This window comes from Adiantum capillus-veneris, chromosome 28, assembly GCF_014529385.1.
Source record: "Adiantum capillus-veneris isolate H3 chromosome 28, ASM1452938v2, whole genome shotgun sequence".
NCBI lineage: Eukaryota > Viridiplantae > Streptophyta > Polypodiopsida > Polypodiales > Pteridaceae > Adiantum > Adiantum capillus-veneris.
The window spans coordinates 69,962,551-70,034,639 of record NC_140958.1 but is presented as its reverse complement, the minus strand read 5'-3'; the positions used below and the strand labels follow the sequence as shown (position 1 = coordinate 70,034,639).

At 42.5% G+C, this 72,089-nt stretch overlaps 1 protein-coding gene across 1 annotated transcript; it reads left to right on the top strand.

The window, feature by feature from the left end:
- The first annotated feature begins 29,267 nt into the window (after nucleotides 1-29,267).
- Nucleotides 29,268-55,965, top strand: LOC147420635 (PRA1 family protein H-like). The gene is made up of 4 exons (XM_086505005.1): nucleotides 29,268-29,760; nucleotides 29,852-29,988; nucleotides 55,399-55,470; nucleotides 55,572-55,965. The coding sequence occupies exons 1-4, from the start codon at nucleotides 29,393-29,395 to the stop codon at nucleotides 55,646-55,648; spliced, it is 654 nt and encodes a 217-aa protein (XP_086361131.1). The 5' UTR covers nucleotides 29,268-29,392; the 3' UTR covers nucleotides 55,649-55,965.
- The last annotated feature ends 16,124 nt before the right edge of the window (nucleotides 55,966-72,089 follow it).

The window sequence follows — 72,089 nt, the reverse complement described above, 5'->3', positions numbered from 1 at the left end:
TTGCGTTCGGAGCGTGCCAAAACCCTGACCTACACTCCTGGATCATGTAGATCTGACTCTATATGACGGAGCTACGCAAAAAACTGCGTTTTAGAGCTCGAAAATGGCAAAAACGAGCTGCACACAGTCTTGAACCTGCTCCTGCTCCACTCTGCATGATGCAATGTCCTCTCAATGCAAGCTCCAAGGCAAGAGCTCTGCCACAACAGCATCCAAGCACTCGAATGTCAAGCTCTCCTCCGCCGAGCACTTCTCTAACGAGCTCCACTGAGCTCAAAAGCTCCTCTCACCAAGGAAGCCGCAACCGCCTCCTCGACCAAGCTTGACCACACCAAGCTCCTAAGCTCCAAATACAATGCTCCTCAAGCTAAAATCACTCTCCGTGAAACTCCGCGATCGAACTCCACCGTCGAAAGCGAGCGAGCTATCGCCTCGAAGCTCTCAAAGCCGTCATGCTCTCCGCGGTCACCATAGCTCTGATACCAATTGAAGGGGATCGGGGAGCACCACAGACGGAGAGAGAGAGAGAGAGAGAGAGAGAGAGAGAGAGAGAAGGAGACACACGACACAGATATGGGTGGGGAGACTGTGAAGTGGCAGCTCCCCCTATACAGTATACTCACTATAAGTATAGGGTAACAGTGGGCGAGCGCCCATGACCTGGGCGACCGGTCAAGGCACATAGGCCTTAACCCCAACACCTTCACCCTCGCAACATTATGTTGCAATTTTCTAACAAGGGTGTTTATTGTAGCATTACAAATTGGGGCACTTCTAACTTATTCCCAACTACGACCAAAGCTAATAGATATATCTTTGGAATGTCAAAACAATCACCTTCGAGACTACCCTTGGGCTGCCCCCCCTGAGTGTATCTCCACCACGGATGTATATCTCTATGATGGATTCTAAAACACATACTTAATTGCATGCCAGAGACAAGTGATCTAGATCAAAGAACCTTCGTAAAAAAAAATACATAGAACTCTTGATTTAGGCAAATATAGAAATCCTCAAAATTGACCTTCAGCTTTTGATTCATCCCTTTGTATCAATGGATCCCATAGAGTTGGCATAAATGTTGTATCTTCTTCTGGTCTCCGACCAAATGATGAATGAATACAAACAACTTTTTGGGTTGAAACTGTCATTGTATTGTGAATGCAATGTTTAATTTAAGTATCACATGAAAATTTAATGTTTTTAAGTTCATATTGTCATTATATCATTGAAATTGGTTTAAGTGACATTTGCATCATTGTTTGTATATTGAATTGTCAATTTCAACTTGTAGAAGATTTTTGTTGGTTGTATGGTTGTTAAAATTGGTTTAAGTGACATTTGCGTCATTGTCTGTATATTGATTTGTGAATTTCAACTTGTTGAAGATTTTTGTTGGTTATATGGTTTTTGAATTTTGGTATTTTGTTTGTAGATATGGCTGAAGACCTTGATTACAACAAGGCACAACAAATTATTAGCGCAAAGAAAATTTGATGTGGACAATCATACTTATTAGTTATTGTCGGCATTCAAGAGGATGAATCAAACACGAAAGGCGAGCCCTTGAGTTGCAAACAATGCAAAGACTTACTTCCAAACCACTTTGTTTGGAATACACTTTTCAAAACAAGTGGCCACACAAAGGGAAATCCAGTAGAAAATCTCCATGACTTGCAACACGTGGGCTCCAGCTCGAGTTCTTCTCCAACAATTTATCCGTCAACAACGAGCTATCCCCAATAATAACCAAATTGCCATATACTTCATTCAGCATTGATATGCACATTACATATTGGGCAAGAGAGTCAACTGGGATGATAAGCCTCCTAACGCAGGCGTTGGTCTTGGCCGCATTGACGACAAGGTTTGAACACAGAACAAGCAAAGACTCCAACCATGACGAAAGCATCCTGTCATCCTTTTACTAGAGGAGCATGAAATCATTGTGGAGATGGCAAGCCAGGGAGTTGACCTAGCAAGCCAAGGTGAAACTCTTTCAGGCTTGAGGTTGAAGGTGTTAGATCTTGAGACACAACTCGATGCCATTAGAAGAGAGCTTGCACTAGCTCGAAGCAGGCCTTCAAAATACAATGAGAAGTTTGTTCCCCTTGCATAAGAAGATGTTGCAGCTACCACAACCAACCTCAACACATTGTTGGCTGCACCAACCAACTTTGCATCTCTTGGCTCTAATGAATTTTTCTTGAATGAGATTTTGCAGATCTCACTCAACATGCTGAGTTGTAAAAGCTATACCTTCTATTGTTGTAATCTTTCAAGCCAACGTTTTGTAATCATTTTACACATAATCAACTCAAATATTTATTGCTTTGTCTCTTTTTCATCTTGGTTATAAATTGTATACAATAAGTATAAAATAAAAGTGATTGACAATCATACAGCACAAAGTGACATGGCATAAAGAGATAGATCATAAGATAAGGCCAACAAACTCAAGCTAATTACAAGTACGTTGTACCAAAGGTGTTTTTAAACAATGTCATCAAAATCAAACATCGGAACCATGCCATCAACTTCTTCCATGTCTGAACATTTTGAAGCCACCTCCCACTCATTGTCACTTTGCACCTAAGCAGCAACTGTCTCATACGTAATCTTTATACCAAAACAATGTTCAACTGCTCTCATCGTAATGCTGGTTGGAGCAAGCAACAATCTCATATTACAAAACACATATACCAGCGCTAAGCTCGTTTTTTCTTTAATCTATTTCTCTTCTTAGTGTGTAAGAAACAGACCAATTTCTCTCACAGTTACCACTTGAAGCAGCAATAGATAATACTCAAACAGCTACATGTTGCAGTGTTGTCTTTTCTCCACCATATTCTTTTCACCACATAGGTGCGATAACTTTTTTAACGGCGTCAATGTGCCAAGAATCACCAAACATACCAATCCTATTGGCATAGTCAACGCGTTGATGAAATCCATCTTTCCCCTCATCCGACCGTAAGAGTTGCATACACATAGCTTTGAAACCACACATCAGTTCTGAAATTGGAGGATTGTTCATGGAGCTGAAATTTTGGATCCAAAGCAAATGCTGCGATGTGTAATGGCATGTGCATTTTCACCCATCGAGATTCTGCGCATGAAAGTAGAAATGTTTTATCTCTACTAGTGTAGCCTTGAAAGTACTTGATCTTTTCAATGGCTTCTGATATATACCAATATACCTTTCCAGAGGCAAAAGATTCTTTATCCACCAAGCGCAGCAAGTCCACAAAGGGTTTAGTAACATTGACAACCTTTTCCACATTTCTAAAACACTGGAGAATTGACGAGTTGATGAACCCTTAATGTTGTAGCTTGGTATCTTGGATATTGGCTAAGCCATGCATCCCATTGCCTGTCGGGAACTGTCTCCCCCCCCCCAGAATATGTCAAACATCTTTCAGTGTTGACAATACATAATATGTAGTAGCAAACCGAGTCGCACAAAAGATTTGTAATGCCTTGTTAGGCGACTTGGTTTTGGTTAGAGCATATAAAAATTGATGCTCTCTAATGAACTTTACTATTGTGTATGCTTCCAACAAAGTAGTCTTTATTTTGTCAAGTTTACCAATGTCTTTCAGAAGCAGATTGATAGTATGTGCACCGCATGGTATCCATGTTAATTTCGGGTACTTTGCTTGAATTTCAAGACCTACACCTTTGTAATTTGCAGCATTGTTGGTGACAATGGATGTCACATTCTTTGGCCCTCCAACTTTTGATATAGCACATTCATAGATCTTTGAAAGAAATGGAATGGTTTTTTCCTTCAAGGACATGTCAATGGCTTCTAAAAATACTGACCCTCGAGGACAAATCAACATCGCATTGATTAAAGGTTTTTTCTGACAATTGGTCCATCCATCCAAAGCTATAGTACATCCAAAAATAAGAACATATTCCAACACTTCACATTTGAGCATGCTTTCTACCTCATCTTTGACTTTGTTAACATACTTTGTGCGCACTTTATTATAATCAACATAAAAAATCCTTTATTGGGGATGCTCATCAATGCATCTTTGAAGATAGGGTCCCACACTACATTGAATAGAATACATATGCAAGAAATTTTTGCATCCACTTCAAATGCAGCATGTATAACCACTATTTATCAAAAGATTGATGGAGTGTTTGATCCGTAGATAACCCTCTTCCAATTCCATCGGTACAATTTCTCTTTGAATTAGATGCATTACTAGATGGACCTACTTTGAAGGATTGTGTACCATGCACTTCACTCTGGAAATAAGGAATAAAGTAACTTTGCTCTCTATTCTCAATGCCCATCAGATTCCTCTCCTCATTCGTAACAGGTTCTTCTTCATCCACTGGATCTGCTCTCCCCATAGTACGATCAATTTTGCTTACCTCTGTACTTTTTTCCTCAAGGACAGCCTTTACTTTCCGTACATAATCCGAAAATCTGTTATATATGTCTTCTGGAGGCAAGGTACAAGGCCCAACATTGCCTGACATTTTGAACAAATGCTCTTTGATCCTTGTAGCATTGCCAATGAACACATGGTGACAAGACTTGCACTTCAATCAAGATGCAGTTGGTCCTGGCACTATTTCATGCATGTACATCTACTCATGACACTTCAACCTAAAACCATTGATAGGTTTCTCCACTCTAGTTCAAATTACATCGACTACAATAAAGGTACCTTGTCCCAAATCATGTACTATCTCATAAGGCCTCTTATATCTCAATGTCAACTTCCCTGAATGAGGACCTAACCTAGAATTGTTCAACATCACCCAATCTCCAATCTGAAATACCTTGAACTTCACATCCATGCTAACTCATGCTTGTCTTCTTCTCTAAATCACCTCGGTAATATAAGAACTCGTCAACAAATCTTCTTCCAGTTGCATCAAATATTTTCTCCTATGTTGAACTAACAGTTTAGGAGGCATTTTCTTTGCACTAACTCTTAAACTTGGTGCAACAAACTCCATAGGTACCACAACTTCAAGTCCATATACCAATATGAATGGTGTCATACCTCTTGTGACCTTGAAAGCTATTTTGAAGGACCACAATGCAGAGTCCAACTTCTTATCCCAATCCTTATGATTATCAAGTGTGAGAAAAATTCTCTTCATAATCTATGCCTTTTTTCTATGCATAACCCTTTGCAACAAGTCGAGCCTTATAGCGATCAATCTCACCATCTGGCTTGTGTTTCAACTTGTAAACCCACTTCATACCAATGGCCTTAAAAGCTATTTTGAAGGACCACAATGCAGAGTCCAACTTCTCATCCCAGTCCTTATGGTTATCAAGTGGGAGCAAAAGTCACTACATAATCTATGCCTTTTTGTTATGCATAACCCTTTGCAACAAGTCGAGCCTTATAGCGATCAATCTCACCTTCTGGCTTGCATTTCAACTTGTAAACCCACTTCATACCAACGGCCTTTTTGCTAGGAGGCAAATCACATAAAGTCCATGTGTCATTTTCTATAAGTGCATCATATTTTGATTGCATGGAAGCCATCCAATTTTTTGAATTATGTGCTTCATCAAAAGACAAAGGTTCCTCAACATCACATAGGAGCACCTCCTAATCATCAAACTAAGATCCCTATGCTAGATCATGTGGCACCTCTCTCCTATTGCTATTGTGGTTGATTCATTCCTCTATTGCATTTGCATATAGGCTGCATTTTTAATTTAATTTTGCTAATTGTCCCCTTTTGATGGGATACATACACACCATGTACCACTACCCACATTAGGGTGCAAGCTAGTGAAGAGATATTGCATAGGACTCCATTTCTTTAAAACTAGATTTTGTATGTGCTCAAAATCCTCTTTATGAGCTTTGCATTGAGCCCTCAAACTTTGCAATCAAAGATCATCAACATCCTTAATCACTTCATCAAGTGGAAGTGTGTGTGTGACTAATCGAAGTCACAAGTCATTTTTTTGGGAGCTACTCACAAGGAGTGCACGTGGGAAATTTGGTGTAGCTCACCAAAAATAGTGCATTCAGCACTCACATCTATCAGCTCAAGGCCTCTAGGCATTTTGAGAAGGTGGGCAGATTTTATGCCTTGTGCCAAACTCTATTAGAGAGTAATTTAGATCCGTAGGAGCCATTACATGCAAAAGGATTTTCTCAGGCACCATTTGGCATCATTGTTGCTACTCAATTAGGTTTTTTACCCTTTCACATCTACAAAGTAGCATTCTTGTGAGGCAGCTCACCAAAAGTTCCCTCCTCCAAGGACCCTATTTCTATGCCAACAAGCCAAGGGCTTAAGACACCCGCTCCCAAAGAGGATCTTCCCACAAGCAAGATTGTCTTCCTAACCCTCTTAGGGACCATTCACAACTCCCATCAAGGTGATGCCCTCTAATTAAGAGGCACTAGCCACCAAAAATAGAGTGTTCATAGGCAATCAAGGGGATTTTTCACTAGGAGAATTTACAAAACAAAATCCATGAACCTGATCCTCAAAGCTTCAAGACCTACCCAAAAGGATTCTAAAAAAAGGACTCTAAGGAAAACTTCTCAAGTCTTTCTCTCTGTACCACACATAAAATTCAAATTTTTCAACCAATCACAACATAGCAAGGTATGCAATCATCATTATCTAACAAGATGATTTGATCTTGATCATGCTATTATATCCAAAAGGGAGATTTACCTTAAAGGAGAGAAGCATTTGCAGTAGTTTTTTTTTTTGCATTAGTGTTATTTAGCCTTGAATTTCCATTCTATAAAGATCATGAGAAAGCTAGGCCGGTATCAATGGCATCAAGATCGACAAAGCACTAATATCAAAAGATGAGGACAAAGTAGAAGGGTGGGCAACTAGTGGCAATGATAAAGTTGAAGTTTTCTCTATCTCTTATTGTGGCGTCACATTGGGATGAGCTTGGGAATTTTTTGGTCCCTGTTAGACAAGGGGAACTAGAACCTAGGAGTCCACCTCCCAACCACCCACTATATAGCATGGCTCCTAGCCCTTTGCTCTAGTTGGACTCCCTTTCCACACTGCCCCGGCCTTGCCCTTGTCTAGTCCAGCCTTGCCGTTGTCCTGACATTACTCCCCCCTTAAAGAAGAGTTTTCGTCCTCGAAAATGAAATTTGGAATTGGAGTTGATCTCTTAAGACAGCTAATTCCAGTGTTGAAGGATTTCAGCTACTTAGAGTAGGAAGAGTTCAGACAGCAGACTAGATAGAAATCAGTGACTAGACTGAAATATGAATACTGAAATGAGAATCAGACTTAAAGACTGGAGTAAAGTTTAGATTCAGATTCAGAAGACTGTTGAGAAGTCAATATCACTGGAATATATATATATATATATCATGATTGAGATTACAGTGAATATGATTACAGAGAGGGAAAATGTAGCCGATAATACTGCCACTGATGCTCAAATGCAATTATAGCTCAAAGCGCTAATACAAGTGATAACAATTGCCAACCCGATATCAAAGTAATGGGCCCTATTTATATGCTTCGGGTTTACCGTAGTAATTACTTTAGTAATTACTAAGTGATTCACTGCCCATCTTCTAAGAACACGTTCCCACATGGTAACGCGCCAGCCGTCTACAAAAGTGGGGAACTTCTTCTTAAGAACACTAATGTTTTCCCAAGTGGCACCTTCTTCAAATCGATCTTTCCACTTGATTAAGGCTTGTTGACGTACATGATGACGCGTACGTAAATCATGTGTAGGTAGCAATAATTTGTAAGCACGATCACCTACTCGCTTGAGTATTTTGAAAGGCCCACAATATCGGGGAGATAATTTAGGTGTTGGCCCACTTTTTAGACTTTCCGAATGTTCTGGCACATGTAAAAATACTTCCTCCCCTTCCTTGAAGTTAACTTGTCGACGTTTCTCATCAACGTACTTCTTATACCGATCCTACGCTTGTTGAACATTCTGATGAGCGAGTTTTAGCATATCCATGTGGTCTTGGAGAAAATCCTTAACCTGTTGGAGCTTTTCGGTTGCCAGTCCCACCGTAACAGGGGACCTAGGTTGAAACCGTAACAGGTGAGCATGAAAGGACTAAATCCAGTTGTGACATGCTTAGCACTATTGTAGGCAAACTCGAAAATAGGTAAGTATTCTTCCCAGTCTGACTGTTTTTTGCTAACATATGCTCTTAGCATATCCCCTGGCACTTGGTTAACTCGTTCAGTCTGACCATCTATTTCTGGATGATTGACTGAACTGAGGTTTAGTTGTGTACCCAATCGTTTGAACACAGCCCTCCAAAAATGACTGTTAAACTTGGGATCACGATCACTGACAATGTTACTTGGCAAACCATACAACTTGTATAGATTGTCCACAAATAACTTGGCTAGTTCTGGAGTCTTAACCGTTGATTTGGTTGGAATAAACTTACATAGTTTAGTCAACTGGTCTACGACCACCCATACCAAGTCATGACCTCGTACAGTGGTTGGTAAACCCACAATACAGTCCATAGAGATACTTTTCCATTTTCCATTGGGAATCTCTAAAGAATGTAAGAGTCCATCTGCTTTCAGGCGCTCTGCTTTGTTAACTTGACATTTTTGGCAATGCAAGACATAAGCTTGAACAAAGCCATGTAAACTTGGCTAGTAAAACTGACATCGTACAAGATCATAAGTCTTTCTAATACTCGGGTGCCCTGCACTTGGAATATCATGACATTCATAAAGAATTTGGCGACGAATGTCTGTGTCCGTCGGTACACAAACTCTCCCCTTATGGAGTAGGTACCCATTGTCGATGGTGAAATGCTTCTATTGTTGTAGTTCATCACTCCATAGAGGAGAACTATGTGTGGAGGTTAACGTTACACTACTATCATTGGAGTGAGAAGGATCCCTCATTTGTACATGGCTCCACACTTTGGAATATGCTTCATCATGCTCATATTTGCCTTTGAGAGAATCCAAAAATTCACTACGAAGTTTCGTGAACAAGAGAGAATTGATCTCCGGCATACGACTTAGAGCATTAGCCACCACATTGTATCGTCCTTTACGATACCAGAGCTTGGCGTCATATTCCTGAAGAATCTCGGCCCACCTGGCTTTCCGACCCTTCAAATCAGTTTGTTGTGTAAACCATTTGATGCTTTCATGGTCAAACACAATCTCAAACTAAGCACCATACAAATAATGCCGCCATGTTTTTAAGGCAGACACTATTGCTTAGAGTTCGCGCTCATAAGCAGAGTAGTTTTGTTGAGCTGCATCAAGCTTCTTACTTTCAAATGCAATTTGGTCGTCCGCCTTGTAACAGGATTGCTCCAATAGCACAGTCACTTGCATCCATTTACAAAACGAATGGTTTCAAAGGATCTACAATAGCTAGTATGGGAGATGTAGCTAATGCATCCTTGAGCGTGTCGAAATTGTGATGTTGAGCAGGTCCCCACTGAAAAGCTTTGCCTTTTCCTTTCAATTAATCCATCATGGCAACATCAATATTAGCATAGTTTTTAACAAACCTTCGATAAAAACCTGCAAATCCTAAAAAAATATGTAACTCTTCCAGATTTTTAGGAGAAGGCCACTGTCGGATTTTATCCACTTTGGATTGATCCGTATATAGACCATTAGCTGAAATAACATGCCCAAGATAGTGAATTTCTTCTTTCAGAAAATCACACTTAGATTCCTTGGCATATAATTTATTTGTTCGTAACAATTCGAACACCTGCCTCAGATGTTGTAAGTGTTCTTCTTCAAAATCACTGTAGACTAGAATGTCATCGAGAAAAACAATGAAAAATTTGCCCAAATACAGCTTCAAGACACTATCCATAAGTGTCATGAATGTTGCGTGCGCATTGGTTAACCCAAAGGGCATCACCAAAAACTCGTAGTGTCCAAACCTTGTTCGGAATGCAGTTTTGGGTATATCAGCAAGTCGAATACGGACTTGGTGATAACTTGATCGCAAGTATATTTTCGTAAAAATACGAGCATGAGTGAGTTTGTCGAACAAATCATTCACGCATGGCAATGGATACTTGTTTTTAACAGTAACCGCATTTAAGCCGCGATAGTCTACGCACATGCGTATACTGTATTCTTTTTTCTTCACTAGTAGGATAGGAGAAGCCCATGGTGAAGAACTAGGTTGGATAAACCCTTTGCTAAGGTAGTCAGTAAGCTGACGTTCCACCTCAGCAGCTTCAGAGTAACTCATACGGTAGGGCGGTTTACTAACGATTTACTGCCTGCAAACCACATCGATGCTATGTTGCACCGATCGTGTCGGCGATAATCCTGGTGGAAAATCATTAGGAAAAACATCTTGAAATTCCTTTAATAATTTTTGTAACTCACTAGCAACGTTTGCTTGTTTGGAAGTAGCCATTGGTGGAAGAGATGAGAGAGAAGCATGCGGCGTTGAGGAATGTTCAACACATTCAATGTTAGAGAGAAAATGAGACGATGAGTAACACAAGAAAACTTGATCTATTTCATTATCAGAAACGAGCTGCATAAGCTCAGCTGTACATATCAATGGTGAAGAAGGTACATCCTTCTCTCTTAACAAAAACACATGTGCACCAGGGGATTCAAACATCAAGCTGTTGTGCTCATAGCTACGCTTCAGTGATGGTCCTGGGCTATGCAACCATTCCCTACCAAGGAGCACGTATGCCCTCTCCATGTTTATAACCTGAAAATCCAAGGATGTGGAGTAACCTTGTACTTCCAACGGAACAACTCAGACTTGAGTATCCCAGATTTCGGTATCATGTCCATTCATCATTGCTACCTTGTAGCGGTGGGTACTCGGAGTTTGAGGCAATTTGAGTTTTTTCACCAATCCATAATTGATAAAATTATGAGTAGCACCGTCATCGACCAAGATGCGCACCTTGTGCCCTTGCAGAGATCCATGCATACGTACTAACTCATGTGGTCCGAAGGTCTGTTGCCACATGGAAGCTGTGAGACAACATTCATGCACCACCTTGGTGTGTGTTACTTCCATTGTAGAGAATCGTGAGGAAGACTCGAGAGGTAGCAATTGCACTGTGTGCACTGCTTTCTCCTTGCCATGAGCAGCAGATTTCCCCTTGGGACAATCCTTTTTGCCATGACCGCTTCCTAAACATTGAAAACATAATTTCTCTTTCCATCCCACTTGCTGAGAAAGATATTCACTGCATCCTTATTGCGATCGCGGTCTTCTCCCTTAAACGTCGGTGGTTTGGTATTTTTCAACAACTCATCCACTTCTTTTGCAGTGAGAGTGTGCAAAGTATTAGCAGTTGGACCTTGTCCCTGATTAGAAGGGCCTTGCCCCTGTGTAGCAACGTGCTCATGCATGTGCATGTCAACAGGACCCTTGGACTGCTGTTGCATTAATTGGATCACTAACATGGATAATTTAGTGACATTTTCATTTAAAGATTTAAAATTTCCTTCCATGACTAATATGCGTGTCTGAAGTGCACGAAATTCTTGAATGTCGAGTAATTCATAAGTGTCGTCACCTGCTATAGCGTCGCGGGCACTCTCCGTGAGAGCATCCAGCTGTGAGCCATCATGGGTAGGATCATGTGTATTTTGCTCGAAATCAAAAGTCATATTGATATCTGAATCCATGGCGACACAGTGCATTGGAAGGAATAACAAGAAAAATACCTGATGTACCGCAACTGGTAAATACCGATAAAGAATCCCGTTGATATTGATAATTAGCCTTGCTAATTTCGTTCGTGCTCCAATTGCCGTTGAGGATGTAATCTTGCTCCGGGCTCCAAGAAAACAATTTGATAGTGTAGGTGTGTTTGCCTTGAGCACCCGTACTGCACTTGGTCTGTGTATTTTGGATATCTTGCTGACGATTTGAATGAAGGTACGAAACAATAATATGCAGGATACACAACACAAGTAGCACCTTCCCTTTGTATTTCCCAGCCTTTCCCTTGCTTGGATCTGTCAGTATGCCTAGCTTCACCAGAAGCTTCACAAGAGGGAGGGGGGGGGGGGGGGGGGGGGGTACCCCACTGTGGGTACCGTCCCTTGGTTGGGAAAAAAATATTGTAGCCACTAACCCCAAAGGGTTGGGCGCCCATCGGGTGTGAAAAGAGAAGCTCCACACAATGATGGAGGTCCGCAGACAACGCGAGGTGGGAGCTTTTGTTCCCCACGCCTAGGGTGGTAGTCGAGAGCCGCTGCTTCAGGCATGTGAAACGCTCAGCGCACCTGCGCGATGCCGTCAAGCTCGAGAGGGCGAGATTCGGTGCAGGTCAGGTTTTGACAGCGTCTCTTTCCAAGAGGGGTTGCCCACCCAATCCTCCTCGTCGTCGTCCTCACAGGGGGTGAGCTCCACGGCCTTCTTGACCGCGACATGCAAAAGCATGCAAAAATTTGTGTGGCTCTCCAACACCACAGCTGTCCCTTCCCAAAAATAGTAACCTTGCTCTTGATACCAATGTTAGACAAGGGGAACTAGAACCTAGGAGTCCACCTCTCAACCACCCACTATATAGAATGGCTCCTAGCCCTTTGCCCTAGTTGGACTCCCTTTCCACACTGCCTAGCCCGGCCTTGCCCTTGTCTAGTCCGGCCTTGCCGTTGCCCTGACAGTCCCAGACTTGTTGATATTTTTGGAGGGGATGAATTTTTGCAAGCTCTTGGATTGAAGACTTGCATAGCTCTAGGATTGGAGTGATTTTGTTCTTGGCTCTTGGATTGGAGTGATATCTATTTGTGGATTGGGGATGCATGCTCCTTGATTGGAGTGTGTCATAATTTTCAGTAGGCAAAGTTTAAACCCCAAGGGGAGGGTTTTTTTGGGCTTTATCCTATGTCTTGATATGTATTATCCATAGTATAAGATGCCTAGGTGGAAGGAATCATACACTAGCATGTAGAAAAGTTACTTGGGTGTATGCGTAACCACATGGGGCATTTCTAAATGATGTGGACTAACCTAGACTTAGTAAAAGGGTCCAAAAAGGGGTTTTTTTGGTTGGTTCAAAAACTTTGACTAACAGAGTGGTTGTAAACTCATAGCCACTGAGTGTTTTTTTGTACAGATTGCAAGGCCTTGAGCATTGTAGCTTGAAGTGATTCCAAGTCAAGGACTTGGAAGCAATTAAAGAGGTAACAGGTCAGGGTTCTGCAAGAGTGCTTTTTTTAATGTATTTGAGATCAGGTAGATTGTACCATGGTAGAAACCCCTATTATAGGAAACCAAGTTGGCGATATTTTCATTGAAGAGAGTGGCTGAGGGATACAAAAGTGTGAGTTTTAAAGAGGGGACAAACAAGGGAGCATGACCATCCCAACCAGCACCAACAATGAAATTATTGCACTTGAAATACAAGTTTGAAAATTACCAAAGTGTAAAAATTTACAAAGACAATATGGATTTCTATCACATAAAGCTAGAGGAGAGACTTAGTTAGTTCAAGGACCTAGTGCCTATAGACTACAATGGTGATTAATACTTTGATGATGTTGAGGGGATAATGTATCTAGTTGTGAAAATTCCATATATTGTGGACAAATGACATAAACAAAAGAAAAAGTTGATGTACAGCCTGAGGATAAGCCACCTACATTGGATATTCCAAATGTGAAGCTAAGGCGAGTAAACAAGATATCATGAGTCAACACAGACAAAATTCATGTGGGTTTGTACAAGTACCATAACAAAGAGCACATTCTCTATTATAAGTGCACCCTATGTTGGAGAGTTTTTAGAGCACAAACGATTGTATATTTTTACATACGCTGAAGGCAGAGATACCCATGTAATCAAACTTGATAAATATGGGTGTAGGTACTCCACAATAGACCACAAGAAGCTAGAGGGACATACATACGTTGGAGGCCTACTCCATCAGTATTATGTCACTCCAATCACATTTAGGCCTATTGTATTGGATACAAGACCAGAAACGGAAGGACTGAGTTTAGATAGAACGAGAATGATTGCCTTATATACGTTGGAGGCCTACTCCATCAGTATTATGTCACTCCAATCACATTTAGGCCTACTGTATTGGATACAACGTTTCTGGATACAAGACCAGAAACGGAAGGATTGAGTTTAGATAGAACGAGAATGATTGACTTATTTGGTCAACTGTAGTTTTAGTGCCTAGACTGATGGGATCCTTGGGTTCAAGGGTCCCAATGGCCACATACAGGGTAGTGAAGTTCCAAGAATAATCTATACGACAAGAGTTCCAAGATATGTGCGATCTAAGGAGAGAGCCACAAAGAGAACTCCAACTAGATCTCCTAGTGGGGGTTATGAGGCTAGAGATGTCCTTGTAAGAGAACCTAGAGTTGTGAGAATGGTTGCAGAAGCACGACGAATGTGACCATCACAAGTAGAAATTTGTGTTTCCAAGAAGTAAAATGGGGCAGGGGATCTATATGCACATGTTTCACTCTTTAAACAAGTTTTGCGAGGAGCTAAACAAGTGACAGATTTTTGTACTCAGTATGAAGGATTTGTCCTAACATTGGAAGGAATGGCTTTAATGTGGTTCCAACCATTGAATAGCAAAGATTTTCCAAATAAAAAACAACTTTTGCAAGAATTTGATGAGAAATTCTCTAAAATGGGAATCAAGCACAACATTGTATCCTAAATCTATGCTTTCAAGCAGAAAGAGAACGAGAAGTGAAGGAAGCTTCACTTTGCTTTAAGCAATACATCAAGAGCTACTGCAAGATGGGAGATTATCAGTTCTTGTCATAGAGGGCTCAAGGAATGAGACTCTTGAAAAGGACCTGCACTCAAAAACTTGCACCACATTTGAGCAAGTCACTAGAGAAGCATTGTATCTAGTTAGCAATTGTAAGGTTTATGGAGAGGTAATGGAAGATGTGGACAATATGACCAGCAGTGCCTCTTCTACCACAAGTGAATCCACAACAAAGCGTAGTATTCAAACCACAAATATGCCAAATGTTGATCAAATGGTCAAAGCAGTGATCAAGAGAATGAACCAAAGCTATTGACAAAACTCAAATGTACGACAACCACCACCACGAGAAAATGTGCCACGTTTCTTGATCGATCGAGCAAAGTATACCAACCATGAGACAAATGAGTATTTCCACAACAAAATTACATGAGGGAAGACCGAACGGACCTCCTTTAGGGGTTCAACCTTTGCCACCACCATCGAGATACCAAATAGGCTCAAATAATGTGGTTCAAAAGGAAGGCAAGACTCAACCAGTGTTGGGCCAACAACCTCCTTTGACTCAAGAGAACCGGGCAATTGGAATTATCCCACATGTAATGGTGCAAAGTTGTAGAGTTACTTAAATCTCCTTTCATGAGTAAACATTCATTCCAAGTTTGCATTACATGTCTCTTGTCTTAGTGAGGTTGTGATGGGTTAGCTAACTACTCAAGATCGTGTTTATGATTCCAAGTTAATCTATCTTGGAACCGGGTGCTATCATTTAAGAGCAGAGTATGAGTAGCTAAAAGCGAGCAAGGGTAAGAAGTAAGGTAGAATCTAAATTTCATAGTCATTGAAAACATTGTATAGCTATGAAAAACCAAAATGAGTGAATCAATTGCAACCCTACAGCTATCCATTTTAATGGACTACACACGATCCAACCATTTTCAACCCCATGGAAATGTTTTTGTACTTTCTCACATTTTTTCCATTGCATTTATAAACTTCTCCTCTCACTCTCAAAGGCTACTACCATTTTGGACAATACTCTTTCAAGATTCCTAAAATGGTTGCCTTTTAGTGTAGCCTACAACATTTTCAAGTTTGCCTACAATATATTTTTGGCATGTAGCAACTCTACGGTCAAAATGGATTTGTTCACTCTATTGTCTTTGCCAGTGGATTGTGACATTATTGACGATTTAAGGAGAGAATTGATGATGGCCTTTAGAAGGTAATTAGTGCAAATGAATTAGAGAGAGGTAGGAGAGGGTATGTGAAAACAAATTGAGAGAAACAAAAGATGATTAAAGAGAGATTTATCTCTCTCTCTCTCTCTCTCTCTCTCTCTCTCTCTCTCTCTCTCTCTCTCTCTCTCTCATATTCTCATATTCTCATTTCACAAAACCAAGATTTATTTTCCTTTTTCTTGTTTGAAATCAAAATTTCCTTACAAATTCGGTGAACAAATATTTGACATATCTTTTTGTTATAAAAGCTGATAACAAATGTTCAAAATAGGAGAATACTTGGAGGTAGCCTTGTCTACATTTCTCATGAGTGCTATTGAGACTTGACTTTGAGAACCATGGAGTAGATATTGATCACTCTTTGAGTTTTTTCTATATGTTGAAGCATTAGGAAATTCTCTTATTTTCCTTGTTCTTCTCTTAGGATCTCTCGTGTGCTCACAAAACCCTATAAATGCAATTGCTAGGTTTTGATCTCACAAGTTGAGGAAATGCTCTCTCTCTCTCTCTCTCTCTCTCTCTCTCTCTCTCTCTCTCTCTCTCATTTTTCCTGTTGCTGTATTTTTGCTAAGAAGAACGACCCCTTTTGGGGGACCCCCCCCCCCAAAAAAAAAATTTTTTAAAAATGCTGATTTGCCTTTCCCATGGGGCCCTAGCTGCCCATTGAGACTTTCTCTGTAGCCCGGCGACCACTCGCCCCATCCACGAGCTGCCTTGCTGCGGAATGCTAGTTTGTGCCATAGAAACCACTTGTTGATGTGCCGTATTGCAACTTAATGAACAACATACTGATCTGCACATATGCTCCATGATCTGTCATCACCACCTTGCTGGAACGACCTCAACCTCCACATCAAGTTCTTGGCCCATTCCGCGCCAACGTTGTCTTCTCTGCTGAACTCCTTGACTCTCTTGCTGGACCTTCTCAGTTAGCTGGAGCCACCAAACTAGCTCGAGCAAGGTCTCTCTTTCTTGGTAGATATCGGCCTGCAATCAGGAGCTCCTAAATCTGAAGATTATCTACCTTTTATCTGGGCCCTTCCGACTTGCGTTTTGAAATAACGCTATTTGTAAGGGCTTGGTGAACACAAACAAATATTTTCTATGCACTGTACATTGTCTACCTTTAATAACTTGTGTTTAAAAATTGACGTACCCTCCGTTTTAGTTGGGCTTTCTAAGGAAAATTATTTTATACTTATAATAAAAGGTTGGCCTAATGCACTTAAATTGTGAGAGCTTGCAACATTGACTTGCTCACATCTAGTAGCAAAAGCTGAGACGTACCCACAAGGGTGTTGATCCTGAGTGGTGTGTCATTAAATGATGAAAATATGAAGGAGGAAGTCATGCTATGCAAGTACAGTTTAACAATTACATGAATTTTCATCAATAGTTAAGCACTTGGAAGCACTTCTAATCATTTCAAAGCACTTCGAATCACACTTCTAAACACTTTGAAAAGCCTCAAAGTGCTTCAAAGTGCCTTAGAGTGCTTCAAAGGTCTTATTAAAGCTTGCAAGCACTTCTAAGCACTTGATGGGATATCCAACTGCTCTAAAGTGCTTAACAAGGGCACTTGGAAGCACTTTGAAGCACACATTGAAAACTCTCAAAGTGCTAATAAGTGTTTCAAAGTGCCCTCAAGTTCTTAGAAGTGCTTCAAAGTGCTTATTGAAGCTTGTAAGCACTTCTAAGCACTTGAGGGCACATTTAATTTCTCTAGACTGCTATTGAGTGCTTAACAAGGGCATTTTGAAGCACTTCTAGGCATTTTTGAAGCACCCTAAACACTTTTAAAAGCCTCATAGTGCTTAAAAGTGCTGACTTTCCAAGATAAGATAGAGTCCTTACCTGCATCCATCCAAACAAGACAACATATATGTGAAGGAATACGAGCGGAAGTGCGACGCGAGAAAGAGTGCGAGAAGAAGAGCATGACGATATGGTGAACTCGATCTACTGTAATGTGTAGAGCATAGTGAGTTCTTATTAGGTTTTTACAAAAGAATATGTGTACATATCTAGTGGCCCGCCCACTTACCTGGGCGACCACATTGGGCTTTATACCCCAACAACCTCCCACTTAAAGTCCAATGTGGTACTTTAAGTGTGAGAGAAGCTACTATACAAGCTAATATACAAGAGATGTAGAGAAGTGATGTACTACCCTACACCTAACTGCTTGCGAAAATGCACAAAGGTCTCTGAGGGAAGTCCTTTTGTAAGTAGATCAGCAGGATTTTTTGTGGTGTGAACTTTGACAAGCTGAAGTTGTTTATCCTCGAGCATTTCCCTGATGAAATGATACTTCACATCCACATGCTTTGTCTTTGAGTGATAAACTGGATTGCGAGCCAATTGTATAGCACTTTGACTATCACAATATAACACAAGCATCTCTTCTTTGATTCCCAAATTTGTTACTAGTCGATTAAGCCAAATTGATTCTTTGCATGCCTCTGATGCTACAACATATTCAGACTCTGTAGTAGACTGAGTAACACAATCTTGTAATCTAGAACGCCATGATACTGCTCCACCAGCCAATGTAAGACATACCCTGATGTAGACCTTCGGTTTTCTAAGTCACCTACATAATCTAAGTCTGTAAAACCCTTTACACTTAGCTCCTGACTCCCATAGCATATACGCATATTCTTTGTAGCTTTGAGGTATCTCAATATTCCTTTCACTGCCTCCCAAGGTTTCTTGCCCGGGTTTGACATGTATCGACTTACTACTCCCACTGCAAATGCAATGTCGGGGCGAGTAGCAATCATTGCATACATCAAACTACCCACTGCAAACGCATATGGAATCTTATCCAGCATGTTCTTCCTCAAACACAGGACAATCTTGTTTGCTAAGTTTCACATATGGTGGCAATGGAACACTCAATGCCTTTCCCTTCTCCATATTGAAACGTTGCAAAACCTTGTCAATATACTCTGTTTGAGATAATCAACTTCTTTGATCTGTCTCTCTCAATGCGCACACCAAGTATATGACTTGCCTCACCCATGTCTTTCATGTCAAATGATTTTGCCATCTTTGACTTCAAAGCTGAAATTTCTTCCAAGTGCTTGCCAGCAATCAACATGTCATCCACATACAAAATAAGGATCAGCCAACTGCCATCCTTAGCCTTCTTTGTATATAGACAGTGATCGAACTCGCTACGTTTGTAGCCTTGAGAAAGCATAAACTTGTGGAATTTATGGTACCATGCCCTCGGTGATTGTTTTAAGCCATAAAGACGCTTTAACAACTGGCATACCAAATCTTCCTTGCCTTTCTCAACAAACCCTTCTGGCTGCTGCATGTAAATTTCCACATCTAAATCACCATGCAAGAACGCTGTCTTGACATCCATTTGGTGCAACACCAAATCTAATATGACAACCAATGCAAGAAAGCATCTCAATGTAATCATCTTGACCACCAGAGAGAAGACTTCATCAAAGTCAATGCCTTGTTCTTGCTTAAAGCCCTTGGCAACAAGCCTTGCTTTGTACTTTGGCTGACTATCATGAGCGGTGATCTTATACCTGTAAACCCATTTACAAGGTAGAGCCTTTTTGCCCGGTGGTAATTTAACTAGCTTCCATGTCTGGTTTTTATGCAGAGCTATCATCTCTAACTGCATGGCCAATTGCCAATTCTCGGAGTCCTTCATTTGCATTGCTTCCTTGTAACATGAAGGCTCATTGCAATCAGTCAACATGACATAGTTCATAGATGGAACAAACCTATCAGGAGGTCGCGTGATACGTCCAGACGCACAATAGGTGGCTCACGCTCGGCCACAACCTGTGGTTCCACTCTATCCTATTCTTGCTCCTCTTGAGCCCTGACATTTTGTCTTGCACGTGCAAGTCAATCTTCTTGGAAGACAACTCTTCTAATCTCCTCAACCCTCTCTGGTTTAGAATGATATTTGGCTTCATTAAAGTGAACATCATTGCTGCGGATAACCGTTCTGGATTCGGGATCCCAAAGTCTGTACCCCATCTCACGAGAATTACCATAGCCTAGAAAGATGCACTTTCTACTCTTTGGCTCAAGTTTGTTCCTAAATTCCTTTGGAACATGAGTATATGCCTCACAGCCAAAGACTCTGAGATGCTTGTATGAGGGCACCTTGCCTGACCATACCATCTCTGCCACTGAATCCTTCTGCAAAACATTGCTAGGAGATCTATTTATAAGATGAACAGCTGTTGATACAGCTTCAGCCCAAAACCCATTTGGCAGTTGTGCATTAGACAACATACTTCTGACCTTCTCTTGTATGGTTCTATTCATCCTCTCAGCAACACCATTTTGAGGAGGATTGTAAGGAGCAGTAAGTTCACGTTTTATACCTTTTGACTCACAAAAGTCTTGAAAGGCCTTTGAAACATACTCTCCACCATTGTCAGTGCGTAAGCATTTAAGCTTCTTGCCACTCTGATTCTCCACAAGTGTCACAAATGTTTTGAAAACACTAAACGCTTCATCCTTGTGCTTGAGAAAGTAAACCCATACTTTCCTCGAGTAATCATCTATAAATGTCATAAAGTAAGAAGCTCCCCCTAGAGATAGGTTAGGCATAGGTCCACACAAATCACTATGAACAAGTGCCAACTGTGTATCTCTTCTACTGCTTCTATGCTTATGTGGCTGCTGTGTTTGCTTACCATACAGACAATGTTCACATAATTCAAAATCATTAAATGACAAGCCAGGCAAATAACCAGAACGAGAAGATTTCCATTCCCTTCTTGGACATATGTCCTAACCGGATATGCCACAAAGAAACGTTCGGCTGCTCGGTTACATTGATTACATTTTTAGAGACATTTGATACATAAATCATGTAAAGTCCTCGAGACTTTACTCCATGTGCTACTGTCATAGAACCCTTGGATATCTTCCACATGTTCTGTCCAAAAGTGGTGACGTAGCCAGCATCATCAAGTAAACTGTGCTGATCAAGCTCTTTGTAATTGTAGGAACATGTCTCACATTCTTCAGCGTGAAAGAAGAGCCATTCTGAAACTTCAATTGAACATCTCCAACACCTAAGATGTCACATGTCTGCCCATTGCCTAGCCGAACATGATCTTTAGTGGTCACATAAGAGGTAAACCACTCCTTGTTTGGAGACACATGAAGTGATGCCCCTGAGTCTATAATCCAGTCACTCAGTGCATTTCCATCAGATGTTGTAAGAAGAGCTGATTCCATTGTATTTTTCAAGAAGTAGATATCTCCTGACACTAGACTGTCATCCTCTGCAACAGTGTTTGTCACATTTATTTCTTGAATCTTCATTGAGGACTTGTTCTTCTCACCATGGTCTTCTACTTTCTCTTTGCCTTTTTCTGGTTTCCATTCTCTGCAGTCTCTTTTCATGTGACCCTTCTTGCCACAATGGTAGCATTCTATGTCACTCTTGCCTTTAGCACTGCGGGACTTGCTACGAGAGTGATCCCTCTTTCCACCTTTGTACTTTTCTTTGGTCCTTCCCCTGACAACTAAGGCTGTTCCTTTGCCTTTGTCCATTGTCTTTCTGTTGGTTTCTTCAGTAGGCAGACTGCCTTTTACACGTGCTATGGTCAAACCATTTGGAGGTGTAGAATTACTCAAAGCTGTGTGAAAAGTGTCCCAACTTTCCGGCAATGTGATCAACAGGAACATAGCTCTAACAGGTTCATCAAACTTGACACCTTGAGCTGACAACTGACTGTAGATAGTGTTGAATTCATTCAAATGATTGGACATAGGGGTCCCTTCTTTCATCTTCAAGTCAACAAGCTTCTTAAGCCAGTATACCTGTGAAGCTGCACTCTGCTTCTCATAAAGATCACTCAGCTTTGTCCATGCTTGATAAGCCGACATCTCGTCTGCTACATTGAAGTAAACACTTTCTGCCAAAGTCAGCATAATGGTAGAAAGTTCCAATTCATCCATTTCGCTCCATTCATCTTCGTCCATATCTTCTGGTTTTATCCCCTTGAGATTTATAGGTTTTATCTGGTTCTTTTGTACCAACACGTGCCAAATCTGCTTCTTCCACAATGGGAAATTAGTTCCATATACGCTTCACAGTAGTTTACTTTCCTGGGAAAATTCGGCAAAGTTTCCCCTGTAAATTGTCCTCTGAACCAATATCAACCTGTCAAATGAACCAAGAAAGCTTCAGATTCTGCAGAAATTTCGGCAGAGTCTCCTTTGTAAAATGGCTCTGGTGTACTCAAAAAACAGACCAAAAACAGCTCAAAAAACCACTGTCTCTCTAATACTGTAAGTTGTGGGTAAACTTGTCCTGCACCTGTACTGTCTCTCACTGTCCTGTCACTGTCCTGTAAGCATAGACTGCGACAATGCCTCAACGGCAGTAAAGCAAAGATGCAATCCCAACTGTCTAACTCACAGTCAATACATCCTAGCTTCCTATCTAAGGGTGCTCGAGGGATCGCTCCAAGACCTGTATCACCGAAAGGATCTCAACATTCGAGAATCCCCCAGCTCAATAAAACCTCACTCGACCCTCAACAAAGGCTGCAGTAAATCTGACAGTACATAGACTTCCCACAAAGTCATACATCCACAAATTTCCCACTGTATGCTGTAACCGCTGCGGCGGTTGTTTGCTGCGTGACTCACTGCCAGCAAACCCTTAACAGACATACATCATCTCTGACAATACATCCCATGTGGAAGTACCTGCAATGTCAGGATGAAATCTGGAATATCAAGCAGCAAACACAAGCTACTTGATGAACTGGTGGATGTTGCCTACAGTCTGTGGGTAGGTGCGCCCGTGTCGTATGTGACACGCCTCCAAGAACTGTAAGCTGTCCTTCGTTGTGTAGATAGCCACAAATCATCACTCTGGAAGTGCAGATATCCTCAGCACTTGCAGTCGTAGGCCAAAACCCCAAATTTGCAGAGTCGGATCTGCACCCGCCAAAACCACGTAGTCGAAAATGGCCTGCGCAGATCTTTGTCGAAGCCGAACAGTGGCCGAGATGACCTCAGAATGAACTTCTAAGAACACCGAGCCCTTCCCTATCACCCAGAAGAATTGGGGCCGTGTCTTCGCTTGTCGAATCTCACTCTAATCTAAGCAGGTGACTCTGGCTACCTGCAAATGCTGCCCCGAGCCTCGATCTGAGCTCTGATACCAGTTGAAGGAGTACGAGCGGAAGTGTGACGCGATAGAGAGTGCGAGAAGAAGATCACGACGATATGGTGAACTCGCTCTACTGTAACGTGTAGAGCATAGTGAGTTCTTATTAGTTTTTTACTAAAGAATATGTGTACATACCTGGCAGCCCGCCCACTTACTTGGGCGACCACATTGGGCTTTATACCCCAACAATATGTTAGCCTTGGATGTGTTTTACAGGTATCAATGGACTATACCACTTGTTAACCATGTCCATCTTACAAACTTTTTCTTAAATTTATAAGCTTAGTCCAAAGTATTTATGTGTAAAAAATGTTGTTCTTTTAAAAGAAACACCAAAGTTTCTAAGAAAAAAATATTATTCTGATTAGAAGGCCATCACCCCTTCTAATTCGTGTGTTAATCCCCCATCAACATCTTTATCGGTTCTTTTAAAGTTATCTTTCTAGATTAATGAAACTCCACCATATGAAGCTGTAAAAGAAGCTTTAGAAAATTCCATTTATAGTTCAAAAAGTATCAAGCTCGTTTATGTTTGTTTAGGTTAGATACAGTTTATGCTCATCATGGTACATGGAATCCAAATCTTCCCCCAGTTTGTGTATCACTTACCTTATACATCTCTTAGCATACCAAGTGGCAAGGAGCCCTTGCAGTATCAAGCCAGACCTCAAGTCAAAACATGAAGTTAAAGGAATAAGTGCCATTATGGTTTTAGTTTTCAACTTTACATGTCCTTGTGAATGCAAAAGTACTGTAGTACCTTAACAAGACAACCAATAACAAAATAAGCCTAGTATTCCCCCCAACCATTGTTAAAAAACCCAATAACAGTACGCAATTAGGGCAAAACCCCATTAATCAAATTGTAATATTGCGCGACCTGCAACATCTAGCAGTAAAAAAAACCAGTAAATACGCAGGATAATCCGCTCATCCCATAGATTTAGCTGCATCAATAGTACGTCATGCTATCAACAACAGGACCCTATATTGCCAAGCTATGCGGTAACAACATACCCCAATACTATATGAACAATAAAACGCAAAAAAGCCAAAAAATCATAGAGCTGTAATATGCCGGGTCAATCTGAATCGAAACCTAGTAGTGAGACCATACATGTGTAATTTAAACCATCCAATGTATTGCCAACCCAATCAATGGGCCTTACCAAGCATTAAACGACATTGATTACCCTAGCCAGTTAAGACAAAAAAGAAAACCTTAATAACAAGCTTAGTGGCCAACATGTGTTGGTTGGGTAGCAAGTTCCATGTTCGTTGCAACAAAGAATAAACAAACACACATTCCTATTACTTAGTGTAAGTAAAACACACCAGGATAAGTGAGGGGCAGAATGTGCCCTCACCTCTTTAAATAGAAGAAGGAGGACCACCACCACTCAAAGCATGTAGCGGATCGCACTCAGTATAGCACGCACCCTCTTGGGAACCGAAACTGAGTAGTCGCCCTTGATGCAGCCCGCCATAGTAGAACATAGCTAATCACATCGCCTCACGGCAGGGTAAGTAATGCCCAAAACATTTTTACCGCTTTTTTTGTTGCCCTTGCAATCGTTATAATCGTTATAAGGGTTCTAATACACGGTGGACACCAACTTAGGAGTAGTGTAGGGCTACAGTGGATAATTATAGCAAAAAAAACAACTTTTTAGGGTTTAGTATAGCATTCCTACTACTCCTTCGTGAAGAATTAGCTGCTTTAGGGAGGCATCCTTAGGAATGTAAAGTGGATTCTTGTAGTAAAGAAGGACATCCTCTCTAGAATGGTCCTTAACTAGTGCTCTTTCCTTTGCCATTGTGTCCTCTTGACGAAGGATTTGTAAAATTTGAAGAGAAGCTTTATCTTCCTGTGAACATTCCCTCACCTTCTAATATTGGATTGTTGGCCATGGTGATGGTCCCAAGGAAGACTTTTCTGCTGAGGGCATCAATAACTGCATTTTCCTTGCATGGTCTTTACTTTATTTGAAAGTCATATTCTTGCAAAATCTCTATCCAACATCTTTGCCTCATGTTGAGTGTTGGTTGGGAGAAGATCCATTTTAGACTTTGGTGATCGATGATTAGCTAAAATTGACATCCCAAAAGATAATGTCTCCACAACTTGAGAGAAAACATAAAGGCAAGTGACAAAGTGTGTGTGTGTGTGTGAGTTCTATGTGTGCATTCTCTGCTAAGCCTGGCTTATCTTAACTTTTTTTGGAGAACCTTACACAACAAGGTAAGTAGCCTCTTGGCATAGTGCATTGACTTCAATTAGGGTGGGGCATGAGGTGTAGTGCTCAAATTGGGTTTCCTATGTTGGGCAAGACGGTCGGATCCAAGCTTGACAATCAAATCTGATTTTTATGGAGCTATTGAGTCCGTAGAGGGGTTTCTCACACGCAAGTTGAACTGCAACCAAACGTCAAGGGTGCCTCCAAACTATTTTCAACGTGAATTTCAAGTCCGTGGCTCCCCTTCCCATGCCGCATGGCTTGATCTATCATGCACACCTGTGGGAGGTCACTCGACCACTACATCAATTTGATGCTCGCATATGCACAATGTAGCTCTACCAAAGCAATGTACAGTAGCAATGTCCAATCTCTGCTGTAAACCAAGCAAAATCAGTGCATAGACAATCCGGGGATAAACAACTCTCAAAAGAGCATAAAATGCATAACCGTATAAGAAAGTGAAGAGTAAACACGATGCTCAATACACATTCCACAAAGTTTCATGCACAATCTAACAATTGCAAGTAACATGTACTTGTAACCTAAAGAACTCGTGACTACCTGCAAGTTGTAGCCACTACGAGCATACACAAATCTCACTCTTGCTAGAATGGGTACAAGAACACCAATCTGTGTCCAAAACTGACAAAACCTATCAAAGTGAGAGTCAAAACTTGATCACTATCAAAGTGGGACTAAATCACAACCACTAAATCATCAGAGCTGCAGATATATAGAAAGCATGGTAAGAATCTGGGAAAAACCGGACATACTTTTCCCTAAGATTTGAGCAAAATCTCAAAAATCTCACCAAAATTCATGGACCATAAATGATGTCTCAGTAGAAAATCCACAAATGGCATATATAAACTGCCAAAATCGTGACAATTTAGCTCACTCTTGAATGAGCGGCTCTATGGACAACTGCACTTGTCCAAAATCCGTGTAAACATGTGAATCTACGACCTGTGAGATGTAGCTAACTCACTCTATATCCACATATACATACATAGCATAAAGCACACACAACCTTGTTGAAAATACTCTATGAAGTGACCCACACAATCATAAATGAGCACAATACCTATGCCACATAATTTGCACTAAAATATGGCACACTACCTCATCAATTAGAAAGCTTGTCGATTGAAAATCAAACACATAGGACAATCAACCACCTAGCAGTGGTCAAAGTTGCCATATGAGCGCTGATGCCGCTTGCTGAGAGAAACTGCTCTAGAATGGTCTATCGGAGCCACTATGTGTCAATATGTGTCATCGAAGGAGAGAAAGAAAAACTCTTGAAGCCAAAATCGATGTTGAGGGGGTCGCCAAGGAGACTACATCAGAGCCGAGCCACTCCAAATGCGAAATAGAGGAGAGACAATGTCATTCTTTCTTGATCCGTCTCTTCTATGTCGAGGCCGAGATGTTGGGAGATTCTATTGGAGCAAAACTGCTCTAGATGAGATGGCGAGGCTATGTTGGAGGAAGGAAATTGAAGGCTACACAGGAGGAGAGCCGGACCACTCTCTCTTGCTCTCACTATGTCAAAGCTGAGAAGAAGAAGCTGATGTCGTCTTGCATCGTCAGTCAGAAGTGTCGAAGCTCCAAGTTGATGTCGAAGCCGAGGGAAAATGGTCTTCAAATCCAATCCGCTCCGGATATGCAGAGAGATGTCCAAATCTCTTTGCATATCCGGAAAATGGTCTTCAAATCCAATCCGCTCTGGATATGCAGAGAGATGTCCAAATCTCCCTAATGCCGAGAGGAGTGCCAAAGGCCAAAAAATTGGTAGTCCATGCCAAAGAAGAATGTCGTCCACAATAGAAGCTTTCTTAATCAGGATGTCCTAGCTCTCCAATGCCGAGAGCTATGTCTCCATCTTCACTATGTTTGAAGATCGCGTGTGCGCGTGTGTGCGTGTGCGTGCGTGCGTGCAACATGCTCTTGCTAAGTCTTCTACTCTCGCCAATGCTGAAGAAAATGCACCTCCAACTCCGCCTCTTCTTTCTCTCCCTCTTGTTCCTTACTATGAAGATTTGAGCAAGAGGGACAAGACACACACACACTATGCCTTGCTTGTAGTGTAGCGCTTCAATGCTTTCTCCTTAGCTAGCACTACTAATTGCCTTACGCTACCTTCAGCAAGTAACCAATGCTACTGTATTAATTCCCTTATTTTATTTTGCTTTTGATTTCTCCAGTGCTGCCTAATTGGCCTACTTTGTGTCCAGAACTATCTTTAAAGCTTGGTAACGTGCTCTTTGTAGAGCTCTTAATTTCTCCACACACAACAAATTTAGTCCTTGCTCAATCTCCAGCCTTAGCTCAAAGCTAAGTGGCCTACACATGCTAGAAATGGAACTTGAGACGAATGCTCCCCGCTCCAATCTAGATTTGAATATCCACCTCCAATGTGGTCTCTGTGAGCTCCAATGCTTCGCTGGATCCACTCAAACTCGAGCTACAAGCTCCATCATAGCTCTAATACCAGTTGTAAGGCGTGCATGCATTGATGCGTGCATGTGGGGAAGGGAAGAAGCAAGAGAGACTATTGCAGAGTGGCCAAAAATAGCACTCGTACCTTATTGCTTTATGTATATAACGAATAAGGTGAGTGGGTCATTCAGGTTAGTGATAATAGACGTTTGTCCTAGGGCAAAGGCACATCCGCCTTTAACCCCAACACTATCCACTCGAGTTACATCCATAGTGTTGCGTTCATCTAGTTCTTCATTTTAGTAAATTGGAAAGATTTATTTCTAAAGATGGTAATGTAATTGATGAGATGTTCGTTTAAAGGAATTAATAGAGGATGACCTTAGTCCAAACAAGATACTAAATAAGAGAGAGAAATGGTTGAGAAACCATATCCCCCAAGAATTTCTAGTTGCTTGGAAAGGTCTTTCACTAATGCTACATTGGAACGAGAGAACTTCATACTTCAACAATGCCCTACATTGCTCATTGAGGACAATGATCTTGTTGTTGGGGGAGAGAATGTTAGACGATGATGGCTTTTAGCATTGGTTGAGTTGGCCAAGTATTCCTCTTCTTTTGGATGGTGGCAGAGGTGATTTGATGCATGTTTTCAATACCTGGCATTGTGTTCTCACCGTCATGACCTTACAGATCATATATTGTGGTGCATTCCTATCCTTTGCGTGTGTATCGATACTTGATAGGTCTAACAACGGTTCACTCATCATTGCACATTGTCGTTGCTTCATCTTCAAAATGAACAAAATTACGATGTATGAAACAAATGCATCCACATAACTTTGGCTTTTATTATAAATGGCAAGATTCTATATGGTGGTTTATGTTGGCCTCAAAACTCATTGCAAACAAACAAGTGGTCTTGATACCAAATAAAAACAACAAACAAATAAATTGTTGTGAAAACAAATAAATCAAAACTTCATGCAACCAACAACGAGAGGACTCTCTGCATGTTATGACTCATGATTATTGTTATAATTGGCAATTGAAGCCTTAAACTCACAAATTGAACCAACAAAAAAGCTAGTTGACTCCATGCCAACTAGACGATGGGTTGTTGAGCAGTAGCTAAGAACAATGCAAGCCACCAAATGAAACTAGACACCTAGAACTAATTAACACTGTAACATGAGCATTGTGATCTTTCAAGTGAACTTTAATCAAGGTGAAAGGTAAGAACAAACTACATAAGATGATTAGAGAGTGAACTTTAATCAAGGTGAAAGGTCATAACGGCCTACATAAGATGATTAGAGAGAGTGTGCCGTTACTTATCCTCTTAAATAATACATCATAAATACTGTTTTGCCATCATTAACGTTGCCATGTGGCACGAATCAACAAGCTTAACTCTCAAGAGTGTTCCCTACTTGAGTGAGAGCGACTTTAGAAATCGATCTTTGAACGGTCTCGATCGAGAGAGAGAGAGAGAGAGAGAGAGAGAGGCTTCATAGATTTAGCAGAGTCGAGAGCTCATCCCGGAATTGCACCAAGTGCACAGGAAGCGCGTACCGAAGAGGTCATGTTTTCATGGCCTTTGTTGCAAACCCTTTGTCTCTGAGTATCCCTCCCGCAACGTTTGAAGCTTGGCTCAGAGATGGTGGCCACTTGGAGGTTCTAGACAAGGTCGCCATTGATCCACCCAGATCATCAAGCAATGCCTTTCTGTCTTCCATTCTCGGGTTTGCAGTTAATCCCTTTGGGAACGTAACTGTCGAAGACTTGTGCAGACCGCCCTTGCCTTGGACGGGTGAATTTTGGGATTGTGGGCATGGCCTTGTTGAAAGCTATGGCCTTCCTCTTAGCAGTGCACAGTGGAAGCTCCGCATGGGTGAGAACGTGAAGAAGTACATGGGGAATTACATCCGGCTTTTTGTCTTAGTGCTCGCTTGCTTCTTGTGAGTAGTCTTTACATGCTTACAGTTAGTTGTAGTTTGTATATATTAGTGCTTATCTTATTTTATATGTTTTCATCTTTGCATCTTGCAGATACAAATTGCCTTTTGCATTATGTGGACTTTTGTCCGTTTTGGCGCTGTGGGAAGGCATAAGAATGCTTCTTAATCACTTCAATCTGGACAGGAATAGTTTCCTCCATCAAGTGGTTGTGCTGTTTGGCAAGATATGTGAGTACTTGCTTCCCTTAACCTGTTGAATTAAAATATTACCCGATGCATCATGTGTTTATGTCATCACGGATCAAGAGGGATTGTAGGATCTATTGGAGTAGTGTACACATAGTTCTTTGCCTATCATTTGAATCCCATTTGGAGATATTGACAATTGTTAAAGAAGGGCAGAAGGCAAAAAAGGGACCAGTGCCCACAGTACCCCGCAACACAAAGCAACACTTCCAGCGTTTTCCCACCAGCCCTATTTTCACCATCAGCAGCCCAACGTTTTGTCATCAGCAAATCAGCCCATCGCCATCAAAATTTTAGTGTTTCTAGAGTACCAATAACAGCGATTTCAGCATTCAGCCCTTAGCCTCGTCATAGAGTTCAACATTTAGCCTATAGCCTCATCAGCATTTTCAGATTTCAGCTAGTACCATAGCGTTTCCATATTTCTGCCCTTTAGCCTCGCAGTACCTGGCATCTACTGCAAGTACCGTCAAGCATCTCCGCATCTAGTACCATTGTATGAGCATTTGTGCAATCTTAAGCAAATACCTCTCTAGCAATAGAGAAGGGGGGCCCTTGGGGGGGGGGGGTTTGGGACCCCATTTGGTGTCGATCCTCTCTCTCTCTCTCTCTCTCTCTCTCTCAGCACTTTCTCTCACAGTTTTCATTCTCTCTCGTGTGGTCTTTTGCACAACTCTCATGAAGTAAAGGCTCTCTCTCCCTTCAGTAAAAGGAACCTTGGGCACGAACTGAGCAAGTCATCCTAAACATTCACCATCATTCACTTCCGTTGCACATTACACTAAGGTTACTTATCCGGACTATATTATCTCTGCAAACAATGTCAAGATGGACCCCGCAAAGGTAGAACAGGTTCGTAATTAGGACTTGCCCAAAACAGCATATTGGACTTGCCCAAAACAAAATATGATGTGCGTTCATTTTTAGGTCTTTGTCAGGCATATATTCCGTATATAGAAAATTTTGGCCGCACCAATGATTGATATTTTGAAAGGGGTTAAAACTCGCCGTCAGTGCGTTGTTTTGTCCAAGGTTGCCTTTGAGGCTTTTGAAGCTCTCAAGGTTGCGGTGACTGAGGCTCCGTTTCTCATCCTTGCCTCTTGGGATGATCCCTTTGAGTTATGGACGAATGCGAGCAACGTCACCATAGGACCTGAGCTAAGTATCAGGGCTGACCAATTGCATTTTTCAGGAGGAAGTTAAATAGTGTAGAAAAGAATTATTTGTGTACGATAAGGTCCGTGTCATTCATTCTCTAAAGCATTGGAAGCACTTTTTTGTATGGTAGAGATTTTATTGTTCATACTGATCGTCAAGCTCTCAAGTGGGTCTAGTCTATTCCTAGTGCTCATTAGAGTGATTGCCAGGTAAGGTGGTCTCAGTTTTTTGAGCAATTTGGTGGTTTGATTAAATATGTTGCTGGTAAAGCTAACCTCATTGCAGATGTGTTAAGTCGCAAAGGACAGATCTTGGCACTTGAGTCGAGTTCCACAGTCTCCATTCAGGGAGTATGTTTTGACAACATGAAAAATCAATATGCGAATTTTGAGTTTGGTAAGCAATGGTTGCAAGCTCTTGCTTCTCAAGGGCTCAATAACTATCCCATTCGCGATGGTCTCTTGTATTTCCATCACTGTCTTTGTGTGTTACCTTCTCTTAGACAAGCCATATTGCACGATGCGCATTATGCACTCACAGGTCGGCACAAAGACATGAATACCACTTTAGAAAAAATTGAAAGATTCTTTTATTAGCCTAAAATTCAAAAAGATGTATTCAAGTATGTCATATTGAAAAAGTAAAAGCCCCTGGGTAAGCAACAGGGTCTTTTGATGCCGTTGCCTATTCCCCAAGGCCCATTTCAAAACAGTTCCATGTCAAGTCATATGTGCATGATCAACAACAAGCACGACAATACTTTTTGAAGTTCAAGGATTGAGGAACCCATGAGATTCCTTCACAGGTTACCTTGAGTTGTTGACAGACTACAAGAAAGCCATGCAGCTCGATACTAGTATCTTACTCAAAAGGGGAGATGTCAGGTGCACATCTAACCCTATGTGCATGTGGATAAGTTGTAACTCCTCTTTCTAGGGTTTAGGATAGCCTAGGAAGTGTTCTGGCACCCTTGTGAGCTCGTATATAGGACCTGCATGTCTAGGCACTTTAAATTAGTTGCATACCCTCTGATTGCACATGAGCACAACAAGTGTCTACTAGGTGGTAGGCATTGGGAAGTGTTCCCATACAGTTGCATTAGTACCCAGCCTAGGTATTTATGTGCATGTGAATCACCTCTTATTAGTTGTTAATCAACTTATTTATGAGTGTCACTAGCGTGTGACTACTATCTATCCTTTTTGTTGCTTTCTTTCTTATTATTTATTCATTTTCACTATTTGGAAACACCCCTCGAGAAATCTAACTGCCCTGCATTGCATAGCTAGTGTGGAACTGTTCAGAGGGAGTCTAAGCTTGAGGGCAAGAGAGCACTAAGGTTGGACAAGGACTATGGTTAGCCAAAGTGGGGTCATTGACTAGCCAAAGTGGAATCCTTTGCTACAGAGGCTACATTTCAGTTCTTGGTGTGGCTGTAGTGTACAAAGAGGGTCAGATGACCTAAAAAGATACAATGGCAGCATCTCCTAAAATTTAGGGAACTGCTATTTTGGGACCTGAAAATGTGTTCGCTTCATTACCTCCGGAATGACAAGGGGAACATTTTATTACTCTGTCGTGAAGTCAACTGGGCAACCGGTTGAGAGATTTTTAGGCGGCAACCCCGAAACGGGAAATAGCCTGTAAATGTGCCAAGTGGCACATTTCTGTGCACTTTCCTCATGCAGGAAGAAGTGGCGTTGATTTTAGAGAAGAGAGGCTCATTTTGCAGTTTCTCTCACAAGTTGAGAGCTATGGAGTGCTTCCTTTCCCTCTTATGTACAGTGCGGTGCCAGGAGTGATGCCCTGCACGCTACGCACTGCTCTCTATCTCCCCTATGGCAGTATGTTATGCCCCTCTAGTGGGCTTTTCAATTGAGCAATGTACAGTTGTGTGGGTTCATACGCGATTGCCGAGGCAAGAGCCTCTTGCACAGGTACTAGATTAGCTAGCGGCTAATCCCCCGGTGGTACAGGTGATTCGGAGAGGTTTCACGTGCGAAATCTAGTCTGATTCAAAGGGCAAGTAGCCCTACAGGTGCGGGAGCTCGAGGACTTGCTACGGATGCGACCGGCACGCGAAACGGAGCCCGAAAAGTGAATAACAGCCTGCTGTGTATTTTTGCAGGTTTAGGGTTTTGGCCCTAAACGGACCCTAATACCCCTTGGAGGTTCGGGGACGCGAGGGGACCGTTGTACAGGTGATCTGGCGCATTTTCGGGGCAGAAAACAGAGAATTCAGCGTGCTGCAGATTCTCGCTAGGTTTTGCAAAGTGCCCGTATGCGTCGGGAAAGTCATCCAATGCGTGGGAATACTGACTGTGAAGGGTCCTAGTATAGTTATGTTGCCGAAATCGGGCCAGAATAGTTGAAATTCAGCCAAAGTTGTACGGGGCAGCTTGTTAGGGAACCATAACGTTTATTCCCTCTTTTAAAGAATAAAGAAATACCGAAAGGGGTGCCTATTTAGGGGCCAGTCTGGTGTCGGTCTTCTCATACAGGTGCAATCTAGCAACCTGTATCCCTTTCCCCTTTGTTGTGTCTTGAAAGTATAGGTAAAGTGGGCGACAAATTAAATGGGTGAAAGCAAATAAAGTTAAGTCTAAGGTCTACCGCCCTTTTTGGATTAAACAGGCCGGTTTCATGGTTCCATTGTCGGGATTAAATCACTACTTCCCATAGAAGTGAGCCTTGGTCAGTTTGGGCTTGAAGACACAGGGGATCATAGACCAGACATAGGAAATTGCAATTATGGCTGACAGACCAGATGATGTGATTGAAGAGGTTTCCTCCTCACAGGGTCAACAGACACATGAAGTGGGTGAGTCTTCAAGACCACCACAGACGGATGATGATATATTCAGGACCCAGTTGGCTACTGCTGTGGCTATGTTCACACAAGTAATGCAGAACCCGAGGTTTTTAGCCTTTCTACAACCTCTTCTTTCGTCTTAGCAAGTTGGGTCACTGGATCATATTCAAAAGCCTGTTAAGGCTCAAGCTGTCACAAACGGGAGCGCATAACAATATAAAATACATTCGGATAAATAGGATTTATCACTTATTACTAAAGCTAGAGTATATATATATATATATATATATATATATATATATATATATATATATATATATATATATGAGAGAGAGAGAGAGAGAGAGAGAGAGAGAGAGAGAGAGTGAGAAGATCGACACAATACTGGGGACCAGAAGATGGGCTGGTCCCCCTTAAAGAGACTTCTTTATTAGGGAGAATCTTTTTACCATCACAAGAACCGAAGAAAACCCCTCCATTCTAATTCTTTGACTCGATGGTCGTTCCTTCCCGTAAGGGAAATCCGAGAGACGAGCTCTCAATCATTTTTCCGTCTGTACTCGGAGTCGAAACTCCGTAGACAATTTCCGAATTCCGTTCTTGGAATTCCCAAGCGTAGGCCGAAGCCTTCTCAAGTTCTCGCTTCTTCTTCGCGATGAAGTACCTGCAAACACACACGCAAACAAGCGACAACAATTCGTATGGCGAATCCACAATAGATACCTGTCGCTCTTGCGCGGAAAAAGCGTCTTCCGTGCTTCGTAGTCTTGCGATCTCTCGCGTCTTCTAGCGGCAGAGTCTTCTCTTGCTAGCGTTGGTAACCTCTTTTCAGTGAGGGCATGTGGTGCTTTTAATATTTATAGCTCCTTGACCACGGCACGAATAGCTGCTCGTGTAGAGATTGCGGTCGTTTTTTTTTTTCCTCTGTTCCACCCGAAATAGGGGGAGGGAATTCGTTGGCGGGTTTTGTTGCTTTATTTTCTAAGTGGCTGCCCACTTATTAAGTGGACGGCCAACATATTTTAAAATTGGTATGAACCTGCCCAAAAACTTAATAAAACCTTATAAGTTAAAAAAACAATGCCTTTCACAACACTTCCGAGGCGTCCCTGGATGCAACCACATGCACGAATGCAATGCAAACATAGATTCCTCGCGGGAAAGCGTCTGCTCTTCCAGGAAAACTCGTTAAAATATTCCGCTTTTTAAGAAAAGCTTCTCAGAACCCATCTTTATTCTTGTGCTTGCGTCTTTACGCGTATTCCTCTTTTTAGTTCGGATTTCCTCTCGACTATGGATATCCCCTTTCCGATGCACCCGTCACCCACCTTGTGACGCATCAGGAATACCCATCACCTAGTCCTTTCCTACCGAACTTTCGATACAATCCCCTTCACGATGCTCTATGTCACCCATCTTATGACGCATCAGAGATGTCCGTTCCTGGATGGTCGGATACTTCTTCCCGATGCTCCCTATCACCCATCCATTGTGACGCATCAGAAGTACCCGTTCCTGGTGGCCTTACAGATATTCCCTTTCACAGTGCTCCTGTCATTACTTTGAATGACGCACTAGGGATACTCTGTACTCGGATGTCTCCAGTGAGAAAAACCCTCTCACTTAAAGTTCCAATAATTCATTTAGAATTATTTTTCCTGATATTCCAAGCGAGAAAACCCTCTCACTTATAAATCCAATAATTCAATTAGAATTATTTTTATGTCAGATAAAGCCAATTTAGTAACATCCCTCCCCCTTATAAACAGTTGTCCTCAACTGTAGAGGTCCAACCGAACTGCCGGGGAGAAACCGGAAAGATTCCAAATCTTGCTCAATGGTGATTTGAGCTGGTCCTTTCTTAAAAGAGAACTTAAAATTTAAATTAAATAGAAATGTAAAAAATTCAATAATTCAATACTTACCTTACCGGTTCATGTCATTCCTCTAGTACCTTGAGGATATCCTTCACCAATCATCAAACTTACGAGCCATGTAAGAACTCGTCATTCGCGTCTTTCCGGGGAGAAACCGGAAAGATTCCAAATCTTGCTCAATGGTGAGTTGAGTTGGTCCTTTCTCAAAAGAGAACTTAAAATTTAAATTAAATAGAAATGTAAAAAAATTAATAATTCAATACTTACCTTACCGGTTCATGTCATTCCTCTAGTACCTTGAGGATATCCTTCACCAATCATCAAACTTACGAGCCATGTAAGAACTCGTCATTCGCGTCTTTCCAAGAGATTGGAAGTTTCCTCATCCGAGAATCTGTTAACTCAATTCCACCTTCTCAATTCCGACAAGAATAATCCTCCTAGAAATCAATCTAGGTCTATGTCCTTGCGCATAATCCTGCGTTGTTAGTCCAGAGGGTGTTAAACCTCTTGTGTCCTCCCACATAGGGAATGCCTAGTCATAGAGCATTAAGCTCGATGTCTTTCTTTCACAAACAGAGTTTGCTATCACATTAAAGAAGGTTCTTGTTCCGAGCCGTCGCTGAACGCAGGCGGACGGTTCCAATCCGAAGATTCCTTGTGCACGGCGGCACTTCTTTATAATCTTTTCCTCTTGCGAGTTATTACCACAAGTAGTGTTTTTCACTACTTGTTTTGACTCGCTCGTGTTCCCATTGGGTAAACCAATCCCAATCTTCTTGGATGCTTTCCTCAAAGCGTAGAGGAAAAATTCAGCCTTGAAATGAATCCAAGTCTTGTTGTAAGTTCCTTGCAGAGCTTTGGTATACCACCAAGTACTTGCAATCCCCCTTGAGGTGTTTGGTCACATGCCTCACCTTCGACACTTCTCAGAAATTGCCGTTTGGAAAGGCAACTTCAAATTGTCGAATGAAAGTAGTAGCTTTCAGCCCTTCCGTCAAAAGTATCAAACTTGACTGGAGTGTTCCTAGGTCTAGAGACCTTCTTCATATCCTTCCCGAAATGACGGGATTTCTTGGCTATGGTTCTGGATTGATATTCATGAATATTTTCAGGATTCTTAAGGACCTTGAGCATTCCGCTCCTTGGATTCTCTACGTTCTTGAGCATCATGCTCTTGTCGCCTTCTTAGAGAATCCCAAGTCTTGTGTTGACTTCTGCGGAGAGAAAAAAAAAAAATCCCAACTTTGAACTCTGCAAGCTTTTCTTGCAGGGCTTAGGGTTCTACCTGCTTACTTCTCTCTTGGCTTGTCATGGCTTCTTCCCGTATCTTCCCAGAGTCGTCCTCCTTTACAGAAAAAGAGAGGAGACCATGCTCTGATACCACTGTCACAAACGGGAGTGCATAACAATATAAAATACATTCGGATAAATAGGATTTATCACTTATTACTGAAGCGAGAGTATAGAGAGAGAAATAGATAGATAGATAGATAGAGAGAGAGAGAGAGAGAGAGAGAGAGAGAGAGAGAGAGAGAGAGAGAGAGAGAGAGAGAGAGAGAAGATCGACATAGTACTGGGGACCAGAAGATGGGCTGGTTCCCCCCCTTATAGAGAATTCTTTATTAGGGAGAATCTTTTTACAAGCACAAGAACCGGAGAAAACCCCTCCGTTATAATTCTTTGACTCGATAGTCGTTCCTTCCCGTAAGGGAAATCCGAGAGACGAGCTCTCAATCCTTTTTCCGTCTGTACTCGAAGTCGAGACTTCGCAGACAATTTTTGAATTCCGTTCCCAGAATTCCCAAGCGTAGGCCGAAGCCTTCTCGCTTCTTCTTCGCGATGAAGTACCTGCAAACACACACGCAAACAAGCGACAACAATTCGTATGGCGAATCCACAATAGATACCTGTCGCTCTTGCGCGGGAAAAGCGTCTTCCGTGCTTCGTAGTCTTGCGATCTCTTGCGTCTTCTAGCTGCAAAGTCTTCTCTTGCTGGCGTTGGTAACCTCTTTTCAGTGAGGGCATGTGGTGCTTTTATAGCTCCTTGACCACGGCACGAATAGCTGCTCGCGTAGAGATCGCGGCCTTTTTTTTTTTTCCCTCTGTTCTACCCGAAATAGGGGGAGAGAATTCGCTGGCTGGTTTTGTTGCTTTATTTTCTAAGTGGCTGTCCACTTATTAAGTGGACAGCCAGCATATTTTAAAATTGGTATGAACCTACCCAAAAACTCAATAAAACCTTATAAGTTAAAAACAATGCCTTTCACAACACTTCCTAGGCATCCCTGATGCAACCACATGTACGAATGCAATGCAAACATAGATTCCTCGCGGGAAAGCGTCTGCTTTTCTCGGAAAACTCGTTAAAATATTCCGCTTTTTAAGAAAAGCTTCTCAGAACCCATCTTTATTCTTGTGCTTGCGTCTTTACGTGTATTCTTCTTTTCCAGTTCGGATTTCCTCTCGACTATGGATATCCCCTTTCCGATGCACCCGTCACCAACCTTGTGACGCATCAGGAATACCCATCACCTAGTCCTTTCCTACCGAACTTACGATACAATCCCCTTCACGATGCTCTATGTCACCCATCTTATGACGCATCAGAGATGTCCGTTCTTGGATGGTCGGATACTTCTTCCCAATTGCTCCCTGTCACCCATCCGTTGTGACGCATCAGAAGTACCCGTTCCTGGTGGCCTTACAGATATTCCCTTTCACAGTGCTCCTGTCATTACTTTGAATGACGCACTAGGGATACTTTGTACTCGAATGTCTCCAGTGAGAAAAACCCTCTCACTTAAAATTCCAATAATTCATTTAGAATTATTTTTCCTGGTGTTCCAAGCGAGAAAACCCTCTCACTTATAAATCCAATAATCCAATTAGAATTATTTTTATGTCAGATAAAGCCAATTTAGTAACAAGCACAGGTGATTCATACTGTAGAGTCAATGGAAACACGTGTACACTTGACGGAGAACATGAAGTCTCCACAACCTGTGCCTAAGGTGCAAGAACAGGTGGCTGAAATGCCAGTCTTTCAAGCTGTACCAGTTCAGCCAGCCACCTTTCAGCAGCCTGTAGTTGGTTCTAATGGGCAAGGAAGCAACCTACAGGCTATGCAACAAGTCTTCCCACCACCTTCAGTACACCCTGGCTACTTTGGAGGTGGATCAGTATTCCAGAGCATGGCTGGTCATACACTTGGAAATCAGTTTTACTCGCCAGGAATAGTGTTCGGGGGTGCTCAAACAATGATGCTTAACCCCATGTATGGTGTCACGGGCATGCAACCAGGATTTCAAAAGCACTCAGGGCCAATTTGGGATGCCACAGACAAATTTTGGTATGGTTGGAATTACAAATCAACAGCCAAATATGGTATTTCCAGGTCAACTTAATAGCGGCCAAGAAACACAGGTGAACCCTAACAGTGTTCCCATTTTTTAGTCACTTCCATATGACAACTTAACGCCGCTGGAGAGGCCAACTCCGTACAAAGAAGGTGGCAAAGGTGTGACATTCACGACCTTTACAGGGTTTGATGACAGGAAGAAGGCTCTCTCATTCCTCCAGCAGTTTGACAAGGCCTATGCAGGGGGAAACTTTACAGTGGCTTCAAAGGTCCGCAAGGCAACCACTTTCTTGACAAGGAATGGTGGACAACTTTATTGCTTCAAGGGCAAGCTCCGTCCACATGGATTTACTTCAAGCAGATTTTTGCAGCAGCATGGTTATCTGATGACTTTGAAGCAGATGTCATGACAGAATGGCACCAGCTTAATGCTGCCACTTGCAAGAATCTCGATGACTACAATCGGAAGTTTTGGAAAGCTCTACTTCCAGTAACTTCCTATAGGTTTGTGCCATTGACAGATTAGATTGAAAAATATTGTTGTGGCCTACCCAAAGGATTGAGAAAGTATTGCACGAAGACCAAAGTCACTACTTTGACGTAGCTCATCGAGGTAGCAAACACTGGCAATGGTTTGCTCAAGGGAGAAGATTGTGAATTTAATACTGGCGTCAAGGAAGGATCAGCCAAGAAAAATTCAGCGAAGAAGTACGTTCCCAATGAGGTTCCTAAAGGGACTCAAGACTCAAGAGCCAGCCAACGCAGGGAAAGGCAAAGCTACGGTTGAATCAGAAAAGGGACCAGCAAAGAAATGGAAAGACGTTATCCTCGCAAGTCGGAAGAGCAAAAGAAGGTCCTGAGGTCAGAGAACAAATGCTTTATCTGTGAGCAGCCTAGCCACATTGCTTACAATTGTCCTCAAAAGAAAAGGCCAGCTGATTCTGAAGACAAGGAGGACAAGAAAGGAAAGAGGCCCATGGCTGGTCTAGTGCCATATATGGTGGGTGACAAGCCAAATTCAGATGCAAGTGAGCTTTGCTGAGCATGGGGAAAGGTCAGGGATCAAACAGTGCTTATCTTCTTTGATCCATGTGCCAAAGCCAACTTCATTTCCCCAGAATTGGCTTCAAAGTTGGGAATCAGACCTGAAGAGATGGGGTATACAGCAGAGGCAGGTTTGGCATGTCCTAGCCATACAAAGGCTGTGACACCTATCATCGGAAAGTTGCGCCTACATATCCAGTCCTATGTAGATGCTGAAGAATTTTACATCATGCCACTGGACGGATGTGATGTGTTGCTAGGTATTCCTTGGTTGTTTCGTGTACAGGGAATCATGGATGCCTACAGCAAAAAGATCACTTTACAGAGCAGGGGAAAGACTCACATTTTGGATGTAAAGCTTAAAGGGGAGTCTATTCCCACTGTATCAGCTTCTGCTATTACTTTTGTAATGAAAAAGCATCTTTCTGCGTACTTGGTTTTTGCACGTGAAGTGTCAGATTGTGATGAATCAAATTTATCTGTGTTAGATAAAGAAAGGTCAATGTTTTTACAACAGTATAGTGATTGTTTTTTCGATTCATTACCGTCTCAATTACCGCCAGAGAGACCCGAGGACCATGCGATAGATTTGGTGCCAGGCAGTAGCCCACCAAATAAGCCTCCGTACAGGGTTAGTGTGGCTCAACACAAAGAGATAATGAGCCAAGTACAGGAGCTATTAGAAAAGAGGCTGATACAGCCGAGTTCATCTCCATTCTGTTCTCGAGTGTTGGTGGTGCAGAAAAAGGATGGCTTATGGCGTATGTGCATCGACTACCGTGCACTGAGCAAGAATACCATCGAGAATAGGTTCCCGATACCTAGAATTGATGATATTCTGGACAAATTAGAAGGAGCAGCTATGTTTAGCAAGATAGATCTAAAGAGTGGGTACCATCAGATCCACATTAGATGAGAGGATGTGCACAAAACTACTTTTAGAACAATGTTTGGCCTTTACGAATTTTTAGTGATGCCCTTTGGTCTCACAAATGCTCCTGCTACGTTTAGTAGGATGATGGACAGAATTTTCCGTCCACACCAGCAGTTTGTTGGTACATTCTTTGATGACATGATAATCTACTCAAAGAATGAAGAGGAGCATAGGCATCACTTGGCCATTGTGTTCAAAGAGCTACGCAGCCATAGGTTGCTCATCAATGCAAAGAAAAGTGAATTTTTTCTGGAAGAGATTCACTTTCTGGGACACATTGTCTCAAAGGATGGTGTCAGAATGGATCCTGCTAAAGTTGAAGCGATCAAGTCATGGCTAGATTTGAAGACGGTGCACGATGTCCGAAGCTTCTTGGGACTATGCTCCTATTACAGAAGGTTTATCCGAAATTTCGCCGAGATTGCTTCACCTTTACATGCTCTTCAAAAGAAGGCAGTCACCTTTAGATGGACACAAAAAGAGATTTCAGCTTTTAATCTCTTAAAGGAAAAGATGACTTTAGATCCAGTCATTGTGTTGCCAGATCTTAGGAAGTCATTTGTGGTCCAGTGTGACGCCTGTGGTAGTAGCATTGGTGCAGTGCTAATGCAAGATGGTAGGGTAGTAGCCTATGAGAGTAGAATCTTGCAAGGGCCAGAAAAGACTATGCAAGTGTATGAAAAAGAACTGCAGGCCGTCATTCATGCGCTCTTAAGTTGGAAACACTACCTGCTAGGTGCAGATTTCGTTGTCCAAACGGATCACCAGACCTTGCGATACTTCTTGACACAGGCAAAGTTATTTGAGAAGCATATGCGATGGGCAAATATCTTGTCCATGTTCCATTTTCAGATTGTGCATGTGGAAGGCAAGAAGAACGTTGTGGCTGATGCCTTGTCAAGGAAGCCACAAATTTCAGCTGTGTCAATTCCTTATCATCATGAACTTGATAATATGAGGGAACAGTATGCAAATGATGAAGATTATGCAAGGGTCTTCGAGCATCTAATGGATGGACAACGTCATGAACACTATCTTCTCAAAGATGGGTTCATGATGATGCATGGCAGATTATGTGTCACAAAGCCATTGCGACGCAAAGTTATGGAAGAGAGTCATGTCCCACCGTATGCAGGGCATTGTGGTATCGATGCTACAGTTAAAGCGGTTGAGACATTCTTCTACTGGCCTACATTGAGAAGAGATGTGGATGCCTTTGTGCGAGAATGCCTAATATGCCAGAAGGTCAAGTTTGACAGGCAAAAGGCATCAAGGTTATCGCAACCACTACCTATTCTAGATAAACCATGGGAAAGTATTGCTATGGATTTTATCTTTGATCTTCCGAGAACGTAGACAGGAAACGATGGTATTTGGACCATCATTTGTAGATTCAACAAGTAGGCTCATTTTATTCCTGTCAGGAAGAAGATAAAGCCAGATCAGATGGCACGCTTGTTTATGAGCAATATTTTCAAGTATCATGGCATGCCACAGTCGATTGTTAGCGACCGTGATCCACGCATGACAAGTTTGTTCTGGAGAGGCTTGTTTGAGAATATGGGCACAACGCTCAAATTCTCTTCGTCATTTCATCCTCAAACAGATGGGCAATCAGCAGAGGCAAATTCTACTGTCCTAGATCTGCTGAAGTGCTACGTGTCAGAGCATAAAGGAAAGTGGGAGCAGTATTTGCCATTGGTGGAGTATGCATACAATAATACAGTGCATTCATTAATTGGCAAGGCACCTTTTGAGATAGTTGATGTCACCAGGAGGTGTATTTTTCCTGTTGCCTTCCGTAAATAAGTATAAGATATTTTTATTTATTTTATTTTTACTTGTTTTTCCCAGAACCCTTGAAAAGGTGCAAGTGGACATTGCATGGCCAGTGTGAAACGACTGCGGCCGAATAGGTTTCTCACAGGGGGAGTCTGGGTCAGTCAGTCTGGGACTGGTCGGGCCAGTTAGCACTGAATTCTGATGAGTATGGAAGCCTGTGCGCGCCAAATGAAGTTTGGGCCACTCGGAAAGTCACTTATAACTTTATAAGTCAGTGGGAACTAGAGAATTAACTCAAAAGGGGCAAACTGGACACATGGCGGCTTCTGGTGCAGTTTTCCACTTCCATCAGCAAGAGGGAGCGCCCAATTTGAGAGAGGAGGCTGATTTGACTCATAAGTGAGCTACAATGTGTGTGTGAGTAGTGGGTGCAGGTCTACAGCTTTAATGGAAAGCTTGCCTTCTCCTCTGTCTCATGTAGCGTGATGACTTGCTCTCGTGCATCTCTCTCTCCCCTTTGGCACATATGGTAATGCCCCACTAGTTGGGCTACTCAGATGAACATGTACAGTTCTGGGGGTTTATGCGCGTTTGCCAAGGCAAGAGCCTTCTGAACAGGAACCGGATTAGCTAATTGCTAATCCCCCACAGGCATGCACAGTTCCATCGCGAAAGATTGCGAGTTCGGAGAGTTTTCTCGCGTGAAAACTCGTCCAATTCACATGGGAACTGTCCCATTGCGTGTAGGAGCCCTTGGGACAGGCCTACGCGTGTTCACTCCGCTAAAAACGATCCGAAACAGCAAATTACAGCCTGCTGTGTTTTTCTGCAGGTTTAGGGTTTCGCACCTAAACTGCAAGGGAACACCGGGGGAGCCTCATGAGAGCCTTGGGATGCGTGTACAGGCTTTTGGGCACCTGGCAGTGAAAAACAACGAATTACAGCCCGCTGAATTTCTGTGACAGCTCACCAGAAAGCTTCCAGATAGCGAGGGAATCCGTCCTAGACAGGTGCTTTTGACCTACAGGGGTTTTTGCGCCGTTATGCTGCCAAAATCAGGTCGAAAACCTGCCTTTTCAGCCCTCGTTAGGTTTGGACAGCTTTGTGAAAGCTTGTGCTAAGTGGTCGGATCGTCTACCTTAATTTGAATAAAGAAATACCGAAAGGGGCGCCAGTCTTTGGGGCCTACAGGGTGTCGGTCTCGTGTGCGCAGTGACATTCTAGTCGTTGGACGCAACTTTGTTCTCTTCCCTTCTCAGTGCTCTGTGTAAAGTTAACAGGTAATTGAAATAGTACCGCCCTCTACGTTGTACAGGCCGGTTATATGGTTCCATCGATGGGATAGTCACTTTTTCTTCAAAAAGTGCAACGTGGATTGTTGTGGGTGAAAGCAACACAGAGCTTGTCATTATGGTAGAGAAGAGAGACCAAGTACTTGAAGAGGGATCTTCCTCACATGGCACGGAGAAAGTTCCTTCAACTCTTCAAGAAGAGGACAGGTTGTTTAGAACTCAAGTGTGTTGCTGCATGGACATGTTTCAGTAGTTGGCTAACAACCCAAGGATGCAGGAGTTCTTATAGGCTTCGACACAGGGTTTTCAGCCTCCTACACAGGGCATGACTGAGCCGTTGCAGGAAAAGGAGATTTCCAATGCGCAGAGGATTCATGATGCTCGAGGGAAAGCCCATGTGGTTGAGCAACTAGCGGTGTCCAATGATCCAAAGCAACTTGCTTTAGCTGGACAAGAACCGTTTGTGAATGGTCAAGGGAGTAATGAACACGCTATGCGTCAGACCCTTCCATTACCTAATACTTATCCTGGTTATTTTGGAGGTGGTTCAGTGTTTCAAGCTATGGCTGGACCTTCCACAGGTTATATGCCAGGGAATGTGTTCGGGACAATGCAAACAGGCATGGGTAACCCTATGTACGCGAACATGGGTGTCCAACCAAGTTTTCAGGGTGCCTGCCAGTTTCGAGTGCCCGGAACACAATTTGGTATGGCTGGTTTTCGCAGCCATACGTACAAAATGCAGATATGACAGGGAAAACAGTTGATGCGAGTGCTAGAATGAACACTCATGGAGCACCACTGTTACAAGCACCTGTTTATGATAATGTGGCTCCTTTGAGTCAGCTTAAGGATTACAAGGAAGGTGGGTTGGGAGTGAAGTTTGAAACTTTCAGAGGAACCGAGGATCAATTGAAGGCTTTGACCTTCATATAGGAGTTCGATGCAGCTTATGCTGGAGGAAACTTCACGGAATCTTCAAAGATATGCAAGGCTGCCACTTTCTTGAAAGGGAATGCGCTTCAATGGTGGACCGCATTGTTGAAACAGGGTCGAACCAGGGTCAAGCCCCAACAGCGTGGGTCCAATTCAAACAGCTTTTTGCGCCTGCATGGTTGACAAACACTTTTGAAGTGGATGTGATGACAGAATGGCACGAGTTGAATGCTAAACAGTGTGCGAACTTGGAAGAGTACAATAAACAGTTTTGGGCCGCACGGTTGCCAGTCACCTCTTACAGGTTTGTGCCATTGTCAGAACAAATTGAGAAGTACTGTTGCAGATTGCCCAAGAAAATCAGGGACTACTGCACAAAGACTACCGTCATGAATATGTTTCAGTTGATAGAGAATGCAAGAGTGGCCAGCAATCTGTCGAAGGGAGATTCCGATGGATTTAATAGCCACAAGAAAGGGTCACAGGGCAAACAGTTTTCAGCCAAGGGCAATGTTGCGGCAAAGCCTTCTGAGCCTCCCACAAAGAAGCCCTCCACTGAAGAAGGTGATGCATCCAAGAAGCAGTCTAAGTCTTCTTCGGGACGAGGACAAGGACAAAAGAGGCATTTTTCTGGCAAAACTTTTGAAGAACGGAAAGCTCTTAGGGAGGCCAAGAAATGCTACATTTGTGAACAGGAAGGACATTTTGCAAATGAATGCCCACAGAAGAAGTCACAGGATAAGGATGACAAGTCAGACCATAAAGGGAAGAAGCCAAAGCCAAGTGCAGGACTTGTTCCAAATTTGGTTGGAGACCAGCCAAACACAGATGCCACGGAGCTGTGCAGAGCTTGGGGCAAAGTTAGAGACCAGATGGTGCTGGTTTTCTTTGATCCAGGAGCCCGTGCAAATTTCATATCACCAGAATTGGCATCAAAGTTGGGCATTCGTGCAGAGGAGATGGGTATGACAGGGGAAGCAGGTTTGGCATGCCCAGGTCATTCAAAGCCCGTTACTCCCATTTTGGGGAAGCTTCGTCTGCACATTCAGAGCTATGTAGATGTGGAAGAGTTTCATACTTACAACAAAAAGATTACCCTTGTACATAGAGGAAAGACTCATGTCCTTGATGTAAAGCTTAAAGGCGAGTCTGTTTCTGCTTCTGCTATTTCATCTGTAATAAAGAATCATCTTTCTGCGTACTTGATCTTTTCAAAAGAAGTACCTCAAGTTGTATCTAACTTGTCTACCTTAGATAAAGACAGGTCAACTTTTTTGAGTGGTTTCAGTGATTGTTTTTCGGACTCTTTGCCAGGGGAGTTACCTCCTGAGAGACCTGAGGATCATACTATAGATCTAGTGCCAGGTTCTAGTCCACGGAATAGACCACCATACAGGGTTAGTGCAGCCTAGCAGAAAGAGATTATGAGTCGGGTCAACGAGCTTTTAGAGAAGGGGTTGATTCAGCCCAGTTCATCCCCTTTTTGTTCGCCTGTACTCTTAGTGCAGAAGAAGGATGGTTCATGGCGCATGTGCATTGACTATCGCGCCTTGAATAAGAATACCATCAAGAACAGGTTCCCCATACCGAGGATAGATGACATTCTTGATCGGCTTGAGGGAGCGTCATTGTTTACAAGAATAGACCTAAAGAGTGGGTACCATCAGATACGCATTAGGCCAGAAGATGTCCATAAGACTGCGTTCAGGACAACATTTGGTCTCTATGAGTTTCTTGTTATGCCATTTGGTCTCACAAATGCTCCTGCCACGTTTAATAGAATGATGGACAGAATTTTTAGACCACATAGAAACTTCATGGGTACCTTCTTTGACGACATGATTGTCTATTCGAAGTCTGAAGAGGAGCATAGGGATCACTTGATTGCAGTTTTCAATGAGTTACGTAGGAACATGCTACTCATTAATGCGAAGAAGAGTGAATTCTTTTTGCAAGAGATTCACTTCCTTGGGCACATTGTTTCAAAGGATGGGGTACGCATGGATCCCGCTAAAGTGGAAGCAATTAGGTCATGGCCAGACTTGAAGTCCGTACATGACATTCGAAGCTTTCTAGGCTTATGTTACTACTACAGGAGGTTCATCCGAAATTTTGTTGAGATTGCTTCTCCACTCCATGCACTACAAGGAAAAGGAGTTACTTTCAAGTGGACAGCCAAGGAAATTTTAGCGTTCAAACACTTGAAAGAGAAGCTGACTTCAGATCCGGTAATCATTTTGCCAGATCTTTCGAAACCTTTTGTGGTTCAGTGTGATGCGTGTGGCCATAGTCTTGGTGCAGTTCTAATGCAGAATGGCCGAGTAGTCGCATATGAGAGCAGAATTCTTTTGAAGACTGAAAGAAACTTGCAAGTCTATGAGAATGAATTGCTGGTAGTAATTCATGCTCTCACTAGTTGGAAACACTATCTGCTAGGGGCTGATTTTGTTGTCCAAACGGATCATCAAACCTTGCGATATTTTCTCACACAGACGACGCTGTCTGAGAAGCACATGCGATGGGCAAACATCTTGTCAATGTTCCATTTTCAGATTGTGCATGTGCAAGGGAAAAAGAACGTGGTGGCTGATGCGTTGTCACGAAAGCCCCAAATTTCAGCAGTGTCAATTCCGTACCATTGTGAACTAGACGAAATGAAGACACAATATGCTGAAGATTTAGATTTTGCAAGGATCTATGACCAGCTTGTTGATGGGCAACATCATGAGCACTATATGCTTAAGAATGACTTTCTCATGATGCATGGAAAGTTATGCGTTACTAAACAGTTACGGTCAAAGATTTTGATGGAAAGTCACGCTCCACCTTGTGCTGGGCATCGTTGAATTGATGCGACAGTGAAAGGGGTTGAGGCATTCTTCTATTGGCCAACTTTGCGTCAAGATGTTGACACATTTGGAAGATCATGCTTAGTATGCCAAAAAGTCAAATTTGACAGACAAAAGCAACCGGGATTGTTGCAGCCATTGCCGATCCCAGATAGGCCATGGAAAAGCATAGCAATGGACTTTATCTTTGATCGTCCAAGGACGCAAACAGGCAATGATGGGATTTGGACTATCATTTGTAGGTTCAGTAAGCAGGCCCATTTCATTCCTATGAGGAAGAAGATAAAGCTAGAACACATGGTCAAGATATTCATGAGCAATATCTTTAAATATCACGGGATGCCTCAGTCAATTTTCAGTGACAGGGATCCACGTATGACGAGTCTTTTCTGGAAGGCATTGTTTGAGAACATGGGCACTACGCTAAAGTTCTCTTCTTCGTTTCATCCGCAAACTGATGGACAGTCAGAAGAGGCAAATTCTATTGTTCTGGACCTGCTCAAATGTTATGTGTCAGAGCACAAAGCAACTTGGGAACACCATCTTCCATTGGTTGAATATGCTTACAATAACACTGTGCATACGTCAACAGGTAAGGCACCATTTGAGATAGTGGAAGGAGGGAAGAAAGTCCCGCCCATTTTGCAGACTAAGGACAAGATTTTTGAGGCAGACAAGTATGTGCAAGATATGGATGAAACATACAGGAAGATAAAGATTGCTCTTGAGAAGACTCAAGCTAAACAAAAGAAAGCTGTTGATCGTCATCGTCGTGAACTTGTATTCTCACTTGGTGATTGGGTGCTTTTGCGCTTTGAAAAGGCCAGGTTAAGGAAAAGGAAAGGCAAGGAACGCTTGTTTCCTAAGCTCAGTATGCGATATTATGGTCCTTTATAGATTTCAGAAAAGATCAGCGATGTAGCTTACAGATTAAAGCTACCAGAAGGCTGGAAAATACATAATGCTTTTCATGTAAGTCTTCTAAGACCCTTTGTTGGTGGTGTGCCAGAGAATATGCTTGATGAGGAACAACCCGAAGTGGAAGAATTGGATGAAATCCTTGTTCCTGAACATATATTGGCACATAAAGAAAGAAAGGTTAGAGGAAAGGTTGCAAGACGCTATTTGGTGAAGTTCAAGAACTATCCATCGTTGGATGCCAAATGGATGGAAGAGTCTGAATTGGTTGATTCACCTCAGCTATTGCAATTGTATCTTGAAGCCTTTCAAATGGAACCCACAGTGACTTGATGTAGCCTTTTCTGGAGCAAGGCAAGAGCATGGTTCATGATGCTCAAGAGAGTAGTTAAGCAATTGTATCTACTCTTTCCATACAGAATTTAGCTAGAGAAGTTTGTGCTTGAGAGTGCACTAGAAGGCTTCTATGCTTGATATATGTGTCGTAGCCAGGTTGGTGGGATTGTTCAATCGTCCAACGCTACATTTTCGGAAGCATGTATATCTTGGATTCCCATCATAGAATATATGTGATATCAGGAGATACCGCATGTATTATTGGCATGCAAGCGAGGTCGCTTGCAGTATTTCAAGGGTGGGGTGTGTCACCAGGAGGTGTATTTTTCCTGTTGCCTTCCGTAAATAAGTACTAGATATTTTTATTTATTTTATTTTTACTTGTTTTTCCTGGAACCCTTGAAAAGGTGCAAGTGGACATTGCATGGCCAGTGTGAAACGGCTGCGGCCGAATAGGTTTCTCAGAGCGGGAGTCTGGGTCGGTCAGTTTGGGACTGGTCGGGCCAGTTAGCACTGAATTCTGATGAGTATGGAAGGCTGTGCGCGCCAAATGAAGTTTGGGCCACTCGGAAAGTCACTTATAACTTTATAAGTCAGTGGGAACTAGAGAATTAACTCAAAAGGGGCAAACTGGACACATGGCGGCTCCTGGTGCAATTTTCCACTTCCATCAGCAAGAGGGGGCGCCCAATTTGAGAGAGGAGGCTGGTTTGACTCATAAGTGAGCTACAGTTTGTGTGTGAGTAGTGGGTGCAGGTCTACAACTTTAATGGAAAGCTTGCCTTCTCCTCTGTCTCATGTAGCGCGATGACTTGCTCTCGTGCATCTCTCTCTCCCCTTTGGCACATATGGTAATGCCCCACTAGTTGGGCTACTCAGATGAACATGTACAATTCTGGGGGTTTATGCGCGTTTGCCAAGGCAAGAGCCTTCTGAACAAGAACTGGATTAGCTAATTGCTAATCCCCCACAGGCACGCATAGTTCCATCGCGAAAGATTGCGAGTTCGGAGAGTTTTCTCGCGTGAAAACTCGTCCAATTCACAGGGGAACTGTCCCATTGCGTGCGGGAGCCCTTGGGACACGCGTAGGCGTGTTCGCTCCGCTACAAACGATCCGAAACAGCAAATTACAGCCTGCTGTGTTTTTCTGCAGGTTTAGGGTTTCGCACCTAAACTGCAAGGGAACACCGGGGGAGCCTCGTGAGAGCCTTGGGATGCGTGTACAGGCATTTGGGCACCCGGCAGTGAAAAACAGCGAATTACAGCCCGCTGAATTTCTGTGACAGCTCACTAGAAAGCTTCCAGATAGCGAGGGAATCCGTCCTAGACAGGTGCTTTTGACCTACAGGGGTTTTTGCGCCGTTATGTTACCAAAATCAGGTCGAAAACCTGCCTTTTCAGCCCTCGCCAGGTTTGGACAGCTTTGTGAAAGCTTGTGCTAAGTGGTCAGATCGTCTACCTTAATTTGAATAAAGAAATACCGAAAGGGGCGCCAGTCTTTGGGGCCTACAGGGTGTCGGTCTCGTGTGCGCAGTGACATTCTAGTCGCTGGACGCAACTGTGTTCTCTTCCCTTCTCAATGCTCTGTGTAAAGTTAACAGGTAATTGAAATACCACCCTCTACGTTGTATAGGCAGGTTATAGTTGAAGGTGGCAAGAAAGTTCCTCCCATACTGCATACAAAGGACAAGATATTTGAAGCAAACAAGTATGTTCAGGACATGGATGAAATGTACAAGAAGGTCAAAGTGGCCTTAGAAAAGAGTCAGGCAAAGCAAAAGAAAGCAGCTGATCGTCACTGTCGTGAAGTGGTGTTTTCACTCGGTGATTAGGTGCTTCTACGCTTTGAAAAGGCAAGGTTAAAGAAGATGAAGGGCAAGGAAAGACTGTTTCCAAAGCTTAGCATGCGTTACTATGGGCCTTTTCAAGTATGCGACATAATCAATGATGTTACATATAGGCTGAAATTGCATGAGAGTTGGAAGATTCACAATGCGTTTCATGTGAGCCTTCTCAGACCCTATGTGGGTGATGTGCCAGAGGATATGTCAGCTGAAGATCAGTCGAAAGTCGAGGAACTTGACGAGATCTTGGTCCCGGAACAAATATTGGCACATAAAGAAAGAAAAGTGAAAGGCAAGGTTGCTAGGCGTTACTTGGTGAAGTTCAGAAACTATCCACCAATGGATGCTAAGTGGATGGAAGAAGGTGAACTTGCAGAGTCACTAACTGTGTTATCACTTTACCTTGAAGCCTTCGATTTGCAACCTACCTTGACCCCTTGAGTTTCAAAGCTACATGGATTGTCAGTGTGACAATGGCTTCTGAAAGAAATGATGTACATGGTATTTAAAGTGAGCTCAAATCAAGTACATGTTACATGAATGTTAGAGCTGTACAGATTGTCAGTTTGGCAATTGCTCTTATGGAATGTCCAAAAGTGTGGTTAGTGCTATAGAAGTGAGTATTTCTTGTCAGTTTGTCAAGGATACAGTAATTGCTTCTATTAAAGGGTACATGTGTAACTGCATTCTTAAACTGTCGGTTTGGGCATGCTCGAAAGTGTTACTGGATCCAATGTGTACTAAAAGACAATGGCAAAATGCGTAGCTACCATTTTGTCATTGGAAAGTTAATGACTCAAAGCAATGGCAGAGTGCGAAGCTACCACTATGTCATTGGGACAGGGTTCACACGCAGGCAGTACATGTGTCCACGAGGTGTTCAATACACTAGGGTTGACAATGAGCATGTATGTGTCGTACATGTGTCGATAGGTGTTGAATACACCAGTGTTGACTGTGAGCATGTACGACATAGATGCAAACGAGGACGTTTGAGATTTCAAGAGGGGGGTATGTCACCAGCGTGTGACTACTATCTATCCTTTTTGTTGATTTCTTTCTTATTATTTATTCATTTTGACTTTTTGGAAACACCCCTCGGGAAATCTAACTGCCCTGCATTGCATAGCTAGTGTGGAACTGTTCAGAGGGAGTCAAGGCCTGAGGGCAAGAGAGCACTAAGGTTGGACAAGGACTATGGTTAGCCAAAGTGGGGTCATTGACTAGCCAAAGTGGAATCCTTTGCTACAGAGGCTACATTTCAGTTCTTGGTGTGGCTGCAGTGTACAAAGAGGGTCAGATGACCTAGAAAGATACAATGGCAGCATCTCCTAAAATTTAGGGAACTGCTATTTTGGGACCTGAAAATGTGTTCGCTTCATTACCTCCGGAATGACAAGGGGAACATTTTATTACTCTGTCGTGAAGTCAACTGGGCAACCGGTTGAGAGATTTTTAGGCGGCAACCCCGAAACGGAAAATAGCCTGTAAATGTGCCAAGTGGCACATTTCTGTGCACTTTCCTCATGCAGGATGAAGTGGCGCTGATTTTAGAGAAGAGAGGCTCATTTTGCAGTTTCTCTCACAAGTTGAGAGCTATGGAGTGCTTCCTTTCCCTCTTATGTACAGTGCGGTGCCAGGAGTGATGCCCTGCACGCTACGCACTGCTCTCTATCTCCCCTATGGCAGTATGTTATGCCCCTCTAGTGGGCTTTTCAATTGAGCAATGTACAGTTGTGTGGGTTCATGCGCGATTGCCGAGGCAAGAGCCTCTTGCACAGGTACTGAATTAGCTAGCGGCTAATCCCCCGCAGGTACAGGTGATTCGGAGAGGTTTCACGTGCGAAATCTCGTCCGATTCAAAGGGCAAGTAGCTCTATAGGTGCGGGAGCTCGAGGACTTGCTACGGATGCGACCGGCACGCGAAACGGAGCCCGAAACAGTGAATTACAGTCTGCTGTGTATTTTTGCAGGTTTAGGTTTTGGCCCTAAACGGACCCTAATACCCCCAGGAAGTTCGGGGACGCGAGGGGACCGCTGTACATGTGATCTGGCGCATTTTCGGGGCAGAAAACAGAGAATTCAGCATGCTGCAGATTCTCGCCAGGTTTTGCAAAGTGTCCGTATGGGTCGGGAAAGTCATCCAATGCGTGGGAATACTGATTGTGAAGGGTCCTAGTATAGTTATGCTGCCGAAATCGGGTCAGAATAGTTGAAATTCAGCCAAAGTTGTACGGGGCAGCTTGTAGGGAACCACAACGTTTATTCACTCTTTTAAAGAATAGAGAAATACTGAAAGGGGCGCCTATTTAGGGGCCAGTTTGGTGTCGGTCTTCTCATACGGGTGCAATCTAGCAACCTGTATCCCTTTCCCCTTTGTTGTGTCTTGAAAGTACAGGTAAAGTGGGCGACAAATTAAATGGGTGAAAGCAAATAAAGTTTAAGTCTAAGGTCTACCGCCCTTTTTGGATTAAACAGGCCGGTTTCAATGAGTGACATTTTTTTTCAAGAAATCGTGGGATTTTTAAGTTGCATTGCCCGACCCAGCTTTTATCCCATATATACCTAGGGGACACTTCTCAACCATAAATGAGTACTTGCAATACAAGTACCAAGTACCTGTAGTACCTCAGCACCTCTCTGGCGTATTTGCACCAAATCAGCCATCGTTTTCAGACTTCAGCCCATTGTAGCAGATCAACTAGTGTTTTCAGATTTCCGCATCAGATCAGCCAACGTTTTCAGAATTCAGCCCATCGCAACAGATGAGTCAGCGTTTTTAGATTCAACCCTCATATCAACCAGTGTTTTTCAGTTTTCAGCCCATCACCGACATTGGCGATAGGAGATCAGTCACAACCGACGATCCCAACCAAAATCCTCAGTGTTTAGCCCTTAGCCTCGTAGACCCAAGCACCTACAACAAGATCCCACCAACATCTCAGCATCTAGGACCATTGTATCAGTATTTGTGCAATCTAAAGAAAATACCTCTCTAGCGAAAGAGAGGGGGGCCCTTGGAGGGGGGTTTGGGACCCCATCTGGTATCAGTCTTCTCTCTCTCTCTCTCTCTCTCTCTCTCTCTCTCTCTCTATCTATCTATCTATCACTCATAGAACCTTCATTCATAGTATCACTCTCTCCTCTCTCTAATGTTTGCACATCTCTGATGAAGTAAAAGGAACTCTCTCATTCAGTAAAAGGAACCTTGGGTATGCATTGAGCACTCATCTTGAGCATTCACCATCAATCACTTCCATTGCACATTACACTCCTCCTCTTTTCAAGTTCAGTTGAGTTGTTTGCAGCTTTCTCAAGTGTGTTGCTTTAGATCTTTGGCTTGGAGTGTCGAAGTCTATTACATTACTCCCCTCTAGATGCTCAATGAATGACTAAGGAAATAGCTCCTTACCTGGACATTCTGAGTAGTTATTTACAAGCACTACATTTGAGGAAACTGTTTCTTTCAACTTATTGAAAGTGGGAATTATTGTTTGTGCTCCTTCTAATTGTTAGGTTAAAGTAGTTGACCTACGAGATAACACCCGAGTACGCATATTACTAGTGCGTCGTGTCGACAACACTGAACGTGAAGATCCGTTTGGCCACCAAGAACGGATAATTTTGATGGATCACTTCAGGTGGGTGACTAGAGCATTGAGAAGGAAGTATTGGACCAGCCGAAACAGACATCTCTGATGTGTCATAGGATAAGTGACATGGAGCATCACAAAGGAGGTGTTCCGTAAGTTCGGCAAGTGAGAAACCAAGTGATGGGAATTTTGGTGCGTCGTCTTCTTGTCCAGTATTGTGTCGATCTTCTCATTCTCTTTATCTCCCTTCTCACTCAGTTTGGTTCACTTATCTAAGTCTATTGATATTCATGTGCGTCCCATATGTGATAAGCTCCTCTCTCAGTCCAACATGTAGTCCTCATGCATAACACTAAAATTTGTCTCAGAATATAATACAGGGGGAAGAAAATAGCGCGTGTTAAGATTGTGTGTGGGAGACAAGCTCAAGTTTCTCTTGTATATTTTGCATGTTGAAGCCGAAGGGTTACGGGGCTGAAGCTTGGTGCACACTTTCCTTTCCTTTGCACAAAGTAAATTTCATAACAATGGCTATATGTAGTAACCAGTTGTGTGACATTACCATATCAGCACGTCACTAAGGAGTTTGAGAATTAACTTTCCAAATTTTCGAGTGTATGAACATTGAATATGGTTGCATTGGTTGTGTTTGCAGTGTCTGCAGTTGCCATGATATACTGCAAGGTCGCTTTTGCGGTATGCTGGGCTGGAATTTTCAGTTTTGGAGGTCTCTCTCTCTCTCTCTCTCTCTCTCTCATGCACACGCTGCCTGTGTGCGCGTGCACACAAGTTCTGTTAGTAAACAGCCTTTAATGTGTTCTTTTGCAGTGATGGTCGTCCACAGCTCATTGCGGAAGATAACATCCACATCTAAAGGATATGTGAAAGCTAGGCAAAATCGGTAGCTTCTATTGCATGGCCAATGTAAAGCTGTTCTGTATACTACTGCGTTTGCAGAAGAAAAGGTTTTGATCCCTATCCAAGGAGAGCTAGGTTTTTCTTTGAGGCTGTAACTGTGGGTAGGTGAGCAGTTCAGGGGAGGATGTGCATAATTAAAGTAGTAATTGCTGAGAAGAAGTCAATTGGCAGGAACAAAAATGGTAAGATGAATCTTTTGTAAAATAAACAGATCGAGTAAAGTTCTCAAAAGACGCTCTACGGGTCTTTTCAAGTGTGCGGATGCTCTTAAAATTTTGCATTGAAACAGGCTTTTGTCTCAAGATGTCAAGAGAGAGTTGAGTGAGTTCTCAGGCTTTCCCTAGAGGTTTTGGAGGCCTGTGTTAGCCCTACTATTGCCAAAGGAAATTTTCTAATCAACGGTCGCACTTGGAGTTCTCCTGGCTTTTAGGTCAAAATTTGAAATATTTGCCAGTTATACACTAGGACTGGTAAAATTTTAATGAGCCGCAAGGAATAGAGACGGCAAGAGAAGGGGCTTTCTTCAAGGTAATCTTGAAATCTAGCCAAGACTTTGCAATTCGAGCCGATTAAAAATTACACTAAGGGCTGTTTTTTTTTTTAACACTGGTTAACCCAGCATATTGTTTGGTGTTCGGGACAAAAAGGTCGGACGCGCTCCGAAGAACAAGGGCATATTACCTCTGGTTTAGCTTTTCATTTTCTGTTCTCTAGGTTAGCTTGAGAGTTTTCAAGTACACTCTGCATTTTTGTAAATTGTAAGCTATGGTGGACTTTGGGAATATGGTTTCATTTTGGGTTCCTTTCATTTTGTAAGTGGTGGTCTGCATGAAGGGGGTGTATTGTTTTGTGGAAAGATTCAAAAGGTAGGTTAGATTTTACTCACCCACGGAGCTATAAGCCCTTATGTCTACATTCAGCATTCACATAGCGTGTGTTTTGGTCTCTAGAGCACTCAAAATAACCACCTTTATTAATCGTGTGAGTGTTGAGCAAACATTTGAAGTAAAGTTTCCAAAAAGGGACTTGGGGACTCAAATTTTTCCGCAAGTAAGTTTGGCTTCACCGTAATACGAACTCGAATTTCAACTCTCCCAAAGAGGCTTCGGAATGGACTCTACTTGAATTGGAGCCCATGGTGCTTTTGTTCACGTAGGGACTTGATGTAGGTTTATTTTAGTTTCCAATAAGTGACATATCCTTGGCCTAAGGTGAAAGAGGTTGCTTTCTATTTGGATTTTTGAAGTTAGTATTTTATGTTGAGTGACCTTGTGTTTGCGGGAAGTGTTGCAAACATGCAAGAGGACCCCAATCGGTTAGAATGGAAGTCCCCATCACCTTATGTTTTCGGATCTAGATGGCTAGACCAATTCGGAGAATCTTTCCATTAAGTGTACATGTGCAAGGCTCTGGACCACTTTGTAGGTATTCATTTTGAATCTCTCTATGGCAAGGTTTTTAGTTGATAGCTTGGGTGTGTACAATGTGCGAACATTTTTGTGCATAATGGGTCGAATGTGCCCTTATTTTTTCTGTCTGATGTGTGCATTATGAAATAATGTGTGCTTATTGCATGCATGTGTGTGTGTGTGGAGGTGCTTAAAAGCAACGTCTATGTACACATTTGTTTAATCCTAGGATGCCAATGTGAGCCATTTAATGCATAAGAAACCTTAATGTGCTTTATGTATGCATAAAACAACTGTGCACTATTGTGTGTGTGTGTGTGTGTGTGTGTGTGTGTGAGAGAGAGAGAGAGAGAGAGAGAGAGAGAGAGAGAGAGAGAGAGAGAGAGCCACTCCTCCAAAGAGGGCACCACCATTGGTGAGCACATGTCACTGTCCTTGCTACTCTAATTGATAAGTGGAGGTAAGTACTCTCTCCCTTGGCTCTCAATTCCATGTGCAATGTGTGTGTTTCTTGACAATGTGCAACATGTGTGTGATTTTTGGGTGGAGATATAGAATAGGGCTTAGCATAATCGTCACTCCCAAGATGGAAGACGCCCTCTCTGCCAAGATGTCCCTCAACAAGAGAGTGTATATGTGTGTGTGTGTGTGTGTATGGATACATTGTATGGGTTTTATTTTAATTCATTCCAACTCACTCACTTCAGTGAGTAGTGCAAAAAAAAAAGAAAAAAAAAAGGGGAGAGAGCTTGTTGTAATAGGCTAGTATAATAAATCACTTTCTGATATGTTTATGGGGTTAATGTTTCAAGTTATGTTTTAGGATGATTAAACTTCATACGCAAATTCTCAATTTTATGAAAAAGTGTCCCAAAATTTTCACTTTTTGATATGTTCATGGAGTTTATGTTTTTTAAGTTATGTTTTAGGATGATTAATCTTCATAGGCAAAGTCTCAGTTTGATGAAAAAGTGTCCTAAAATTTTCATTGACAGTTGTAGGTGGTTAGCAAACAGATATAGCATATGCTCAGCTTCACCCTAAAGTATCTTCAGTGCTAATAATCTTCATCTTAAGTGTTACTTTTTGTCAAAGGCTTATTATCATCTTTGGCGTTTCCACTTGTTGGCGCTTTGCTTATCTTTGGTGTCGCTACTTACTAGCACAATGCTTTCACATTGGTGATGGAAGTTAACCGCAACTAGGTAGTGGCCCTATTGGTAACAAAAGAACCTCCTGACACAATGGATTCAGGGCCCGCAAATCCTCGGGCATGGGGGAGTCGTTGAAAATACTACATACAATCTGTGTTGTTCCATGGAAGCCAGTGTTTGACTTGGCAGAATCCCTCCAAGGGATTAATTTTGTTTGAGTCGAGTTTGCGCGCTTGCCTAGTTGGCTTTGGGATAATATCAAGATGTTGGCCAGTCAACTCGACACCCCCTTGTTTGTGCCTAGTAAGAAGGGGCTTGGAAGATCCTCCAATCGGGTTTGTATAGAATGGAACGGGTCTAAGACACCATCGAAAAGCATGGTCATCAATGTTGGAGCTGGTCTTGTCACTATCCCGCTCAACTTCGGGACGGGGTGTGCTTCGAGTGCAACAAATTTGGGCACTTTGCCAAGGATTGCCCCACGAGGACGAAAGAGAGCTATGAGCCCATAGCCTAGGTGCCCAATTCACGGAACATGAATCATATCCTGGCAAGGGGACATTAGTGGAAGAGGGCGAGGAACATGTAAAGTGCTGCAAAGGGACCAAAATAGGGGAGGTAAAAGAGGCTATGATTTACGACAATGATGTCACGAAGGTGTAAGAGAAGATTGGTGAGGTGTAGATATTCACAGTGAAAAGCCCCGAATGCCCTCGCAAAGTTAATCTGTTTGCCTTTCCTGCAACTACACCTAAACTTATGACAGGTACAACCATGTCGGTTGTGAAGATCTCAGGACTGAAGAGGGCCAAAAGGGTGAAGGTTGTAGCAAGAGAATACACACCATCGATGTCTAACGGAGCCTTGAAAGGCATAGTCTTTTTCGAACCCCCCATGGCCAACCTAAAGGGGCGTCTGGTGCCATCCCGCTCCACAACCCCTTTGAAGTGCTGCAAGAAAAGAAATCCCTTGATCTTGAGGAACCTCCAGGTTCTCTGAGGGTCACGAATGCGGGGACCGGGGAGGGGTCAGATGTTGAAGAGTTTGTTCCCCTCTCCCAATGATGGAAGCCCTACCTATTTAGTCATGGAGCGTGAAACGGTGAAAGGTTTGAAGACCCACAAGAAGCATGCCCTCTTCTGGAGGGAAGTTAGAAAGGAGAAGGAAGTTAATTGTTGGGCCATCCATGAACATCATCTAGATGCTCGTAGCATAAGAAAACAGGCATTGGGAAAGAAGCTGGTGTTCTACGGAGAGGGAGTGGATGGGTTCAGTGGAGTCCTCTCTATTGTGGACAAGGGGACCTGGAGCCCAAAGTGGTCCTTAATCACGCCTCTAGGCTTTGGGCTCCTTAATCATGCCTCTAGGAGAGCCTTAGGAGTGAGAATTATGTGGGCAGATCAACCTAGCACTATAGTCAATATTTATGGCCCTTGCAATGCAAAGGATAGAGCCAAACTATGGATGCACCTTAGGGAGTCCCCTATTGAAGGATAGTGGCTAGTGATTGGTGAATTTAATATGGTGAAGAAGAGCAAGGAGAGAACAGGCTCAGCAGTCTATTGGCAGGTTCCTGGGTCTCAGTGAGAAATGGGCTTTTTTGATGGACTTATGGGAGGTGGGTCCTTGGAATAGCATGTTGGGCTTCATGTACACAAGCCTATAGTATGCCCGCACAACTTCCCGCCTTGACAGGTGCTACTGCACTCACAAGGATGATTGGATCCCATTAATTGAGATGAAGGTGCTAACAACTAATAGCATGTCGGATCATATACCGTTACACTTGGAACTTAGGAAAGCCAATGTGGGGGGGGGGGGGGGGTTAGAACCCCAAGGGGAGTAAGAAGCTACTTGTTGTTGGGGCTCACTTGTTCAAGGACCCTCTCTTTAGAAGTCTTACCAAAAAAGCTTTGAGCAAACTCAATAAAGATGTTACTTTGGGAAATCCCAAAGCTTGGGACCTCTTTGCACAAAGTATCCAAAAAGCAATCAAGAGCTATGGCCCTCGGATGAAAAAGGCTCGGGAAGAGCAATGGAAGCAGCTAGAGGAGGTGTCTAATCTGACTTCCAATAAAGCTCCTGGGATGGCCTCTGAAGAACACAAAAGGTGCTAGAAGCGAAAGCCAACCTGGCTAAGCTGCAACTAAAAGAGGTCAAGAGGGCAAGATTGATTTCTAGAGAGACCTTCTTCCAACCATAGGCCGCCAATCAATCACATTTTTATAGGGCCCTAAAAATCAAGAAGAACCGCGGTTCCGTCCTCACACTTACAGACGAGAATGGGAATTTGGCTAGATTGATGCTCGATCACCTTAGCCAAATCATTGGCCAACGAGAGACCTGCTCTTAAGAAGTGGATGAAGCCACAACGACCGTGCTCGATGGTGTCAACAGGAAAGTTTCACAACCTCAAGCCAATCGTCTCAAGATGGCCTTTTCTGAAGGCGAATGTTCGCTTGCTTTGCAAGCTCTTGGCAAGGAGAAATCCCCTGACTGGGATGGCCTGACCACTGAATTTTTTAGGGAGTTCTGGGAGGGGTTCAAGGTCCTGATAATGTGTATGACTAACTAGGCTCTGGTCGAGGGGTCCTTGGATCTCAATGTGAAAAGAGGGCTCATCAAGCCTATCCCGAAATAGGTGTGTTGTTCGCAGCTTAAGCACTGGTGTCCTATTACTATGATGTCGATGTCTTACAAGGCAGTCACTCTTAGAATGGACCTCATCAACACCGGTTTATCAAAGGAAGGTCCATATATGACAACATCTTGATAACAATGGTTGGCATTGAGTACTGGACCTTCACGAAGCAAGAGTGCATTCTACTTTAGATAGATATGGACAAGACTTATGATAGGATTGTGTGGTCCTTCATTGAAGATGTCATGAAATCACTAGGCTTTGGGCTGCACCTTTGTAAGTCTATCCACACTCTGGGTGCGGGTAGTCTTTCAAAACTCTTATTCAATGATAGAATTGTGGGCTCCTTTGAAGCCAAACGATCGATCACGCAAGGATTCCCCCTAGCCCTTCTTCTCTTTGCTATTGGCATCCTCTATTAACGATGCTCGAAGCTGCTGCTGAGCAAGGGAAAATACAAGGGTTAACTTTGCCTGATAAAAACCAGCTCCTTGCCAAGATGTTTGCTAACCACTCCCTCCTCTTCTTGAAAGCCTGCTGCCCTCAGGTGCTTAGGAAGGCCCTCGAGATTGTGCATACATTTGCAGTGGCTTCTGGATCGAAGTGTAGTATTGAGAAGTCTAGACCTGTCTCCTTGATAGAAAACGACTCATTCGACCTGTCGGTCTCATCAAGGGAGATTGTGTCTAAAGGTAGGACTTTTAGGTATCTGGGCCCCCCCGTTTGAGTGGGCGTTACTCTAAGCAAAGGCTCGAGTGGGTCCTTGGGAAGATTCAGAGAAAAATGAGAAGGTGGGAGTTTGCGTTGCTTCCTTTCCAGAGTCAGATTAGTGTGATCAATTCATTTATGCTTCCATACATTGCCTTCACCAGCCCACTCCTAAAAATAGCCAAATGTAACTGGAAGGAGTTTTTAAAACCAATTAAAAGATTCTTTTGGAAGAACAACATTAAAGCCTCGGAGCCGTGGCAATGGGCAAAGTGAAAAGGTTCGCTCGACCCGCTGGTTATTAACCCACTTACCATGTTGAGGCCCTGTGTGCCAAGTTTGTGGTATCAATTGCAATCAAGACCATCTTGGGCTATTATGACCAAGGATATGATTGACAAGGCAAAAATTTACTCCGAAGGTGGTCTGTGGAAAGGGATCGAGGTGCACGACAAATTTCTGGCCCCAGGATGGGCTTGCTTAAGTTTGAGTGGCATTATTCAAGAGCTGGTGCAAAAGTGTTGTAGAGCTACTTGAGCACTGGAATGGAGTGAAATAACCGGGTACTTCCAGAACTCCATATCGCACTGGTCCCCTTGGCTGTCTAAAGTTGTTGGGGTTACTTTGAACCCTTATAAGAGAGAAATTTCAAGAAAGATGAACAATAGAGGAATTCAACGAATGTACCACTTCTGGGATAGGAATAACAAATGTTGGAAGTCCTCTGACCAAGTGGTGGACCAATTTGAACTTAACGGCACTGAGAAGCTACTTGCCATCAAAGTGGTAGAAGGCCTGGATCATGTACTGATGCCGATCTGCGAATCTACTTTTGAGCGGAAAGCCTGGAAGGGGGCCATGAGTAGCCAATTCTCTAAATCCCATACCAAGGGTATCTATCAAATGTTAATTCATGAGGCTGATTGGTTCGCCCCTTTAGAAGCAATGGTTTGAGGCTAGATGGGTAGAGGTCACGATGAACATCTGGAATCCACAGTGGCCACAATCTATGAAGATATTTTTGTGGAAGGTACTTTGGGGGCCCTTGCCGACATGCGACAAGATTCAAGCGCGTGGTATCGGACCATACATATGTTTAGGGTGTAAATTGGCTAGTGAAGACCTCGGCCACCTCTCTATGAAATGCCCAACTATTAGAGGCCTTGCAGGAAAGGTATGAAAATGGGTACAAAGGACGTGCAAGGTAGGGTTTTTCAAGAGCGATTTGTGCCTTGGTGGTAAACATTTTCATAGTTCTGCACTGTTAGTTTGCACCTAAATTGTCAGATACTGCTTCCTAAGTAACATCTGGAAGGCCATGAATTGTCATATCTTCGATAGCGACCTCTCTAGGGCTAGCTTCTCAGAGGTTATCCAAGATAGCAAAGAAATAATATATGTGGTAAGTAAAATGCATAGCTCGGATGATTGGCTTTTGGCAACCCTCGCCATCCGGTCGAGTCCTACGCAATAGTAAGTTTCTAGGTACTTGTAACTAAGTGCGGCTGTATCCCTCTATCCCTCAAGGCTCGACTTGAGCTTGAGGCTGATTTGTATATCTATTCATGACTATATATTACAATCACTCACAATTGTGAGTTTTGAAAAAAAAAACACTTAACAAAAAATCCTCAACCTTGTTTCTCTTGTGTATGTTATTCTTTTGACACGGGTGTGTTTTGACTATTTTTGGTAGGTGATTGACGTGCAAACAAATGATCAGCTTTTGGGGCTAATTTTAGGAGTTCAACACATTTCTTTTCTCCTACAACAAAACCACATATTGTTAGACTTTTATGTGATTATGATTGTGATCGTGATTGTGATTGTGATTGAGAGTGAGATTGAGATTGTGGTTGCTATTGTGCATGCAACTGCATTAGCTCGGGGGTGGTTGGGTGGTTTGATTAGGGGTGTGTCTTGCTATTTGTAACCTTGATTCATATCAATAAATATCTTTGTTTGCGTCTATTGTGCTCTATATTGTCTATTTCTATCTTGTCTTCTTTGATTCCTGTTACACCTACCAAGAGCCATCCAAGAGGAGGCTCCTTTACATCATCAAGTGTGCTTCAGCCAATCATTGGGGCAAGCGACGGGGTCTCTCCATCTATGCACCTCCCCACACGGATTTGAAGGAGAAAATTCTTTTGAAATGGTGGGTTGTTGACACCGGGATGCCGATACCAAGGAGTATGTGGATGGATTACAATCCAATAAGAAAGATCTAGTTAGGACAATGCTACTGAGGCTCCTTAGTCCCCTTTGTAGGATGGCATGGAGTGTTTGTCTCTCCAAGCATCATTACAGACCGTCAACCTCCATGCAGGCTTTGGATGAGCACAACTAGTGTAGAGACACTCCTCATGTAAGTATCCTTTCTCAAATATACCTCTCAACGCTTAATAAATTGGTGGAAGTTGTAAGATTGAGTGATAATGTGGGCATAACTCTTGATAGTTTTTTAGAAAGATGCTACCTAAGGGCCACAGCTTACCATGAGCCAATGCTTATGCGATGGCAGTTGGAATGGACTACAAATGAATACATGCACACGTCAACGTTGCATCCTCTTTTGCAACGAGCATACCTACACCCAATCATGCGACATGTGTAGCGAGGCTAGATGCAAAACTAAAGTGAATGGAGCTACCATCCCTCGCAAGGTATTGGGGTACTTTTCCCTTATTCATTCATCCCACACATGTCCCAGATCTAAAGCTCCATATAGATTCTCTGATGGCATGCCCATAATCGCTCTATCAATGGCACTATGCGTCTTCGGATGGATTCTATATCTTGGAAAAACATTGAAGATATATGGCTAGATTTTCAACACGGTCCATGCTGCTTAAGGCTTGACCTCCCTAGTGAGGGGGTCCCCTTAACACAAAGTCCACTTCATGGGGTACTTGGCTGGTGGTGGTGATGAGTAACTACATCCCACCATTGGAGGCCGTGAAAAAGGGCAATGTGCACTTCTCTTTGCTTTTGCTAGGGAAGCACAAGGTGGCAAATATGGATGCGTACCTTGCACCTCTCAATGAAGAATTGGAGGAGCTATGGCATGGAGAGCACCAAAATGATTGATGTATACACAAAACTATGTTTAAAGCCAACTAAGCTATGTGCAAAATTAGAGACTCAATCTCTCATCCACAGATTCCATACACCAAGTCGAACCACATATGGCTGACCATAATAGCTCTCCAAATACGATGAAAGAGAAGCAAACAAACCATGGGTCCCCTCAACGAGAATAAGCGTGTCAGAGACGCATCGTCTCATACACAATTCCACAAAAGGCATACATCGAGGCCAAAACCATGACAAAAAGGCTCACTCTTGCATGAATGGCGCTTTGGAAAACTCCACTTTTTAAAAATCTATATACACTTGTGAATCTATCAAATATAAGCTATCACAAGCTCAACATGGTATCGAGACAAATCATTCATGAAAAAACTGCAAAAAATCCATGTATCGGCGGAAACACTCTGTGACAGTCCACACAGTCAATGCATGTGTACAAAACCATGTGTTGCACAAATTCACACTCCAATAGTGTTGCAAAATATCTCTTTGAATCCACATGGAAATAACACTATCTGTAATGTGGGAGTCGACTACTACTACTCGTGAGCAACAACTATCGGATTTTCTTGAGCTCTATCCAAGCTATGTATGGGCCATGTGTTCCAAATCAGCTCCAAGTCTTACTAAGAGCAATTAATATCACAATCAATTATCTATGAAAGTGTACACCTCAAATGTGTATGCCTATTGTAGCCATGACCATGCCACAAAAATGCATCTGGATGTGTACCAACCCAAAATCCACATCCCAAATCAGCACTTGTAGACACAAATGTAAGATAAATCAAATCTCAAAGAACACCACAATGTGACATACATTTCCAAAATGCCAAAATACACAATGCTTTGCAATGTAGAAGACTATTTCTCACAGTTCCAATGCAGTTCATTTGCTGCAAGGTGTTGCAAAATCTTTTGTGTGTAGAATTTCATAATCATGATATCACTAGCATGTCCAAAACATTGACAAACCTTGGGGCAAACTCTTGGATCAGATATAACCGAGTTCGTATGAGAGAATGCATTCGGAGACCAACAAAAACGAGTTATAGAAATTCTCGCTCCTGCTTCTTCTCTGCAAAAAACAATAAATGGCTTGTTGTTGGAGCTCTACACAAGCTACAAATAGATTCCTAAGCTCAAAATTTCAATCTAAGCTCCACTTGCACCACAATGTGCATGTACACAATGCCATTGAACTACGTTATGTCGAACACTGCCCCCTCGAAACCGAGAAGCTTACTGCTAGTGTAACCTGATGCTCTGATACAGCTAAGATCGCATGTACAAATGAGAGAGAGAGAGAGAGAGAGAGAGAGAGAGAGAGAGAGAGAGAGAGAGAGAGAGAGAGAGAGAGAGAGAGAGAGAGAGAGAAAAGATGAAGATTGCGTGTGGGTGGAGCCAACCTCACAGAATGGTGAGAGCCCCTTATTCTGTATTTGATAAAGAACAAGTGGTTAGTGGGTAGCCAAAAATTGTGTCGTGCTCAAGGTAGGCACACCGTCTTTAACCCAAAAGAACTTTTGATTTCCTATGGGTTTGCCTTGCCATTTCTTGCCTGTCTTTTGAGATAATTGCATAGACCCTTAGGGAGGAATCTCTTAGCTGGTATCAAAGAAAAAGTTTATAGGAAAAACTTGCAGACTGATACTAGTTTGGTTACTTATGCATCATGCACATGTTCATGAATGTTTTTTGTGAAAGATTATTGTCTTGATGAAGGTTATAATTTCACATTGATTTGAAAATAGCTGCAACTAAATCTCGTTTGAGTATAAACATGGATCAAATTTATCTATTTGTGTAAGATTTGGTTGAAATGGCTTGCAATGATTTTTATTGAGTTGTTGAACTAGGGCATTAAGCTTCTTCATTGTTTGTTTTGTACTAAAAAATAGCCCCTAGAGAAGGGTACAAAGTCTCGATGATAATGTTTGACACCATGGTGGCCAGGTTGTCGAGGGATGAAAGAGAGATCTTCTATATTGAGATTTCAACCAAGATACTTTTGAGATCAGTATGAGGATTTACTGGAAATCCATTGATCATAGTTTTTCCACTCGATGTTAAGAACCTTTGTGTCAGCCTTTGTAAGCATAACCCAAGATTGGTCTCCTAAAGAAAAAGTTTTTTGAAAGCCACTAAATCTTAACTGACAAAATAGTTGCAACTTCAAAACGACAACCTTCGAGATGTTGCATTTGGCACCCGTAGAACCCATGGACCCACACAACAAACACTCCTACCAAAACGAGGATACCCCTCATGCAAGTTGTACAATACAATCCTCCAATTCTCATACTTATCCATGTAAGAGTATATTGCATTGGCCGGCAAGTGATCCCCGAGCTCGTGAACCCATATGCAAGCTGAAACTGCATTACAATTCAAAGCCACATGGATGTGAAAGCATCCTCGGGATCCTCCAAAAAACTCATGCACTTCCATTAAATGTTATCACAATAATAGTGATCCCTGTAAGCCAACATGTTAAGAACATTGAGTTCAATAACCAAACAAAATATAAATTGAAACTGTGCTTCATTGATATTCCTGTACTACATCATGCGTAGTGAGTGTGCCTCTCCAACTAGGTGGGTCTACATGAGAAAATTGTTAGTTTGAACATCAAGCTAAATTTTTTACAAAGGATATAGTCACATCTTACCATAGATGTGATGTGGTGGAGCATCCAACTAAAAGTAGGTAATACACAATGCCTTCTTTGACATGGCATCTATAAATAGAACATTCCAACCCCATCCAAGAAACACCATACATCAGTCTTGTACGACAATGAAAGTGTATATAAGATTGAATCAACATCACAACTATAGTATGTTACCCATATGTCGGTGCAAGCCAAATGAGTGCATTATTAATACCATTGAAACTCTTAAATTCATAACAAAACCTTCTCTCTCAATCACTCATAGACATGCATAAAAAGCCTCACAAAGCTACTCATCTATGTATACATAAGCCATAAAAAAATATCTACAATTTATCAAAGTACAAATTTCATAGATATGCAACAACGTAAAATGGAAAGAAACACTTAGTTTTGAGATTTAGATGTCTCTTTTGAAAACAAATAACTCCAAATGCAATACCAATGGACCTTCAAGCACCAAAATATTTTATTTATGATTTACATTGTCGACTCCATGCAAAATGTCAAAACTCTTAGGAAACAAACAAAAATAGTTGGTGGCAAAGGATGCTTTGTTGGAGTTGCAGTTGCAGTTGCCAATATATAATAACTATAATAATATCCAAATTCCCTATGCATAAAATACATCGGAGACCCTTTTTGCAAAGGCAATTCACAAACTCTATCTCTTGTTTGAACCTTCCACAAGTTCTACATTATACATGCTTTGTGGATACACATCATAATAGGGGCTAAGTGGTCCCTAATTTCCAAAGCAAAGTGTTTCATAGGAGAAAGTTTGTTGTTTGCAAAGAGGAAACAAACTTCAAGCATATGCTGGAGTAAGACAATTTCCACTTGTAGACCTAAAGGTCTCTTTATGGCATTAATTTAGATAGCAAAAAAATATCCAGGAATATATCGAGCTTCCAAGTATTTCACCCACAACTGAGGAGAGGAGTTTCACAACATCAATGAAGACTACAACAGAGGATTCGAGCCATACTATCCCAAAATCTAGAGTACAGATGAGGGTAGATTCATCACCCATCTTATCCCTCTCTTGTATTGGGCACCCATTGTATTAGTGATCACACATAGCCAACACAATTTTAGCTACTAACACTTCTAGATTCAATTTAGTATCTCTTTTTTTGTACTCAGACATGGTATCAGATTCACCAATTTGTAACAAATTGGTCTCATAGGTCACTTTGGCCTTTTGAAGATGTTAATATATCATTTCAATTCACTCATGGCTTCATCAGAGAATGATGAAGCCATCAGAGAATTAGGACTATTCTAGCATGACATGGGGGATGCCCATTTATAGAGGTAGACATTGACAAAGCTCTTCAACGACCAATGCCAAGCATCCTTGGGCATTGATGAGGGTGATGATGGTTTTGGTTTTTCACTTTATTTCTATTCTTTGTGCCCAGACATTATATTTTTATTTTTGTACCTAGACATTGTATTAGACCCACCAAGATTGTATCGATTTGGTCTCATAGGTCATTTTGCCCTTTTGAATGCGTTTCATACAACATTTCATCTCTCTCTCTCTCTCTCTCTCTCTCTCTCTCTCTCTCTCTCTCTCTCTCTCTCTCTCTCTCTCTCTCTCTTTGAGTGACTACTATCGTGCATTGTCCCATCTGTGTAGTAATAGCTTGGCCTTCGTTGCACGACTTTTTTTTGGTCCATCCCTCTTCAAACCCGCGCTATAGCTAAGAAATCACAAACTTTTTGTCAATATCTAGTTGATCTCTACATTACAAGAAGATAGATTAGAACAAGTAAATAGTTATAAAACATTTAAAACAACACATAGATACGTACAGCAAAAGTATGTGGATTCGATGCATGTACAACTCGAGCAGCGTCCCTATTCGTTGGCAAAAAAGGATGTCGCCTCCGATGGGCACAACCTGCCCATCCATGTCAATGTCGTAGGTGACACCGTAAGAGCTGACACACGTACAAAACGATCCCTAGTGGTCAGAATCGGGTTCTGGCAAGGTTCTGGCATACGCATGGGACCCCAATCGAGAGGGTATTGACGTCGACATTGGGATGAAAGAAGGTCTTGAGGCCGTAGAGGTACCTTGTCAGACTCGTTGAGAAGAGACACTACGTGCATAAATTAACAAAAAGATAATTATATCAATGCTTATGGAAATATTATACTTCTATAATTAAATACCAAACTAATATCATGTGTCTTGGTCCTGTTGTGTGAGCTCATCGTCTGGTGGCCGCTGAGTAGTCTATACTGGCGGCTGATCAGTGGTATAGCTGGCTCTGGAAGAGGGATCCTGCTATTATCATGAGTGTATCACGTTTTGGTGAGACAAAATGATATACTTATATGCACAATATATATATACACACACACACACACACACACACATAGATACATAGTTTATATAAAAAGAGACTCAACCTGTGTGCTGCCCCTGCTAAAGGGTCTTGAGAAGAGCCCTCGTTTGGGCGTACAAGTTTCAAAACTCCAACTACTTGATGGGTATCTGCTCGTACTCTATGATGTACTCTGCTATCTTCTCCCTCGGAACACCAAAAACTTGTAACATGCTCTTCAGCGCCAGTAGTAGCGAGCCCCACATGACCTGAGGTGGAGCCATCTCGATGTGGGATTGCTAATGGTCAGCAAGGGGTAGATCTGGGTTTGCGCGCTTTTCCTGAGGTCTTGCCCAATTGTACATCTACCCAAAGAGTTGATTTGGGGGATCATGGCTCTAAACAAGTTAGTGGTGGAGAATGTACACACTCCAGAGGGGATTTCTGATTTGGTTCTCTCCACTATTGGGGTGAAACAAGGCTACCTGCTATCTCCTGCACTATTTGGCTTGTATGTGGGTGAGGTTGCTAACCACATTGTGAGGTTTGGTGATAGATGAGCACAGTTGGTAGGGACATGGATCCCACTATTGTTATATGATGATGATATTGTGTTGATCCCACTATTGTTATATGCTGATGATATTGTGTTGATCTACTTTGTATACATTTGCCCATGATAATGGACTCTCTGTTAACGTGGGGAAAACCAAGGTTATGGTGTTTAACACCACACCGCAGTGGGTCAAGAGGTCAGCGCCCACTTTTACATATGACCAGGAGATGGTAGAGTATACAGATGTATATATATATCTTGGGGTAGTCTTCAGTGTACCGATGTTTTCATTGAGGAGAGCAGCAAAAACTAGATTGACGAGAGCTTATGCAGCCTTGGGAGGATTGGAGAAGATATGTTCGCAGGTTCAATTTCAGGAACCTCGAACAAATCTGTGGCTTCCTAGAAAATATCTCATTCTAAGGAGTCTCATTCCAGAATGGAGCTCTTGATATCTTGGGTTGTTGCCTTCCCATAAAAATCTCATCCACTAAGGAGTATTCAGTTGTTGGCACATCACAATGCAACACAAATGCTAACATATGCATGTTACAAGACATAGAAACATAAAGTCACCAATGAACACCCCCCCCCCCCCCCCCCCCCCCCCCCCCCCCCCACCCCCACCCCGCAAATAACCATCCAAGTCCAGGCCATGAGCTGTTTAACAACTATCTCCCCTCCCCTCCCGCATAACCTAAAAAGGTGTAGGTCAGGAGATATAGAGGCCTTTTACAATCAAATGCCCCTCGGACCGCAACATGCATTGTTTGGAGGTTCGATCATACAACCAAACGCTCCCCAGACATCTCGTCTACATCGTTCAAAGGTTTTCTAGCATACAACAAAACGTTCCCTAGACGTACCGTCTGCGTCGATTTTGAGGTTTTCAAGCATAAAATGAAATGATCCCCAGACATCTCGGCTACTGTCGATTCGAGTTGTCCAACTCTGGTTTTAATACTAGTTTCAATGCTTGGTGATTTATTCCCTAGTGGAGTAGTGAGAAAAGCTGTTTAGTTCTCAAACAAAATTCAAAAAATTGCTAATTCAAGATGAAAAATCTTTCTCAACATCAGTCAAGCTCAAAAGTCAACACAGCTTCTTTCTTGAAAACTACACCAAAATTAGGGTTCCATTTCTTCCATGAATTTCTAGCCGACCACAACATGGTCCTTAAGCTCTGGAATAGTCAAAACAACCCTCAATAGACAACGTTATGTGGTAGTGATGGTAGCCCCAAGACATAGCAATCACACTGGATGGGTATGCTTTCAAAAAAGCACATGCGTGAAGCTCTAATACTACTATCACGGGGATGAGCACCACGTGCCAACGAAAAAGAACAATTGGACAACTTTAAGTACTTCAAATGACAATGGATTTGAAAGAGATAGACACACGAGATAGGGAGTGGCGAAGTTCCACCCCCAAAGACCACTGGCCCGAAACATTGGCAACCCTTTTGGCATTTTTTATATTTCTTGAACTCAGTACATCGTTGTACTCCTTCCTCTACACCTCCATGTGGGAGCCTGCTAGAGAATGAGCCCTTGGCCTCTCATAAGCAGATACATGGAAAGCTTCAACTTCTAAAAGCATCTGTTCCCGAAAAACCTAGCACAAAGCATGTAAAATCCGTACACCATGCCACATCATCAGCACAAAATGCAAAAGTTTGTACAGGCTGCCACCTCATCACCACAAATTGCAGGCATTCGTATAGCTACCACATGATCACATTTTTATGTAGGGTTGTGTGTGTGTAGTCCTGCTCTATTTTATTGTCTTTAGGTCCCTTGGTCCCCATCGGACGGGGTCCCATAAGTTGGTAAAAATAGGCCAATCCGCAA

What these genes read in the sequence shown, in the direction of transcription:
- LOC147420635 (XM_086505005.1), top strand. Translation starts at nt 29,393, where the DNA reads ATGGCCTTTGTTGCAAACCCTTTGTCTCTGAGTATCCCTCCCGCAACG. An exon ending in TGTGCTGTTTGGCAAGATAT is followed by an intron (nt 29,989 to 55,398) that starts GTGAGTACTTGC and finishes TTGTGTTTGCAG; the next exon opens with TGTCTGCAGTTGCCATGATA. An exon ending in TGGAATTTTCAGTTTTGGAG is followed by an intron (nt 55,471 to 55,571) that starts GTCTCTCTCTCT and finishes GTTCTTTTGCAG; the next exon opens with TGATGGTCGTCCACAGCTCA.